Raw genomic sequence first — 71,606 nt, 5'->3', positions numbered from 1 at the left:
CTAGATGGGCCGCGCGCCTCCCCCCTCCCCTAGTCCTATTAGGACAAGGAGAGGTGGCCGGCCCCCCTCTCTCTCTTTCCCCCTCAGCGAATCCTACTCCAACTAGGATTGGGGGGAGGAATCCTACTCCCAGAGGGAGTAGGACTCCTTTCGCGCAGCCTCCTTGGCCGGCCGGCCCCCTCCCCTTGGCTCCTTTATATACGGAGGCAGGAGCACCCCTACACACACAAGTTGATCATTGAGATCGTTCCTTAGCCGTGTGCGGTGCCCCCTGCCACCATATTCCACCTCGATTATATTGTAGCAGTGCTTAGGCGAAGCCCTGCGATGATAGAACATCAAGATCGTCACCACGCCGTCGTGCTGACGGAACTCCTCCCCAATGCTTTGCTGGATCGGAGCCCGGGGATTGTCATCGAGCTGTACGTGTGCTAAGAACTCGGAGGTGCCGGAGTAACGGTGCTTGGATCGGTCGGATCGAGAAGACGTACGACTACTTCCTCTACATTGCGTCAACGTTCCACAGTCGGTCTGTGTGGGTACATAGACAACACTCTCCCCTCTTGTTGCTGTGCATCACCATGATCTTGCGTGTGCGTAGGAAATTTTTTGAAATTACTGCGTTCCCCATCAGTGGCATCCGAGCATAGGTTTTATGGTTTGATGTTATATGCACGAGTAGAACACAAGTGAGTTGTGGGCGATATAAGTCATACTGCCTACCAGCATGTCATACTTTGGTTCGGCGGTATTGTTGGACGAGATGACCCGAACCAACATTACGCGTACGCTTACGCGAGACCGGTCCCCCCGACGTGCTTTGCACATAGGTGGCTTGCGGGCGACTATCTCTCCAACTTTAGTTGAACCGAGTGTGGCTACGCCCGGTCCTTGTGAAGGTTAAAACGGAGTCTATTTGACAAACTATCGTTGTGGTTTTGATGCGTAGGTGAGATTGGTTCTTGCTTAAGCCCGTAGCAGCCACGTAAAACTTGCAACAACAAAGTAGAGGACGTCTAACTTGTTTTTGCAGGGCATGTTGTGATGTGATATGGCCAAGACATGATGCTAAATTTTATTGTATGAGATGATCATATTTTGTAACCGAGTTATCGGCAACTGGCAGGAGCCATATGGTTGTCGTTTTATTGTATGCAATGCAATCGCGATGTAATTCTTTACTTTATTACTAAGCGGTAGTGATAGTCGTAGAAGCATCAGTTTGGCGAGACAACAACGATGCTACGATGGAGATCAAGGTGTCATGCCGGTGACGATGGTGATCATGACGGTGCTTCGAAGATGGAGATCACAGGCACAAGATGATGATGGTCATATCATATCACTTATATTGATTGCATGTGATGTTTATCTTTTTATGCATCTTATCTTGCTTTGATTGACGGTAGCATTATAAGATGATCTCTCACTAAATTATCAAGAAGTGTTCTCCCTGAGTATGACCGTTGCCAAAGTTCGTCGTGCCCAGACACCACGTGATGATCGGGTGTGATAAGCTCTACATCCATCTACAACGGGTGCAAGCCAGTTTTGCACACGCAGAATAATCAGGTTAAACTTGACGAGCTTAGCATATACAGATATGGCCTCGGAACACAGAGACCGAAAGGTCGAGCGTGAATCATATAGTAGATATGATCAACATAACGATGTTCACCATTGAAAAGTACTCCATCTCACGTGATGATCGGTTATGGTTTAGTTGATTTGGATCACGTGATCACTTAGAGGATTAGAGGGATGTCTATCTAAGTGGGAGTTCTTAAGTAATTTGATTAATTGAACTTAAACTTATCATGAACTTCGTACCTGATAGTATCTTGCTTGTTTATGTTGATCGTGGATAGATGGCTCGTGCTGTTGTTCCGTTGAATTTTAATGCGTGCCTTGAGAAAGCAAAGTTGAAAGATGATGGTAGCAATTACACAGACTGGGTCCGTAACTTGAGGATTATCCTCATTGCTGCTCAGAAGAATTACGTCCTGGAAGCACCGCTGGGTGCCAGGCCTGCTGCTGGAGCAACTCCAGATGTTATGAACGTCTGGCAGAGTAAAGCTGATGACTACTCGATAGTTCAGTGTGCCATGCTTTACGGCTTAGAATCGGGACTTCAACGACGTTTTGAACGTCATGGAGCATATGAGATGTTCCGGGAGTTGAAGTTAATATTTCAAGCAAATGCCCGGATTGAGAGATATGAAGTCTCCAATAAGTTCTATAGCTGCAAGATGGAGGAGAACAGTTCTGTCAGTGAGCATATACTCAAAATGTCTGGGTATAATAATCACTTGATTCAGACGGGAGTTAATCTTCCAGATGATTGCGTCATTGACAGAATTCTCCAATCACTGCCACCAAGCTATAAGAGCTTCACGATGAACTATAATATGCAAGGGATGAACAAGACTATTCCCGAGCTCTTCGCAATGCTGAAAGTTGCGGAGGTAGAAATCAAGAAGGAGCATCAAGTGTTGATGGTTAACAAGACCACTAGTTTCAAGAAAAAGGGCAAAGGGAAGAAGAAGGGGAACTTCAAGAAGAACGGCAAGCTAGTTGCTGCTCAGGAGAAGAAACCCAAGTCTGGACCTAAGCCTGAAACTGAGTGCTTCTACTGCAAGCAGACTGGTCGCTGGAAGCGGAACTGCCCCAAGTATTTGGCGGATAAGAAGGATGGCAAGGTGAACAAAGGTATATGTGATATACATGTTATTGATGTGTACCTTACTAGAGCTCGCAGTAGCACCTGGGTATTTGATACTGGTTCTGTTGCTAATATTTGCAACTCGAAACAGGGACTACGGATTAAGCGAACACTGGCGAAGGACGAGGTGACGATGCGCGTGGGAAACGGTTCCAAAGTCGATGTGATCGCGGTCAGCATGCTACCTCTACATCTACCTTCGGGATTAATATTAGACCTAAATAATTGTTATTTGGTGCCAGCGTTGAGCATGAACATTATATCTGGATCTTGTTTGATGCGAGACGGTTATTCATTTAAATCAAAGAATAATGGTTGTTCTATTTATATGAGTAATATCTTTTATGGTCATGCACCTTTGAGGAGTGGTCTATTTTTGATGAATCTCGATAGTATTAACACACATATTCATAATGTTGAAGCCAAAAGATGCAGAGTTGATAATGACAGTGCAACTTATTTGTGGCACTGCCATTTAGGTCATATCGGTGTAAAGCGCATGAAGAAACTCCATACTGATGGACTTTTGGAACCACTTGATTATGAATCACTTGGTACTTGCGAACCGTGCCTCATGGGCAAGATGACTAAAACACCGTTCTCCAGTACTATGGAGAGAGCAACAGATTTGTTGGAAATCATACATACAGATGTATGTGGTCCGATGAATATTGAGGCTCGTGGCGGATATCGTTATTTTCTCACCTTCACAGATGACTTAAGCAGATATGGGTATATCTACTTAATGAAACATAAGTCTAAAACATTTGAAAAGTTCAAAGAATTTCAGAGTGAAGTTGAAAATCATCGTAACAAGAAAATAAAGTTTCTACGATCTGATCGTGGAGGAGAATATTTGAGTTACGAGTTTGGTGTACATTTGAAAAATTGTGGAATAGTTTCGCAACTCACGCCACCCGGAACACCATAGCACAATGGTGTTTCCGAACGTCGTAATCGTACTTTACTAAATATGGTGCGATCTATGATGTCTCTTATTGATTTACCGCTATCGTTTTGGGGTTATGCTTTAGAGACGGCCGCATTCATGTTAAATAGGGCACCATCAAAATCCGTTGAGACGACGCCTTATGAACTATGGTTTGGCAAGAAACCAAAGTTGTCGTTTCTTAAAGTTTGGGGCTGTGATGCTTATGTGAAAAAGCTTCAACCTGATAAGCTCGAACCCAAATCGGAGAAATGTGTCTTCATAGGATACCCAAAGGAGACTGTTGGGTACACCTTCTATCACAGATCCGAAGGCAAGACATTCGTTGCTAAGAATGGATCCTTTCTAGAGAAGGAGTTTCTTTCGAAAGAAGTGAGTGGGAGGAAAGTAGAACTTGATGAGGTAACTATACCTGCTCCCTTATTGGAAAGTAGTACATCACAGAAAACTGTTTTTGCGACACCTATACCAATTAGTGAGGAAGCTAATGATGATGATCATGAAACTTCAGGACAAGATACTACTGAACCTCGTAGATCAACCAGAGCGAGATCCGCACCAGAGTGGTACGGTAATCCTGTTCTGGAAATCATGCTGCTAGATCATGATGAACCTACAAACTATGAAGAAGCGATGGTGAGCCCAGATTCCGCAAAGTGGCTTGAAGCCATGAAATCTGAGATGGGATCCATGTATGAGAACAAAGTATGGACTTTGGTTGACTTGCCCGATGATCGGCAAGCAATTGAGAATAAATGGATCTTCAAGAAGAAGACTGACGCTGATGGTAATGTTACTGTCTACAAAGCTCGACTTGTCGCAAAAGGTTTTCGACAAATTCAAGGGGTTGACTACGATGAGACCTTCTCACCCGTAGCGATGCTTAAGTCTGTCCGAATCATGTTAGCAATTGCCGCATTTTATAATTATGAAATTTGGCAGATGGATGTCAAAACTGCATTCCTGAATGGATTTCTGGAAGAAGAGTTGTATATGATGCAGCCAGAAGGTTTTGTCAATCCAAAGGGAGCTAACAAAGTGTGCAAGCTCCAACGATCCATTTATGGACTGGTGCAAGCCTCTCGGAGTTGGAATAAACGCTTTGATAGTGTGATCAAAGCATTTGGTTTTATACAGACTTTCGGTGACGCCTGTAATTACAAGAAAGTGAGTGGGAGCTCTGTAGCATTTCTGATATTATATGTGGATGACATATTACTGATTGGAAATGATATAGAATTTCTGGATAGCATAAAGGGATACTTGAATAAGAGTTTTTCAATGAAAGACTTTGGTGAAGCTGCTTACATATTAGGCATAAAGATCTATAGAGATAGATCAAGACGCTTAATTGGACTTTCACAAAGCACATACCTTGACAAGATTTTGAAGAAGTTCAAAATGGATCAAGCAAAGAAAGGGTTATTGCCTGTGTTACAAGGTGTGAAGTTGAGTCAGACTCAATGCCCGACCACTGCAGAAGATAGAGAGAAAATGAAAGATGTTCCCTATGCTTCAGCCATAGGCTCTATCATGTATGCAATGCTGTGTACCAGACCTGATGTGTGCCTTGCTATAAGTTTAGCAGGGAGGTACCAAAGTAATCCAGGAGTGGATCACTGGACAGCGGTCAAGAACATCCTGAAATACCTGAAAAGGACTAAGGATATGTTTCTCGTATATGGAGGTGACAAAGAGCTCACCGTAAAAGGTTACGTTGATGCAAGCTTTGACACTGATCCGGACGATTCTAAATCGCAAACCGGATACATGTTTACATTAAACGGTGGAGCTGTCAGTTGGTGCAGTTTTAAACAAAGCGTCGTAGCGGGATCTACATGTGAAGCGGAGTATATAGTTGCTTCGGAAGCAGTGAACAAAGGAGTCTGGATGAAGGAGTTCATATCCGATCTAGGTGTCATACCTAGTGCATCGGGTCCAATGAAAATCTTTTGTGATAATACTGGTGCAATTGCCTTGGCAAAGGAATCCAGATTTCACAAGAGGACCAAGCACATCAAGAGATGCTTCAATTCCATCCGGGATCTAGTCCAGGTGGGAGACATAGAGATTTGCAAGATACATACGGATCTGAATGTTGCAGACCCGTTGACTAAGCCTCTTCCACGAGCAAAACATGATCAGCACCAAGGCTCCATGGGTGTTAGAATCATTACTGTGTAATCTAGATTATTGACTCTAGTGCAAGTGGGAGACTGAAGGAAATATGCCCTAGAGGCAATAATAAAGTTATTATTTATTTCCTTATATCATGATAAATGTTTATTATTCATGCTAGAATTGTATTAACCGGAAACATAATACATGTGTGGATACATAGACAAACTTAGTGTCACTAGTATGCCTCTACTTGACTAGCTCGTTAATCAAAGATGGTTATGTTTCCTAACCATGAACAAGGTGTTGTTATTTGATTAACGAGGTCACATCATTGGTTGAATGATCTGATTGACATGACCCATTTCATTAGCTTAGCACCCGATCGTTTAGTATGTTGCTATTGCTTTCTTCATGACTTATACATGTTCCTATGACTATGAGATTATGCAACTCCCGTTTACCGGAGGAACACTTTGTGTGCTACCAAACGTCACAATGTAACTGGGTGATTATAAAGGAGCTCTACAGGATCTCCAAAGGTAGATGTTGGGTTGGCGTATTTCGAGATTAGGATTTGTCACTCCGATTGTCGGAGTGGTATCTCTGGGCCCTCTCGGTAATGCACATCACATAAGCCTTGCAAGCATTGCAGCCAATGAGTTAGTTGCGAGATGATGTATTACGGAACGAGTAAAGAGACTTGCCGGTAACGAGATTGAACTAGGTATTGGATACCAACGATCGAATCTCGGGCAAGTAACATACAGATGACAAAGGGAAGAACGTATGTTGTTATGCGGTCTAACCGATAAAGATCTTCGTAGAATATGTAGGAGCCAATATGGGCATCCTGGTCCCGCTATTGGTTATTGACCGGAGATGTGTCTCAGTCATGTCTGCATTATTCTCGAACCGTAGGGTCCGCACGCTTAACGTTACGATGACAGTTATTATGAGTTTATGCATTTTGATGTACCGAAGTTAGTTCGGAGTCCCGGATGTGATCACGGACATGACGAGGAGTCTCAAAATGGTCGAGACATAAAGATTGATATATTGGAAGCCTATGTTTGGATATCGGAAGTGTTCCGGGTGAAATCGGTATTTTCCCGGAGTACCGGGAGGTTACCGGAACCCCCCCAGGAGCTGTATGGGCCTTAATGGGCTTTAATGGAAAGGAGAAGGGGCAGCCCTAGATGGGCCGCGCGCCTCCCCCCTCCCCTAGTCCTATTAGGACAAGGAGAGGTGGCCGGCCCCCCTCTCTCTCTTTCCCCCTCAGCGAATCCTACTCCAACTAGGATTGGGGGGAGGAATCCTACTCCCAGAGGGAGTAGGACTCCTTTGGCGCGCCCTCCTTGGCCGGCCGGCCCCCTCCCCTTGGCTCCTTTATATACGGAGGCAGGGGCACCCCTACACACACAAGTTGATCATTGAGATCGTTCCTTAGCCGTGTGCGGTGCCCCCTGCCACCATATTCCACCTCGATTATATTGTAGCGGTGCTTAGGCGAAGCCCTGCGACGGTAGAACATCAAGATCGTCACCACGCCGTCGTGCTGACGGAACTCCTCCCCGACGCTTTGCTGGATCGGAGCCCGGGGATCGTCATCGAGTTGTACGTGTGCTAAGAACTCGGAGGTGCCGGAGTAACGGTGCTTGGATCGGTTGGATCGAGAAGATGTACGACTACTTCCTCTATGTTGCGTCAACGCTTCCGCAGTCGGTCTGCGTGGGTACGTAGACAACACTCTCCCCTCTTGTTGCTGTGCATCACCATGATCTTGCATGTACGTAGGAAATTTTTTGAAATTACTGCGTTCCCCATCAACAGCAGTAGTAGCAAGGAAAGGCTATGCATCAGAATAGGATTAATGAAAAGCAGTAACATGGTACACTACTCTAATGCAAGCAGTAGAGAGAAGAATAGGCGATATCTGGTGATCAAGGGGGGGTTGCCTGGTTGCTCTGGCAAGTAGGGGTCATCAACAACGTAGTCGACCGGGGCACCAGCAGCGGCCTCAGTCTCGTAGTCTACCGGAGAGAAGAGGGGGAATAAACAATGAATACAATGCAAACAGATGCATATCGATGCATGACATGACAAGTGATGGTGCCAGGTGTGCCCTAACGCAGTAAGAGGTGATACCGGCGAAGGGGGAAACATCCGGGAAAGTATCCCCGGTGTTTCGCATTTTTTGACAGATGGACCGGAGGGGGAAAGTTGTGTGTTCGCTATGCTAGGGATGTGTGGCGGACGAACAGGTTGCATATTCAAATTCGTATCGTCGTTCTGAGCAACTTTCATGTACAAAGTTTTTCCATCCGAGCTACGGTTTATTTTATATTAATTTAAAAAGATTTTAAATCATTTGAGGATTTATTTAATTATTTTAAATCAACATTATCCAGAATAGTGTTTGCTGACGTCAGCAATCAACGGGGTGTTGACTTAGTCAAACTAACGTGTGGGTCCCACATGTCATACTCTGTTAACTAATTAACCAAAATAATTAGTTCTAAATAATAGATTAGTTAGGTTAATTAATTAATTAGGCTAATCTAATCAGGATTAATTAAGTTAATTAATTTAATTATTATTTATTTATTTTTTTATAACTTTTTTTATCAAAAACGTTCTGGGCAGGGGCCCACTTGTCATTGGCCCTAGGGGCCTTGGCGGGTTTGGTCGCTAGTGGGCGTGGGCGCCAACTCGCCCGACAGGGCGCTGCGGCCAGCGGTGAAGGGGGCCGGCGTGAGGTCCGGCGTCGGCGACCGTGGCCGGAGCGAGGCGGCGCGGCGAGGCCAGCTGGAGCGAAGGGACGCGGGCCGCGCGGGCGCAGGAGGGCTGCGGGCGGTGCGGTGGCGCGGAGCAGGAGTGAGCTATGATGGTGACGACAGCGCGCAGCACGGCAGAGCAGCAGAGCGGCAGCGGAGGCGGGGAGCGAGGCGAGGGGCAGTGGGGAGCGGTGCGGCTGCCGGAGAAGGAGCGGAGGGCGTCGGGGTCGAAGTGGGACGGCAGGGCCGCTGGCCACGGCGAGCTAGGCAGGGGGCGGGGCGAAGGACGCGGGGCCTCCGAGCGGCGCCGCGGCGCAGTGGCCGGAGCCGAGCGGCGGCGGCACAGCCCGCGGGCAGGGCGGTGCGGAGCTAGGCGAGCGCGGGCGAAGGCGGCTGCGAGCGTGCAGGCCAGCGAGGCCGCAGCAGCGGGCGGAGCACAGCCGCGGACACGGTGACCGCGGGCGCGAGCAGGGCAAGTGCGCGGTGAGCAGGGGGGGCGAAGGGAGGCGGGGCCTCACCGCGGGGCGTAGGGCACGGGGCAGTGGTGCTCGAGGTGGAGGACGGGGACGACGCACGCAGGGGAGGCAGTCCGGCGGGGAAGGCTCGGTGAGGTCCTCGGGCGGCGGTGACGGCGCAAGGCGACGAGGCGAAGGGTTCGACGTCGAGAGGGGTTTCGTTGCCCCGATCAAGATCTGGATCGGGAAGGGGGAAACATGGGGAGCGAGAGGGGGGAAGTGGTGCGGTTAGGTTAGGGTTTCTGGGTCCAGGGGGATAAGGAGAGGAGTGAGGGTGGGCTACTTGGGCCGGCCTGGTGGTTAGCTGGGCTGGTTGGCCTAGTGGGGGGTCTTGTTGTTTTACTTTTCTTTTGTTTTATTTTCACTTTTTCTTTTTATTTATTTTCTTTTTTGTTTTATTTCACTTTAAAATATTTAGGCATTTTCTAAAAAAATGTTTTCTCCACAATAATTACCAGTGCAATATTTGGCACCGACCGAACATCTTTGTTTCAATGTTTGAAAACTTTGGTGGTTTGCCATATTTTGAATTTGATTTTTGAACCGGTTTTGAACTAACGAAAGATTAGCAACAGTAAGGAAGGTGACGTGGCATCATTAGCAGAGTTTCACTGTAGCTTAATCATCTGGGTCGTACAAAGGGAAAACCAACGCATGCTTAAGAGGTAGCATTTATTCAAATGCATCAACAAATTCGGCATCGACCAACTCATAAGCAACTGAAGGAAAATATGATTGAGCATCAGTGGGCGGTGAAAGGGGACAACAATGTTGGAATGTAATTTTTGAACTTTTTTTAAATTTAAACTAGTGCTCCATACGACTATTTGAATATATGTACCCTTTTCATGCGGTTATTTGATCGTGTGGACTTGAAAACAAATGAGAAAGGTCGGATGTATGCGGCTACGGTTAGGTGGCGTCCTCCCGCATTTGTGCCCATGGACTGATCCCCTTGTCTGCGAACGAATGCGGGAGGAAATTTACGGGTTATCGTTGAAGATGTCCTTACCGTTCAAAGAGTCACCTCACAACCATAAAAAAGAAACAGGGGTTATCTCTCCCCACGAAACTCTCAGTTCTCTCTTATGTTCTTTTTCATCAATTAACGAGTGATCTCAACACGCAACTGGCCATAGATGTGCTTTATCTTACCCAGCTATCTGTCCATTTTCGAGATTAACTCGTCTGATTTGGTTTGCAAGTCCACCCCAACATGTAAGTAGGAGATTGTTTTTTTGTTATCTCATTTACAACTCTCCGTCGACATACAACTGGGGTCATCATCTTTTGTCCCAATTACAAATCCACCGTCGATACTAACTGGAACTATCAGTTGTAAGTTCACCATCGTCTCGCAACTGAGATACAACCTTTCTTCCTAGTTGCATGTTCATCTCGACTCGCAATTAGGGTCCGACTTTTTTTCAAAAAATACAAGTGCACCTTGACTAACAACTGGGCATCATCCTTTTTTGTCCTAGTTTCAAGTCCACCTTTGACTCGAGACTCACACCCAACATTTTTTTCCCACTTGCAAATCCACCCTCAACTCGCAACTGGGGTCCGGCATTTTTCCCAGTTATAGTCCCACCCTCGACTCGTAACTGGGCCCCGACATTATTTCCTAGTTGCAAGTCCAGCCTCAACTCGCAACTAGGGCCCAACCCTTTTTGTCCCAGTTGCAAGCCACCCTCGACTCACAACTGGGACCCGAAATTGTTTTCCTAGTTGCAAGTCCAGCCTCGACTGGTAACTGAAGCGTGATCTTTTCATGTCCCAGTGGCAAGTCCACCCTCCACTCACAACCGAGGCCCAATATTTTTTTTCGAGTGGCAAGTCTATCCTCGACTCGCAACTAGGGTCCGACCATTTTTTGTCCCTGCTGCAATTCCACTCTCGACTCAAAACTGGGGCCTGATCATTTTTTTCCCATTTGCAAGTCCACCCTCGACTTGCAACTGGGGCCCAACATTTTTTTGTCACAGTTGCAAGTCCACTCTTGACTCACAACTAGAACCCGGCCATTTTTTGTCTTAGTTGCAAGTCCATCCTCGACTCACAACAGGGGTCCAACCTTTTTGGTCCGAGTTGCAAGTCCACCCTCCACTTGCAACTAGAGCCTGAGGTTTTTTAGTACCTGTTGCAAGTCCACCCTCGACTCGCAACTGGGGCCCAAGTTTTTTTGTCCTAGTTGCAAGTCCACCCTCAACTCACAATTGGGGTGTGACCTTTTCTGGTACCAGTTGCATGTTCACCCTTGACTCTCATCTGGGGTCCAACCTTTTTTTGTCCCGGTTACAAGTCCAAACCCGACTCTCAACTGGGGCCCGGCCTTTTTTAATCTCAAATGTGAGTCCACCCTCGACTCGCAACTGGGGTCCGACCTTTTTTGTCTCAGTTGCAAGTCCATTCTCAACAGGGAACAAACCGCAGATGAGTCGGTCCAAGTTGCTAGGATACGCTTTTTTGTTCTTTTTTTCTTCATATTTTTCCTGTTTTTTCTTTTACCATTTTTTCTTTACTCGTTTTCCTTGCCTTTTTTTTTCTTTTTTTTCAAAAGCCGGTCTCTTTTTTTCATTTTTCCTTATTCTTTTTCGTAAATTCACAAGTTTTAGAAAATGTTTCAAAATTCATAAATTTGCTTCATTTAAAAAATCATCTTTATGAAAAAAAATGTTTCATGTTTTTTCGGTACAAGTTCAAATTGTTTGAAACAATGTTCACATTTCCAAAAATTGTTTGCAAATTTTAAAAAATGTTCAACTTGTGAAAAAGTGTACGCATTTTTTAAAAATTGTTCACGTTTCAGAAAATGATTGAAAGTTTGTAAAAATCTTATTATTTTCAAAAAAAACATAATTTAAAAAGGTTGTTCTCATTTTTGCAAAAATATGTCTTGTTTTCAAAATTTGTTCTTCTAAATTAAAAATCATAATTTCAAGAAATGTTCGAAAAAATTCTAAATTGTTCGATCTGCCATTGAATATATCCACCGTCGTGCCACGCTTGCTAATGGGCCAGCCCAGTCGGGGGCTCCCCGTGCGGCGCGTGACAGTTAGATGCAACGCCCAGGAGTCGCACAACCAAACAAAAAAATCGAGACAAGCAAATAGGCCCAAGACAAACAAAAGAGAAACAAACAAAAAGGGGCCACAACAGTGCCGACGTCATACGATAGATGTAAGGTATTATCTCACGTCTAGATGAGATATAGTTAGACCCTTTTCTTATCCAGGCACCGCTCAGGGCATCTCCAACGCCATCCATTCAAACAAACACACCACCCATCCAAACGAACACACCACCCAAAACACACTGTTCTCTGAAACTGAAGAAGATGAGAGTGTTGTTTCAGACGAAGCCAGATCAACAGCACATGCCTTCCTCTCTTCCCCTCTCGAATCCCTCCTCTCTCTGTACTTGTTCCTGTGAAAGGTGAGAATTGTTCCCCGTGGTGTAGAGAGTTGTTCCTGGAACTTGTGAGAGATGTCCCGCTTGATCTGTAACTACCGGGATCATGATAGAAAGTACACACAAACCTTATGTAGCATAGCTTCATAATTTTATAGTATAGTTCAAGAAGCTAGACCAAACTCATCATTATTTATATGCCGATTACCAGTGAACAACCTTGCTGCTACCCATTTGTTCATTAGAGTGGTTCGCACATCATGCACTTGCACCCGACGGCATCACACTTGCCTTGCTTGGGTACCCTCATAAGGTTGAAGCATGCCATATCACAAGTGTCGTTGTCACATGGCTTTGGTAATGGGATAAGGGTTGACCCACACCTGTACTTACCGCTGCCGTCCATTGACGACTCGGTTACCACACCTGCAAAATCTCCATGAAGAAAAGGGATGGTCACAACATGGCCATTATTTGTTGGTTGAGATTGTGAAGAGATCGTATTACAAGAAAAAATGAGTACCTGACGCCACCGTGAGCAAAGGCGACGGCCAGGATCAACACCTGGGTGGTCCTCATGTTGACTAGTTTCTGCGTTGAAGGAAAGACTTGCTGATGGTTGTGTGATATGTGAGTTCTGAAGGAGAACAAACAAAATGGGCAAGGCTTTTTATAGCTGATTCGTTGAATTAAAGAACAAGATTTGGTGAGTCTTATGAAATTAATAGACGATAAGTGAATTAATATATCTGTATTCTATTTATTTGATTTGGTGAGATGTATTAAATTATATTCATTAACTGCATATATATATATATATATATATATATATATATATATATTCGATTAAAGTACAAGATTTGGTGAATCTTATGAAATAATATTATATTATATATTCAGTTAATGACTATTCATTTGACACATCTCAACAAATCAAATAAATATAATGCGTATGCGTGTGCGTGGGCACGTGCGTGCGTGTGTGTGCCTGTGAATGGCAAAAGCAATATCACGATTTAAGATACTTCCTCCGTCACAGTTTAGAAGGCACAGTTAAATTTGCGTGCATTTCCACAATAGACAAGGTTTAGGGCGCATTGCATTTATGTCTAGTAGCTAATTAGTACTCCTATATACTATTTCTATATATGCATGCATAGTGTGAATGCTATTTTCTAACTCATCTCACAACCAATAGATAACCACCTAGATCCCAGAGAATTTCCAAGCGTGCCTTCTAAACCGTGACGGAGGGAGTAGAGTGATTATAAAGAGTGATAACAATATGAGAGCTCAACTTAGAGAGTGATAACAACATGAGAGCTCAACTATCTGGTCGTTGCGCATTATTAATTAATTAAACCTATTAAGAGGCGCTAGAATGGTGGCCAACCAGCTACGCCATGTGGCACATGCTAGTTGGGCACTGTGAGAAAGTTTCTTTTAGAGTTTTTTAAAATGCTAGGGAGACTCTTTTCGAGAAAAGTTTTTCTAGGTTTTTTTCTTTTACGATGGTTGTGATGTCCACGTGATGCGAGAATATTTGTGTAATGAAACCCATTACGAGGAGTTAGAATGGTGGCCAACCAGCTACGCCATGTGGCACATGCTGGTTGGTCACGGTGAGAAAGTTTTTTTAGAGTTTTTTTAAATGGTAGGGAAACTTTTTTTCAAGAAAAGTTTTTCTAGGTTTTTCCTTTTTCCTTTTAAGATGGCTGTGATGTTCAGGTGACACGAGAAATTTTTTGACATGATGATGAGGTGCACATAGCTTCCTTTAAGCGGTCCGCAATGGCAGGCCCCAACCACTAGTTTTAATCAAAGTGGCACTTTTTCGATAGGGAGCCATAGATTCAGACTGATTAGGTTTCCAACTCAAAAACTGAAAAATAAAACGGCAAAAGGGCCACACTCTTGTAAGGCCACGAACCGCATTTTAGCAGACCATTCACGTGCATGTCATCGCAGGCCCGCACCTTCGTCCCGGCCCCGGACCGTGTTCGAGCCCGGCGAGGCAAGCGCGCACATGTGGGGTTCTTTTTCTCTCTTCATACCCATCACTTAATGGAGTTGGGAGACTTGCCGCTGATCTTTGGGTCACGGGTGCCAATACACCGAATTGAAGAAGAAAATACAAAATTCAAAAAGAGTCGAAATTTCCTGAAACTTTTTGGAATCAAACATGATCAAGTGTTACACTCATGTGAAAAGTTTCGAGAATGAATGGCTGTCATGATATTCTGGGCGGAAAAAAATCAACACTATATAAAAATTACTATTCACACTTTTTGTACTCGCAATTTTGTTTTCTTGGCCATGGAGTCGGTCAAAGGCTCAAAGCTATTACTTCACAAAACTTTTCACACTGAGTGTAATACCTGATCATGTTTGATTCCAAAAGGCTTCAGGAATTTTTGACTCTTTTTGAATTTTCTAAATTATTATTTTCAATTCAGGTCCATTGGGATCCAAGGCCCACTAGGTACTTCAGCGGGGAGACTCCACTATATAAGTTGGTCTCACACGACCTCCACTTGCGGCGTGGGATTAAAGATTGCAGCTCCACTCTTGCATTTATTCATTGGCCTTTGAGATTTATTAGGATTTAGCTATTGGGCCAAGCCCAAATATTCTAACATAATATGCCCGAAGAAATACACATAAACATTATGTAGCAATAGCTTCATAATTTTAGATCATTCAAGAAGCTAGATCAAATCCATCATTCTTCATAATATGTCGATTATTAGTGAACAACCATGCTGCTATACCATTTTCGATTTGCTCGCATCATTCCATTGAACATGTCATCCTACCTTAGCTAGTTTCCACCCACTTGTCATTATAGTGGAGAGGTGTCTTCGCATATCATGCACTTACATTGGAAATCAGTACACTTTCCTTGTTTGGGCAGCTTTATAAGGTTGAAGCATGCCAGTTCGCAAGTGAAGTTGTCACATGGCTGTGGTGATGGTATACTGGTTGCCGCACACCTCAAGATTTTAACGCTATCATCCATTGACGCCTCTGTTACCACATCTGCAAAATCTCCATGAAGAAAAGGATGGTCACAACATGGCCATTATTTGTTGGATGAAACTGTGCAGAAATGTATTACAAGAACAAATGAGTACCTGATGCTAGCATGAGTAAGGCGAGGGCCAGAAACAACACATGTGTAGTCCTCATCTTAACTAGTTGCAGTGTTTAAGGAGAGAGTTGTCGATTGTTGTGTGATTTGTGAGTTCTGGAGGAGAACAAACGAAATGGGCAAGGCTTTTTATAGCTGATTCACCACATTAAAGTACAAGATTTGGTGAATCTAATGAAATGAATAGCCAATAAGTGAATTAACATATTTATATATTATGTTTATTTGATTTGATGATATGTATATGTACTCCCTCCGTTCGTTTTTATAAGGCGTTTCAGACAGCTGGGTTTGAACTGTTTAGTACACTGTCTGAATTTGCTAAAACGTCTTATATAAGTGAACAGAGGGAGTATTAAATTAGTATTCATTAACCGAATACATATACAGTAAAAGTACAAGATTTGGCGAATCTTATCAAATTATATTATATATTCAGCTAATGACTATTAATTTGATACATCTCACCAAATCAAATACTAATGTATGTGTGTGTGTTGCGCGCGCGTGTTCTAACCAAGTTTTGAACATACACCTACATTCGGAGCACATTATCATTCTTTCCTCACGGAGAACGCACGTACATTTGGACAAGCTTGGTTCTGGATATCACCTACTCCCTCCGTTCCAAAATAGATGACCCAACTTTGTACTAACTTTGTACTAAAGTTAGTACAAAGTTGAGTCATCTATTTTGGAATGGAGGGAGTACAAGATAACTATTAGTTCTATGCTATCAGTACAGACAGTGCATACTACCACAACGCTTAATCAATACGCACCTTGTCCTCTGGAAGAAAGAACCAACGACATGTAAAGTAGTGGCACTGGTCGGTACCCTCAAAGAACTCAGTTATTCGGCCAATGTAATCAGCCTCATTTTCCCCAGCTTGTGAATGGCAAAAGAAAACAACGATTTAAGATACAGTGATTATAAAGAGTGATAGCAATATAAGAGCTCAACTATCTGATCGTTACGCATTTTAATCAAAGTGGAACTTTTTGGATAAAGAGCCATAGATTCATATAAGTTTGCAGTGGAGAATAGGGTGTAAACAAGTACTAACTTTGCAAGTTAGGTCCAGGTTAAGCAACATTTAGAGCATCCATCATACAATCGAAAAATCATAATGCCAGAAATGAATAGAGCCTTTGTAAGAAAATCCAAATGTTCTAAACTACCCCGCTTCAAATCCTATCGGGAGCATCTTTATGCATGTGTCAAGCCATCTGTATACAGATGTAAACAGTAGCTATTCTATGCAAGCGGAGCAATTACTACTCCCTCTGTAAAGAAATATAAGAGGATTTAGATCACTACTTTAGTTATCTAAATACTCTTATATTTCTTTACGGAGGGAGTATTATTTTACAAAAACAAGGGTTTCCCCCGTGCTACAATGAACGAACGAAGCAACAGAATACAAGTACATGAGTTTCACGGAGGAAAGCAGACTTCCTCGGTGTATTTGAAGTTCAGGGAGAACACACTAAGGCCAACTCCACCGCGCGACCCCAAACGGACGTCCGGTTTGGCCGGATTTTGTCCCTTTGGGGCGCCGATGGGTTCGCCCATGTCCGCGTTTGTCCGATGGGTCGTGGGTGCGCCCAACGCGCGGCCGCACCCCAAAACCTGTCCGGGGTGGACGTGAATAAAAAAAATTTAAAAACTTAAATGAAATGACTAAAAAAGTAAATAAACGCAGTTAAAAAAACATAAAACATATATGTAGGGGTTACGGCCACAAAACGGCCCAGTTTATCAGTCCACTTAAACGGCCCAGTTCATAATTAACATAAAACCAAAAAAAACGCCTCCCGCGCGCTCCTGCCGCGCCCGTCGATGCCGTGGCCGTCGCCGTCTTCACTGGCCGCCGGTGTCGACGTATTCCGGCGGCGTCCACAGGTGGGCCGGCGGTCCGTGGTGCACGGGGGCGGCGGGCTGCAAGGTGGCCAGTGGTGCCTGCACCACTTCCTCCCGAGGCGAGGCCTCCCGCTCCGGCGACCGCGGCGGCGTGGGGCACCAGTTCACGGCCCCCAGGGCGGTCGCCATCTGCTCAGCGGAGCACGACCAGCTCCACCCCTGGCCCACCAAGTCAGGGTGGAACGCGGCCACCGGCGGCTCCTCCACCACCTCCTCCTGAGGCGCCATCTCCAGCTCGGGGATGGCGACGTCGCCGGCCGCGGAGAGGGCCATCGTCGCCTCGAGGTCCGCCCATTGGCGCTCGTCGTGCGTGTGCATGGAGTCCTCCAGCACACGCGCCATGAGCCGGGCCTCCTCCTCCGCCGTCATGCGAGGAGGTGGGGGTGGCGATGGAGATGGCGACGGCGACGGCGTGGGCGTCAGGCCGCGGACCCACGTACGCCCATGTGCCTAGGGAGCCGCTCGGGGCTCACGTGGCCGCCGCGGCCCCGTCGACATGCCGGCGAAGAACGACGCCCGCCGCACGTCGTGCTCATCGCGGAGCCACGTGTCCCACAATGTCGAGTTGGGGGCGTACCTCTCGTCGTAGTAGAGGTCGTCCGGGAGGAGGCGGCGGCGGCGCTCGATCTCCTGGCAGCGCGCACGGCCGCTCTGCGGGACGGGCGAGATCGGCACGCGGTCGGCCGACAGGTGCCAGTTATTGGGGAGGTGGACGTCGCTCCAGGGCAGCGGCGTCCTCGTCTCCCAATAACGGCGGTAGACGGCCGCCTCGATGTAGTGCCGGTCGCGCTCACCGGCGGCCGTGGGCGCGATGGAGAAGGCGGGCGGCCGCCTCGATGTAGTGCCGGTCGCGCTCACCGGCGGCCGTGGGCGCGATGGAGAAGGCGGGCGGCGCGGGGACCCGACGTGGTGGCGATGGCGACGCGGGCTCCTCTTTCTTCACCGAGCCGCGGCGGCGTCCCGACGAGGAACCAGCCTCGCGGTCGTGCTTGCCTTTGCGGCCGTAGTTCCAGAGGCCCATGGCTGCGGGTGGCTGGCCGGCGAGTTCTTGGCTAGGGTTTGGGTTCGGCGCTGTCGGGTTTCGAGGAGGCCGCGGGGTGGCGTGGGGCAGTGTGGACGACGACCCATCCACGCTTCCCACTTAAAGAAGGACGGCGACCGTTCAACGTGCGGATGACAGGTGGGGCCGCCTGCTCGTGCGCATTGATGTGGGCGGGTGGGAGGTAGGTGGCCGCCTGCCACGCGGCCCCGGCGCAGACGAGGCGTGCGTCCGTTTGGTGTCCGTCGCGACCCAAACCCGGCGCAAGTTTGCGCTCGAAATGGGTCGGCCCGGACACAAAAAGGACAAGATGGGTCCGGGCCGTCGCGCGCTGGGCCGCCTCCTTTGTCCATTTTACCCCAAACGGACGGGGCCGGACAGGATAGGGTCGCGCGGTGGAGTTGGCCTAAGCTAGTGAGCAAGCACTTTTAACAGGCTTACAACCAGTCATGGCATAGATAGCCTGCAGATACACTTATTTTGCAATCAGAAAATGCAGGGAGTTTTTCTGGTAGAAGAAAGCCAGGGAACAGGAGATGCAGAGTAGATCTGTTACCATGACATAGTCGTCGTCGCCCAGCGTGTAGACTACGTCGTCAACCTTGGCAGAGCGGTATTGGCACCGCGCCATGACGTCGTCCTCCTCATCTGGCCTGTGCAACAACGTACACGGTTCAACACAAGACCACCCACCGAAGGGAAAAGCCGGAGACCAGATCCAGGACAGACACCGGCGTACATACCTCTTTGCGGGGCCTTGCTGGTAGCGTTGTGGCCACTTGGTGCGTGCCTCATCGGCGTTGAAGGGCTCCCCGAGGAAATCGGGCTCCTTGTCGCCCCCAGACGCGTTCCTGGCTTTCTTGGGCGGCTGCACCACGCGCCTCCTTGGCCGCCGCGTGCTCCGTTCACTCTTGCTGCTCCCCTGAGGACTAGGTGATATCCAACCCCAGCACCAGCTCCTCCTCGTCTTGCTCCTTTGCTGCATTAGGTGTCCGATGAACAAGTGGCTAGCTCGAGGAGGTTAATAATGGGTTAGGCAGACATGGCACAATTGCTGCATAAGGTGTCAGATGGCCAGTCAATACTAGGATTCTGATTTCTTCTTCATATTCCTCCATTTGACTCTCAGATCACTCGGGAGGCGTGCCTTGTGAAACACATTCCTACCATATTCTAATATCTGAATCCATGGAATCAGCTCATCGTCCTTTGGGGTGAATTTTAACATTGCATCCTGAGCCAGAATAGCCAATGAATTGATGTTAGTATGCTAGCAAGGACACGAGTACATACACATTGGTAACAAGGAAAGTTCAGTCGTGCAAGATTTCAGCATAAGTAATGAAATTTAACAGCCTGGGGTGGGTATGCGTACCCTCAAAGTTTGCTCTTCTTCTTCTGTCCAACAGAGCTTTGAGCGCCTTCCAGCTGGTGCAACAGGATTACAGCTGCAAAGACAGATATGGCTCAGTTTTTGGAATTACAAAAACGGACGCTATTAAATTGTACACTTCAAAATACAGAAAATTTCACAATAACTGGAAAGCATCCGAATAGCACTCCGTGCTAAGAAACATTAGTACTCTAAATGAAATATAGGGAAAAATAGCAAAATATACATTTCCACTACCATTCTATGTGTACAGATTATGTTAATGCAGGCATTCTCTCACAGACGAGAGTAATGCCCAGTTGTGCTTGTGCAAAACTGCTTTAAAATAATAACGTGCCTTAATATATGCCAGCATTCAGTACCATATTCAGTTAACTACAGTCTTCACTTCACTATCCCGTATGTAACTTCATTCTGACCATGAGTTCTCAAAAGCTCTTGAATTTGAAATTAACCATGAATACAGAGGCAACTTACCTTGTATCAATATCATGACATAGAGTTGCCACTTCCTCTAGAGATACAACATTTGATCATCATGAAGCTAATTAGCACCATACTATCTATGGTGTTGAACTAAGAACTTCGAATAATAGAAAGTGCTTTTGCAAGAGCACTGGGACTCAGTAGGTTTGATCTCATAAACATCCACCCTACAACTCTTTTATCACAAGTCCAAAAAGATGTTCAATGTCACTTAATTCTAGGTTAATCAGTCTCAAAGACATTTTTAATTAAACCAAAGAATAGAATCAGGAAAAGAAGTGTTTATAAAGCACCGTCCTAACACTTACTAACGCTTGGGTGGTGCATACTTCCGTTTTCTTGATGGTGAAGGCATGTGCTGATCCTGGCATCCCAATGCCTTTTTAGAATTTTTTGATACTACAGTCTCCTTTTCTTGAAATTTTGCTTTGTGGTGTCTCATGTTTCGCCAAGGGGGTGACGACTGCTTGCCAGAATCATTTGAAGACGTAGCTTCTATTTCATCGGAACTTTCACACTCATGAGAAGTTGTAAGACTGACATGTTTATCAGCCTCAACATTCTGACTGACAACAGGACTACATCTGTTCTGAGATGAATGTTGCGGTTCACAAAATGAATTGCCGTTACCATCTTCATGGGCTTCTGCATTTTCCACAGACTGCTCATGCTCTGTAACATGAACTTGTTTTCTTTTATTTTGGAGTACAGAATCTTTATTTGGTGCAATATTAGAATTCAGACCAAAAGATGCCTTTTCAGTGACTACCTCCTCACAACAAGCATCACTTGTCGCATTTGTCTTCTGCTTCTTCCTCTGCTGACCAGGTTCTAAATCCTTATGAGAAAGGTTATATGCATTAGACTTATTGTTACCTTGCCTTTTGGAAGTATTACACCCATTCAACTGATCCTCCTCAGGACATGCATCACTTGTATCATTTGTTTTCTGCTTCTTCCTCTGCTCACCAGGTTCTTCATCCTTATGAGAAAGGTTGTCAGCTTCAGACTGATGGTTACCTTGCCTTTCGGATGTATTACACCCATTCAACTGATCCTCAGGACACGCAACACTAGTATCATTTGTTCTCTGCTTATTCCTCTGCAGACTAGGTTCTTCATCCATATGAGAAAGATTATCCGCTTCAGATTGATGGTTACCTTGCCTTTTGGATGTATTACACTCATTCAAGTGATCCTTGCTGTTGGTAGCTATTTGTTGTTTTCCAGTAGATTGTTCATCTAGCTTTGGGAATTGCTTTGTGCCAAGGAAAGCAGATAGGTTCTTCCTAGCTTCGAAATATGCTTTTTTAGCCTTTTGATATGCTTCGGTAGCTTTAGTATAGAAGCATACAGGGCAATGAAACTGGCCAGAAGCATCAAAAGTCACTGGTGAACCAAAACAGCCATCATGGGCGGCTAATGAGCAGCTGCTACATTTCAGCAACTGTCCATCTTTACCACATTTTATGCACAAATCTTGCTCCGTAAGGCCCTTGATGGAACCATTGGCATCTTTATCCTGACTAGAGGACGGCACATTGCAGCAAGGAGAATCTAGAGCAGTCTGCCTACCACCGGATGTATTATTTTCCAAGATGTTGACATCATCAAGTAGTGCTGGATTAGCTTTGTCAGCACAACTGACCTCGAGATGAGCCTTAACGCCATTCTTCTCAAATATTTTAGAATGCCCTGTAGCATTCTCTTGTTGAAGGTTGGTTTCAGATTTATCTCCTTGAACAGCCCTGTTGCAGCTTACAGAAGGTACAACACCAGCAGTTTGCAGATTCAGTTCATTATGACCAGGACCCTTTTCCACTAGCTGAATCCTGGCACTACCCTCATCCAGAACTTGAACTGCTGTCTCGCCACTGTCATGTTGCAGTGAATTCCTTTGGGTTTTTCTGCCATGTAATTCTGTCATCACGCCTGTAACATCTGCAGCAACAAACTCAGGCAAGTGATTTGTTTCAAATGTATTTGTCCATAAAGCATTAGTTCTGTCAGAATCTGGAGCCACCATAGCCTGCATGGTCAATCCTTCATGACTGAGATTCTTTGATAAATGAATGTTGGTGTCATCACCATGTGGTCTCTCTCCATCATTATCGTGGCATGGATTTCTGTACTTGTCTCCACAGGATTCTTGCTGAAGAATGGTAGTAGGACTCTTTTCTTGGGACATGGTAGTCTCCACCGCATCCTGCTTTGACATAAGTTCAGTATTACTTCGGAGCAAAGCAGCACTGCAGCTAGCTGAAGCAGGCTCAGTTGTAATGGACATTTTTCTACTATCTTTACTTGGACTCATTTGTGCGGACCTGACACTGACACCAATGGTATCTTCTTGAGGGCGATCGTAACACCTATTGTACAGCCTAGATGGTTCATGCAAATCTGGAGTTCGCTCCATAGGATCCTTCTGTCGCTGAAAATCAGAACTATCTGTATGGCACCCATGCCTCTCTGTGTTTACATGATCAGGGCTGATGCTGCAGAACGACTGGTCATTGCCATTGTTCTTGCCACCCTGCTGCACTGGGGACGGTGGGACCATAGATGCGAAATCTGGGATCACTTCTCTAAGCTGAACATAAAACGAGAAGCTTAATCATACGTGAATCAAGTCCTTTTTTTCGGTTTTGAGAATAACTGTTTTCACATACCAACTCAAAAGAAGTTTCTGGTAAAGCCGGTGTTTTGGTACATATAAACTTTTGGATATCCTTGATAAAAGGCAGAACCATATCTTTCTCCAGGCTTCCTGAACTACCAACCTGCACATGTTACATTCATGTAAAGCAAAACCTCAAAAAGATCAACATCTAGGCACTAACTAAACTGCAGCATGTATTAGCTTCCACAAATTAAAGACACCAAAACATATGATGATTATTTTGCAAAATATAGGAGAGCTTAGTCGCACAAAAAAAAAGTGTAGCCATTAGAACACATGCCTAATTATCTGATGCAAATATCTAACATGGCATCTGCCGCATCCCTGCTCCTTACACAAATTGAAGAATTTATTAATCTGTAAAGTGATGCTGTTTTGACCTTTGGGGACATCATAAATGTATAACTAGCTAGAACACCATTGGCACTTGGCAGGACTTGAGACATAATTGCTAGGGATATATCAGTTGCTGTACAGCGAAGCCTGTCATCTCCAACTTTTAACTGAAGGGCTACACTTCGGCCATCGGGAGAATCAAGTCAGAATGAGAGTATGATTTGCAAGAAGCAATCAAGATTATGATTTCTGGTCGAGTTTGCATCATGATCTGGGAAAAATTTAATTCAACTCGCAACATCACTGAGCAGTAAATGCAGCGACGGTATGTTGCATCTTGAATTGTCCACCTTTCATTTTCTGCTTACAGAGAAATGACTGCATGTATCACAGACACATGATCCGAAAGTGTACTATTCTTATCAAATCGTGTGAACAAGGTAATCCTTCAAATTTAATTCACCATATTATAGTCCTTCAACCTCCCACGACAAAACTCCAATTGTTCTTCCATATTACAGGGGTACATCTAATCAACACCAGGAAATACAAATCCAATATGTATAGCAAAATGCAAGTTGTACAAACTTCCCTGGTTTTATTATCTTTCAACTCACTGTGATAAACGATAATGTGTGGCTGCAATCAGATACTCTATCCAAATGCCATGAGCCTGTGATATGCTATAATTTCAACCTGGATGAAACTTCAAATGCTCCAGTACACAGATATTACTTCAATGTCACCAGGTAAATCAGAAATTCTGAACAACCAGAATGAGTGCACGTGGTAACAGAAGCACGGCATACCTGTCCGAGTAGCTCCAGCAGCAACTCCTCGCAGGAGCGGGCGGCATCAACCCTAAGCATCGTCCTGCCCCCCACCCACGCCGCCGCCGCCGCCGCAGCCGGGGCCTCGCCCTGGGCGGCGACGGAGACGACCTCCTGCAGGCATCGGAGCGCGAGCCTCTCCCGCGTTGCCTCCGGCGCGCCCGCGAGCGGCTCCGGCGAGGCGCCCACCAGCGCTGCGGAGCACCGATAACCAACCCTAGGTGAGATGACCGGAAGCGTCGGGTCGAGGCGAACGGGGCACGCGAGGGATCCTCTTACGGTATGGTGTTACCTTGGACGAGGGAGAAGTCGAGGGCCTCGTCGCCGGCGAGGGCGTCGACGACCCAGTGCCAGTGGGCGGCGAGCCGGCGAGCGGAGGAGGACGCCATTGAGAGACCCGGAGGAGTTTGAGGGGCAAAACTGCAAAAATGCTCCGCTTTTTGCCTAGGAGTACTCCGTAGATCAGATAGAAGCACCTGGCCGCGGCATGGAGATTTCAGATTTCTATGTGTGTGGTTTTTTTGCCAGTTTTACTCGTTTTTTCCTTCCTAAATTACCGCATACGTGATGCCTTTGTGTATCTTCATTTTAAAGCAAAAATTTGGCGACTCGGGGTTAGAATTCTAGATTGAAATGGTTGATTCGCCCGAGAAGACGACCCCTAGGATTATGGTTGTACCTCCATTGTCCTGCAGGGGTTCAATTGTGATATGCGAGGGATATATGTGTTCTAGCAAGAAGAAAACCTAAAAGATGGCGTGGCGCTCCCACCCTCCCCCTTCCCCTTCCTCGGGCGACGAGAGCGAAACTTCGATAAATCCCCAATTTACTCGCCCGCCGCACCTACCTCGCATCGATTCGAGCTCTCCCCACCCCCAGCTTCCACCTACCAACTCTCATGGCAGGGGCGCGCCGTCGCGGGATGCGGATCCGGCGGCTTATGCCGTCGTCTCGGGTGGCGGAGCCACGGGCGCTCCCTATTCCAGGGACGGCGCTCCTCCCCGAGATCGATCCCAACTCACCGGAGGCTCAACGGGAGATGCGACGGGTGGTGCGGGAGCGGTTCCCCAACCGAGAGGCGTGGGGGGACATCCACCTCGACATCCTTCGCCGTGCGAACTTCGCCGAGCGCGCGCGCTTCATCGGCGACGACGGCTGCATGGATGTGGAGCTCCTCTTCTGGGCGATTCAGGAAGCCGAGTCGCCGGATCCTGCGCAGGCGGCGAGGTGGGCGTTCTTCAAGACGGCGAATCCCTCTCGTCTCAACATCAGGCTGCCATCGGTGGAGGGGATTGCCCGCATTCCGCCGGAGTTCCTCCCCCCGGGGGTGGAGCTGCCCCGCCGTCGTCAGTAATGGATCACGCGCCCCGCCTGTCCCATCACCGCGCCATCGCCCCCCCTCCTTGGCCTGGTGAGAACGGTATGCATAATTTCCGCCTCCCCCATACATTTCGTCCACGAATTTTGGCTCTGCGTTTGCGGAGATCCCAACTTATGAGACCGACGGGGTGCTTTCCGTCTCAATTAGTTGAATCAAATGTGGGTGGGACTCTCCCTACCTTGTATGATAAACAAATTGATGCTGATGCTGCCATTTCTATGGCTTCTGGACTTGCGATTAACTCAAAACTAGGTGAGATTATGGGTAAATCAGATGCGACGATTGCTTCTATCAATGATGTTGCCGTTTCTAAGGTCAGTAAATCTATGAACAATTTGAATTTAGGCGATAGCCTACTCCATGGCACGGGGGGATTCTGCAAAAAGTCATCCTCTGTACCTACTTTGACTGCGACAGGCCCCAGTTTCAGAATTCGTGAGCTAGGGAGGAAAACGTATTCTCAGGGGGCGCGTTCGCGTGAGCAGGGTGACCTAGAAACTATAGAAGAGCATTTTGGCCAGCTTTGGGTCATTCCGTCCCCTCCCCGCCGCCGCCTACCTTCTCCACAAAATTCTGCTCGTGTCCATACCTCCTCTTCTGGGTTCACTTGCTGGATCCGGAAGGATTTGATTTCCAACCTCTCATTCACGGCTGCTGACTGTCATCCGGCACCGCGTCGATCCTTTAATCCAATTCCAAGAACTATCAAGGTGTCGAGGGAGGGTTTGGGCCCCGGATCTCTTTCGTTTGCGACTGCTGTGAAGCAAGGGAGTGTGATGGCTGACCGGCGGGGGACTGGTACGGGATCTGGGGTAGGTGGCCCCTCGAAGACTGCTAACCAAAGAGCCAACCCACAAGGAGGGAGGAGGCAGCCATCTGCCACCACCTCGAAAGATCTGGTGCCAGCAGCTAAACCCACCAGATCCACGGCCTCTACAGCCGCTTCATCCCAGGTGCAGTCCTCTCAATCGATTGAGGTAGAGATGGAACAAGTTTTAGATCCTAGGTACAAAGATATGATCTGCTTCAACTGCGGTGGTCCAGGGCATTATGTTGGGAATTGTATTAAGCCAAAATTATGCTTCATATGTCAGCAAAATCACAATGTGAACAATTGTGTTGCCTGGACTAAGGTACAACCAACAGCTGCCTTTTTTGGTAGTGGAGCAAGTGGTCTTGGTTTTTACCATGTGGATGTCCCTGTTGCTAATGAATCCAATTGGTTGAATTTTCAAAATTGTGATGTGGTCAATATTCTCACAGGTGATGTGGATAAGGAGTTGCTGTTAAATCTTTTGACTGCTACCTTTTGCAAAACCAGACAGTGGCCTTGGCAGATCAGGGGTCTGTCCAGTAAGACATTTCTGGTGAGATTCCCACCATGGAAGAAAGTGGAGGATCTCATTGAGTTGCCTGGATTTTCCTTGCCTCAAGATGTTTCTGTCACACTTACTGAGTGGAAAGGGGCTTGTGACCCGTTTGGAGAACTTATTGAGGCTTGGGTTTTGATTGAGGGAATCCCACCCAAATGGTGTACCTGGAAGGTTTTCGCCCAGATTGCTTCCCTGTTTGGGGTTCTGATTGATGTAGACTGGAATGGGATTTTTAGGACTTTTTTTGAGAATGTAAGGATCAAAATTGCTTGCAGAGACCCCACAAAAATTCCTTTTGAAAGGCTCATTGAAATGAAGAAGAAGAAGTTATTTTTGCTGGGTTTTACTGTGGATGGCTTTGAACAAGTGGGTGGGGTTGATTCTGTTATTGATATTGAGGATGATGAGGAGTTTGAAGGAGATGGTACTGCTGAGAGACAGGAGGATGAGGGTGGAGATGGTCATAAGGATGGTCTGGAGGACTTACATGACAGTGAGGAGGCAATTGATGAGTTAGATAAGGCTAATGTCACTAGTTTGGGGAAGAGTACACAGAAAAAGGTGCAAGCTGGTATGTTCTGCTCTGATTTTGATCATGAAACCTTTATCCTGGAGTGTGTTAACACTGGCAAAAAAACACCTAGTAACTGATAAGAGAACTGACCTTGAGGATTTCTGTCCTCCTGTCCTGATGGATTCCACTCCATCTAAGTCAGTGGTGAAGTTTGTTGAGGGAAACACTAGCTCTAGGAGGAAGCTTGAGAACATGGAATATTGTGAGAGTATCCTTAAATCTGTTGACTTTTGTGAGTTTGAGGAAGAGGACCCCAACAATGATGACCTTGAAACTCTTCCTGCTGAAGCTATACAGGCTATTCAGACCACTTCTCTAAAAAGATCTCTGATGGAATCTCTTGACCAAGCTCATATCTCTTTAGAGGCTGGGAAATCCAAGTGGGGGCCTGTGTTGGTTCAGAAGCTTAATACTAGAGGGCATGGCAATTTAAACATCATGGAGAAGGCTGCTGCTTATAAGATGAAGTAGAACCTGGAAATTCCAAAAAACTTTAAAGGTAAATCATTCACTAACACTGGTCATGACATCCTGCTTGATCATATGAATAAAATTGACATTTGCATTGGGGGGATGATGTTAATAGACTTGAAACCATTGGCATTTTGGTTGATGGGGAGAAGGAGAGGTGTTTGGCTTTTGCCAATAATAACCCTGAAATTGTGCTGCCAGATAACTTAGAACTAAACCATGATGAATTGGTTGGGACACCTTTGGATGTTCACCCTCTCAAGCCAGTTGGCACTGCTGATGCTTTGAGGAGAACCCCAAATGTCCTAACCAAAGCTAGGCCTTGTGGCTTGTCTCATCCTTTTAAAGTTGCTTAGATATGATAGGTCTCATTTGGAATATTAGAGGGCTTGGTAAACCTGGTAAAGTTCAGTGCCTGTGTGACACCATTGCTAGAGCTAACCCTGATTTTATTGGATTCCAAGAAACTAAGAAAGAGGTTATTTCTGAGGGTTTCCTCAAGGCTATAGACAGAAGTGGTAACTTTGATTGGCATTATTTACCTGCTGTTAATACTGCTGGGGGGATCCTTTTGGGTCTTAGGAAAAGCTTGTTTGATACTGTTGGTTTTATTAACCATGAATTTTCAGTTACTGCCACAGTTAAAAATAAGGAAGATGGTTTCCTATGGCACCTTGTTATTGTTTATGGTTCTGCTTACCCAAAATTCAAGGTAGATTTTGTGGCTGAATTGCATAGTATTCTTGAGTCTGCCTCATATCCTATTTTGATATGTGGGGACTTCAACTTAGTTAGGAATGTGAGTGAGAAGAGTAGTGGGATTGTTAACCATCATACCACTTTTATGTTCAATTATTGGGTTAACAGATGGGGGCTGCTAGAGATTTCTATCTCCAACAGGGGTTTCACTTGGTCCAATAATAAGGATGACCCTGTTTTTGCTGTGCTAGATAGGGTGTTTACTTCTGTGGATTGGGATGCTCATTTTCCTTTGTCTTCACTAACTGCTCTCCCTAGAGTGGGGAGTGATCACACCCCTTTGGTGTTAGATACTGGGGGGCGTCGATCGTCTAGCCCTAAAATGTTCAGGTTTGAGAAGTGGTGGCTTTCTCAACCTGGTTTTGATCAATTGGTTCGTGAAACCTGGTCTTCTGTTTCATCATCCACTTCTTCGGTGGATAATTGGCTATCTAAAACTAGACTCCTTCGTAAAAAAACAAAAGGGTGGGCTATTAATATTGAGGCTGCGATGAAAAAAAAAGAAGAAATCTCTCCTTATGGAGTTTGACCTGCTAGATGTTTTATCTGAATCCCAACAATTGTCTTCTGCTGACCATGATAGAATGAAAGCTATGAAAAAAGAATTGGAGGATATCTGGAAAAAAGAGGAGACTGCCTTCTGGCAGAAGTCTAGGGATAGGAAAATTCTTGAAGGGGACCGCAATAATGCTTATTTCCAAGCATTAGCTAACCACAGACATAGAAAGAATCATTTATCTGAGTTGATGGGTCCTTCTGGACCTGTGACATCCACTACTGATATGCTGGAAGTAGCTACTAATTTCTATAAAACCCTGTTTGCTTATGAACCTAAACCTGACCTACATTTAGGGAATGGTTTTTGGTCTGAAACAAAAATGATTAGTGAGGAAATGCAGAGAGACCTGGAGAGATCCTTTTCTGAGGATGAGATCAAAGAAGCAATTATGAGTTCATATGCTAGTGGGGCCCCTGGCCCTGATGGTTTGTCATTCCTCTTTTACCAGAACTTCTGGGATCTCATTAAGAATGACTTTATGTGGATGGTTAGGGATTTTGAGAATGGGGTACTAGATATCTATAAACTGAATTATGCTATCATTACCCTCATTCCTAAGGTGCCCTTAGCTAGAGAGATGAAGAATTTCAGACCTATTAGTCTTAGCAACTGTGCTGTTAAAATCTTTTCCAAAGCTATGAATACTAGGGCTTCCCCTATCTGTGATAAACTCATTTCTCATAACCAAACTGCCTTTATTAAAGGGAGATTTATATTGGAAAGTGTTGTTATGGCCCATGAAGTGATTCATGAGGTTCATAGGTCTAACACTAGTGGGCTGATTCTTAAACTGGATTATGAGAAAGCTTATGATAGGGTCAGCTGGGAATTCCTGGAGGAAATGCTTCTTTCTAGAGGCTTTGGGACTAAATGGGTTAGTTGGGTGCTTAACACCTTGAAACATGGTACATTTCAGGTTAGAATCAATGACACAAATGGGCCACACTTTGTTGGGGGTAAAGGGTTGAAACAAGGGGACCCCCATTCCCCCCTTCTTTTCAACCTGGTGGCTGATGTTTTTTCCAAAATGCTGGTTAAAGCTGTTAATAATGGCTTGATTGGTGGGCTTCTTGTTAGGGAACGTAGTAATTTCAAAAAAAAATCCTACGCACACGCAAGATCATGGTAATGCATAGCAATGAGAGGGGAGAGTGTGATCTACGTACCCTTGTAGACCGACAGCGGAAGCATTAGCACAACACGGTTGATGTAGTCGTACGTCTTCACGGCCCGACCGATCAAGCACCGAAACTACGACACCTCCGAGTTTTAGCACACGTTCAGCTCGATGACGATCCCCGGACTCCGATCCAGCAAAGTGTCAGGGAAGAGTTCCGTCGGCACGACGGCGTGGTGACGATCTTGATGTACTACCGTCGCAGGGCTTCGCCTAAGCACCGCTACAATATTATCGAGGATTATGATGGAAGGGGGCACCGCACACGGCTAAGAATATGATCACGTGGATCAACTTGTGTCTATGGGGTGCCCCCTGCCTCTGTATATAAAGGATCAAGGGGGGGTGCGGCCGGCCAGGAGGAGGGCGCGCCAGGAGGAGTCCTACTCCCACCGGGAGTAGGATTCCCCCCTCTTTCCTAGTTGGAATAGGATTCGTGAAGTGGGAAAGAGGAGAGAGAGAAGGAAGGGGGGGGGCGCCGCCCCCCTCTCCTTGTCCTATTCGGACTAGGGGGGAGGGGCGCGCAGCCCAGCCCTGGCCACCTCTCCTCTCTTCCACTAAGGCCCACTAAGGCCCATATACCTCCCGGGGGGTTCCGGTAACCTCCCGGTACTCCGGTAAAATCCCGATTTCACCCAGAACACTTTCGATATCCAAATATAGGCTTCCAATATATCAATCTTTACGTATCGACCATTTCCAGACTCCTCGTCATGTCCTTGATCACATCCGGGACTCCGAACAAACTTCGGTACATAAAAATGCATAAACTCATAATATAATTGTCATCAAAACCTTAAGCGTGCGGACCCTACGGGTTCGAGAACAATGTAGACATGACCGAGACACGTCTCCGGTCAATAACCAATAGCGGAACCTGGATGCTCATATTGGCTCCCATATATTCTACGAAGATCTTTATCGGTCAGACCGCATAACAACATGTGTTGTTCCCTTTGTCATCGGTATGTTACTTGCCCGAGATTCGATCGTCGGTATCTCAATACCTAGTTCAATCTCGTTACCGGCAAGTCTCTTTACTCGTTTCGTAATACATCATCTTGCAACTAACTCATTAGTTGTAATGCTTGCAAGGCTTATGTGATGTGCATTACCGAGAGGGCCCAGAGATACCTCTCCGACATTCGGAGTGACAAATCCTAATCTCGAAATACGCCAACCCAACATGTACCTTTGGAGACACCTGTAGAGCACCTTTATAATCACCCATTTACGTTGTGACGTTTGGTAGCACACAAAGTGTTCCTCCGGCAAACGGGAGTTGCATAATCTCATAGTCATAGGAACATGTATAAGTCATGAAGAAAGCAATAGCAACATACTAAACGATCGGGTGCTAAGCTAATGGAATGGGTCATGTCAATCAGATCATTCACCTAATGATGTGATCCCGTTAATCAAATAACAACTCTTTGTCCATGGTTAGGAAACATAACCATCTTTGATTAACGAGCTAGTCAAGTAGAGGCATACTAGTGACACTCTGTTTGTCTATGTATTCACACATGTATTATGTTTCCGGTTAATACAATTCTAGCATGAATAATAAACATTTATCATGATATAAGGAAATAAATAATAACTTTATTATTGCCTCTAGGGCATATTTCCTTCAGTCTCCCACTTGCACTAGAGTCAATAATCTAGATTACACAGTAATGATTTTAACACCCATGGAGCCTTGGTGCTGATCATGTTTTGCTCGTGGAAGAGGCTTAGTCAACGGGTCTGCAACATTCAGATCCGTATGTATCTTGCAAATCTCTATGTCTCCCACCTGGACTAGATCCCGGATGGAATTGAAGCGTCTCTTGATGTGCTTGGTTCTCTTGTGAAATCTGGATTCCTTTGCCAAAGCAATTGCACCAGTATTGTCACAAAAGATTTTCATTGGACCCGATGCACTAGGTATGACACCTAGATCGGATATGAACTCCTTCATCCAGACTCCTTCGTTCGCTGCTTCCGAAGCAGCTATGTATTCCGCTTCACATGTAGATCCCGCTACGACGCTTTGTTTAGAACTGCACCAACTGACAGCTCCACCGTTTAATGTAAACACGTATCCGATTTGCGATTTAGAATCGTTCGGATCAGTGTCAAAGCTTGCATCAACGTAACCTTTTACGGTGAGCTCTTTGTCACCTCCATATACGACAAACATATCCTTAGTCCTTTTCAGGTATTTCAGGATGTTCTTGACCGCTGTCAGTGATCCACTCCTGGATTACTTTGGTACCTCCTTGCTAAACTTATAGCAAGGCACACATCAGGTCTGGTACACAGCATTGCATACATGATAGAGCCTATGGCTGAAGCATAGGGAACATCTTTCATTCTCTCTCTATCTTCTGAAGTGGTCGGGCATTGACTCTTACTCAACTTCACACCTTGTAACACAGGCAAGAACCCTTTCTTTGCTTGATCCATTTTGAACTTCTTCAAAACTTTGTCAAGGTATGTGCTTCGTGAAAGTCCAATTAAGCGTCTTGATCTATCTCTATAGATCTTAATGCCTAATATGTAAGCAGCTTCACCGAGGTCTTTCATTGAAAAACTCTTATTCAAGTATCCCTTTATGCTACCCAGAAATTCCATATCATTTCCAATTAGTAATATGTCATCCACATATAATATCAGAAATGCTACAGAGCTCCCACTCACTTTCTTGTAAATACAGGCTTCACCGAAAGTCTGTATAAAACCAAATGCTTTGATCACACTATCAAAGCGTTGATTCCAACTCCGAGAGGCTTGCACCAGTCCATAAATGGATCGCTGGAGCTTACACACTTTTTTAGCTCCCTTTGGATCGACAAAACCTTCTGGTTGCATCATATACAACTCTTCTTCCAGAAATCCATTCAGGAATGCAGTTTTGACATCCATCTGCCAAATTTCATAATCATAAAATGCGGCAATTGCTAACATGATTTGGACAGACTTAAGCATCGCTACGGGTGAGAAGGTCTCATCGTAGTCAATCCCTTGAACTTGCCGAAAACCTTTTGCGACAAGTCGAGCTTTGTAGACAGTAATATTACCGTCAGCGTCAGTCTTCTTCTTGAAGATCCATTTATTCTCAATTGCTTGTCGATCATTGGGCAAGTCAACCAAAGTCCATACTTTGTTCTCATACATGGATCCCATCTCAGATTTCATGGCTTCAAGCCATTTTGCGGAATCTGGGCTCACCATCGCTTCTTCATAGTTCGTAGGTTCATCATGATCTAGTAGCATGACTTTCAGAACAGGATTACCGTACCACTCTGGCGCGGATCTCACTTTGGTTGATCTACGAGGTTCAGTAGTATCTTGTTCTGAAGTTTCATGATCATCATCATTAGCTTCCTCACTAACTGGTGTAGGTGTCACAGAAACAGGTTTCTGTGATGTACTACTTTCCAATAAGGGAGTAGGTACAGTTACCTCGTCAAGTTCTACTTTCCTCCCACTCACTTCTTTCGAGAGAAACTCCTTCTCCAGAAAGTTTCCGAATTTAGCAACAAAAGTCTTGCCTTCGGATCTGTGATAGAAGGTGTATCCAATAGTTTCCTTTGGATATCCTATGAAGACACATTTCTCCGATTTTGGTTCGAGCTTATCAGGTTGAAGCTTTTTCACATAAGCATCGCAGCCCCAAACTTTCAGAAACGACAACTTTGGTTTCTTGCCAAACCACAGTTCATAAGGCGTCGTCTCAACGGATTTTGATGGTGCCCTATTTAACGTGAATGCGGCCGTCTCTAGAGCGTATCCCCAAAACGATAGCGGTAAATCAGTAAGAGGCATCATAGATTGCACCATATCTAGTAAAGTACGATTACGACGTTCAGACACACCATTACGCTGTGGTGTTCCGGGTGGCGTGAGTTGCGAAACTATTCCGCATTGTTTCAAATGTACACCAAACTCGTAACTCAAATATTCTCCTCCACGGTCAGATCGTAGGAATTTTATTTTCTTATTACGATGATTTTCAACTTCACTCTGAAATTCTTTAAACTTTTGAAATGTTTCAGACTTATGTTTCATTAAGTAGATATATCCATATCTGCTTAAGTCATCTGTGAAGGTGAGAAAATAACGATATCCGCCACGAGCCTCAACATTCATCGGACCACATATATCTGTATGTATGATTTCCAATAAATCTGTTGCTCTCTCCATAGTACCGGAGAACGGTGTTTTTGTCATCTTACCCATAAGGCACGGTTCGCAAGTACCAAGTGATTCATAATCAAGTGGTTCCAAAAGCCCATCAGTATGGAGTTTCTTCATGCGCTTTATACCGATATGACCTAAACGGCAGTGCCACAAATAAGTTGCACTATCATTATCAACTCTGCATCTTTTGGCTTCAACACTATGAATATGTGTGTCGCTACTATCGAGATTTAATAAGAATAGACCACTTTTTAAGGGTGCATGACCATAAAAGATATTACTCATGTAAATAGAACAACCATTATTCTCTGATTTAAATGAATAACCGTCTCGCATCAAACAAGATCCAGATATAATGTTCATGCTTAACGCTGGCACCAAATAACAATTATTTAGGTCTAATATTAATCCCGAAGGTAGATGTAGAGGTAGCGTGCCGACTGCGATCACATCGACTTTGGAACCATTTCCCACGCGCATCGTCACCTCGTCCTTAGCCAATCTTCGCTTAATCCGTAGTCCCTGTTTCAAGTTGCAAATATTAGCAACAGAACCAGTATCAAATACCCAGGTGCTACTGCGAGCATTAGTAAGGTACACATCAATAACATGTATATCACATATACCTTTGTTCACCTTGCCATCCTTCTTATCCGCCAAATACTTGGGGCAGTTCCGCTTCCAGTGACCAGTCTGCTTGCAGTAGAAGCACTCAGTTTCAGGCTTAGGTCCAAGTTTGGGTTTCTTCTCCTGAGTAGCAACTTGCTTGCTGTTCTTTTTGAAGTTCCCCTTCTTCTTCCCTTTGCCCTTTTTCTTGAAACTAGTGGTCTTGTTGACCATCAACACTTGATGCTCCTTCTTGATTTCTACCTCCGCAGCTTTCAGCATTGCGAAGAGCTCGGGAATAGTCTTATTCATCCCTTGCATATTATAGTTCATCACGAAGCTCTTGTAGCTTGGTGGCAGTGATTGGAGAATTCTGTTAATGACGTAATCATCTGGAAGATTAACTCCCAATTGAATCAAGTGATTATTATACCCAGACATTTTGAGTATATGCTCACTGACAGAACTGTTCTCCTCCATCTTGCAGCTATAGAACTTATTGGAGACTTCATATCTCTCAATCCGGGCATTTGCTTGAAATATTAACTTCAACTCCTGGAACATCTCATATGCTCCATGACGTTCAAAACATCGTTGAAGTCCCGATTCTAAGCCGTAAAGCATGGCACACTAAACTATCGAGTAATCATCAGCTTTGCTCTGCCAGACGTTCATAACATCTGGTGTTGCTCCAGCAGCAGGCCTGGCACCCAGCGGTGCTTCCAGGATGTAATTCTTCTGTGCAGCAATGAGGATAATCCTCAAGTTACGGACCCAGTCCGTGTAATTGCTACCATCATCTTTCAACTTTGCTTTCTCAAGGAACGCATTAAAATTCAACGGAACAACAGCATGAGCCATCTATCTACAATCAAGCATAAACAAGCAAGATACTATCAGGTACTAAGTTTCATGATAAATTTAGGTTCAATTAATTTACTTAAAGAACTCCCACTTAGATAGACATCCCTCTAATCCTCTAAGTGATTACGAGATCCAAATCAACTAAACCATGTCCGATCATCACGTGAGATGGAATAGTTTCATTGGTGAACATCACTATGTTGATCATATCTACTATATGATTCACACTCGACCTTTGGTCTCCGTGTTCCGAGGTCATATCTGTATATGCTTGGCTCGTCAAGTATAACCTGAGTATTTCGTGTGTGCAACTGTTTTGCACCCGTTGTATTTGAACATAGAGCCTACCACACCCGATCATCATGTGGTGTCTCAGCACGAAGAACTTTCGCAACGGTGCATACTCAGGGAGAACACTTCTTGATAATTAGTGAGAGATCATCTTATAATGCTATCGTCAATCAAAGCAAGATAAGATGCATAAAAGATAAACATCACATGCAATCAATATAAGTGATATGATATGGCCATCATCATCTTGTGCTTGTGATCTCCATCTTCGAAGCACCGTCGTGATCACCATCGTCACCGGCGCGACACCTTGATCTCCATCATAGCATCGTTGTCGTCTCGCCAATCTTATGCTTCCACGACTATCGCTACCGCTTAGTGATAAAGTAAAGCATTACAGCGCGATTGCATTGCATACAATAAAGCGACAACCATATGGCTCCTGCCAGTTGCCGATAACTTGGTTACAAAACATGATCATCTCATACAATAAAATTTAGCATCATGTCTTGACCATATCACATCACAACATGGCCTGCAAAAACAAGTTAGACGTCCTCTACTTTGTTGTTGCAAGTTTACGTGGCTGCTACAGGCTTAAGCAAGAACCAATCTTACCTACGCATCAAAACCACAACGATAGTTTGTCAAGTTGGTGCTGTTTTAACCTTCGCAAGGACCGGGCATAGCCACACTCGGTTCAACTAAAGTTGGAGAAACTGTCACCCGCTAGCCACCTCTGTGCAAAGCACGTCGGGAGAACCGGTCTCGCGTAAGCGTACGCGTAATGTCGGTCCGGGCCGCTTCGTCCAACAATACTGCCGAACCAAAGTATGACATGCTGGTAAGCAGTATGACTTATATCGCCCACCACTCACTTGTGTTCTACTCGTGCATATAACATCAACATATAAAACCTAGGCTCGGATGCCACTGTTGGGGAACGTAGTAATTTCAAAAAAATTCCTACGCACACGCAAGATCATGGTGATGCATAGCAACGAGAGGGGAGAGTGTGATCTACGTACCCTTGTAAACCGACAGCGGAAGCGTTAGCACAACGCGGTTGATGTAGTCGTACGTCTTCATGGCCCGACCGATCAAGCACCGAAACTACGGCACCTCCGAGTTTTAGCACACGTTAAGCTCGATGACGATCCCCGGACTCCGATCCAGCAAAGTGTCGGGGAAGAGTTCCGTCAGCACGACGGCGTGGTGACGATCTTGATGTACTACCGTCGTAGGGCTTAGCCTAAGCACCGCTACAATATTATCGAGGATTATGGTGGAAGGGGGAACCACACACGGCTAAGAATATGATCACGTGGATCAACTTGTGTCTATGGGGTGCCCCCTGCCTCCATATATAAAGGATCAAGGGGGGTGCGGCCGTCCAGGAGGAGGGCGCGCCAGGAGGAGTCCTACTCCCACCGGGAGTAGGATTCCCCCCTCTTTCCTAGTTGGAATAGGATTCGTGAAGTGGGAAAGAGGAGAGAGAGAAGGAAGGGGGGCGCCGCCCCCCTCTCCTTGTCCTATTCGGACTAGGGGGGAGGGGCGCGCGGCCTAGCCCTGGCCACCTCTCCTCTCTTCCACTAAGGCCCACTAAGGCCCATATACCTCCCGGGGGGTTCCGGTAACCTCCCGGTACTCCGGTAAAATCCCGATTTCACCCGGAACACTTTCGATATCCAAATATAGGCTTCCAATATATCAATCTTTATGTCTCGACCATTTCGAGACTCCTCGTCATGTCCTTGATCACATCCGGGACTCCGAACAAACTTCGGTACATCAAAATGCATAAACTCATAATATAACTGTCATCAAAACCTTAAGCGTGCGGACCCTACGGGTTCGAGAACAATGTAGACATGACCGAGACACGTCTCCGGTCAATAACCAATAGCGGAACCTGGATGCTCATATTGGCTCCCACATATTCTACGAAGATCTTTATCGGTCAGACCGCATAACAACATACGTTGTTCCCTTTGTCATCGGTATGTTACTTGCCCGAGATTCGATCGTCGGTATCTCAATACCTAGTTCAATCTCGTTACCGGCAAGTCTCTTTACTCGTTTCGTAATACATCATCTTGCAACTAACTCATTAGTTGTAATGCTTGCAAGGCTTATGTGATGTGCATTACCGGGAGGGCCCAGAGATACCTCTCCGACATTCGGAGTGACAAATCCTAATCTCGAAATACGCCAACCCAACATGTACCTTTGGAGACACCTGTAGAGCACCTTTATAATCACCCATTTACGTTGTGACGTTTGGTAGCACACAAAGTGTTCCTCCGGCAAACGGGAGTTGCATAATCTCATAGTCATAGGAACATGTATAAGTCATGAAGAAAGTAATAGCAACATACTAAACGATCGGGTGCTAAGCTAATGGAATGGGTCATGTCAATCAGATCATTCACCTAATGATGTCATCCCGTTAATCAAATAATAACTCTTTGTCCATGGTTAGGAAACATAACCATCTTTGATTAACGAGCTAGTCAAGTAGAGGCATACTAGTGACACTCTGTTTGTCTATGTATTCACACATGTATTATGTTTCCGGTTAATACAATTCTAGCATGAATAATAAACATTTATCATGATATAAGGAAATAAATAATAACTTTATTATTGCCTCTAGGGCATATTTCCTTCACTTCTCCCACATGCCATCCCTGGTGGTGTAGTTAGTTTACAGTATGCTGATGATACCATTCTGTTCATTCAAGAATCTGTGGAATATACAAAAAACTTGAAGTGGATCCTGACCTGTTTTGAGAAGCTGTCTAGCTTAAAAATCAATTTTCATAAAAGTGATTTGCATACCATTCATGTTTCTGAGCAAATGTCTAGAGAATTTGCCCAAATCTTTTGTTGTCAGTTTGGTGACTTTCCTTTCAAATATCTTGGGGTGCCACTTCATTATAAAAAACTGAGGAGGGAAGACTTGCAACCTATCATTGATAGGATTATAAAAAATATTGCTGGTTGGTTAGGCAAACTCTTATCCTACAGAGGGAAGCTGATTCTTTTAACTACTTGCATTGCCAGCATTCCATCATATCTTATGGCCATGATTAAATTCCCAAAGTGGGCTATTGATATGATCACTTCCCAAATGTCTCATTTCTTTTGGGGCAATGTGGGTGAGGTTCACAAATATCACTTAGCTAACTGGGGCCTTGTGGCCAGAAGGAAGGAATTTGGTGGCCTGGGTGTCCCTAATCTCAGGGAGTTTAACATGGCTCTCCTGGCTTCTTGGGGGAAAAGGTTCTATGATGGGAGGGAGGGGGATTGGAAAAAACTTCTTTGTTTCAAATATGCTACTGATAAACCTAATATTTTCCATGCTAAGCCTGCCTCTGGGTCTCCCTTCTGGAAAAGCATTTTTTGGGCTTTTGCTGTTGCAAATTTTTTTTGGAAATGGAATCCTGGGAATGGGGATAACATTGCCTTCTGGCATGATAACGGGATTGGGGGGTGCTCCCTAAAAGCTGCCTTTTGGGAATTATATGATATTTGTCATCAACAGGATGCCATGTTGTCCCAGGTTTGGGATGGTGTGAACCTATGTCTCACCTTTAGGCGTTGTGTGGATGAGGCCATGATGCAGAGATGGGGTTATTTGGTTAGCCTGGTTTCACAAACTACCCTTTCAGATCGGCCAGATAACCCTGTCTGGGCCCTGGAATCAAATGGTCAATACTCTGTTAAATCATTCTATAAACTAATCAACTTTGGGGAGGGGGGGGGGGTCTTCTGAGATTAAAGATTCCATTTGGAAAATCAAAGTCCCTCCAAATATCCATGTCTTTTTATGGCTGATGTATAATAATAAAAGCCTTACTAGAGACAATTTGGCCAAAAGAAGGCATGTTGATGATAAAACTTGTGTTTTCTGTGCTGAGTTGGAATCTACCCAACATCTTCTATTTGACTGCATTGTTGCGTCTAATGTCTGGTTTGTGGTTGCCGAAGCACTTGGCATTCCCCCTCCTGTCTCATTTTCATCCTTGACTTCTTTTTGGAAGAGAAAAAAACAATGTGAAGCTGTGAATATGGTTACCGCTGCTACCTTGTGGTGCTTATGGCAGTTACGCAATGACTTTGTCTTTCAGGGGGGAAGATGGCGAGATATACGTTGTGTGCTGGGACAGGTGGCGGCAACAATCAGGCAATGGAAAATCCTATCTTCAGAGGCCCAGGGTGCTCTACTTCTCCCGTGCTTAAGACTTTTGGAGCGTCGAAGAGGGGAACTGCTTAGAATTGCTTGGGTTTAGTGTTTGGTAGTGAGTGAGTTATCATCTGGTGTGTGGTCTGTTGAGTCTAACTCTCTTATGGGATGTAATAGGGGTAGTAGAAGCCCTGATGTATGTTTGATCTGTGGCAGCTACTTTTGGTTGTCGCCGAGAGCTGTTTAACAGTCTGGTCTCTGCCGTTGCCTTGGCTTAATAAAAGTTGGGGCGGGGGGCGACCCCTCACTTTTCAAAAAAAAATATGTGTTCTAGCTTCCATGATGTGTTTTCCCATCTTTTAGATAAAGCCTAATGTTGTTTCCAATAGAAAATTCACTAAATGTTCTATCTGATGTATAATAATTACAGGTTCAAGCCTCCCTATGATGTTTTCTCTAATTTTTTACCCATATTTTAAAAAGCAGAAGACTTTTTTTGCACTTTTCCTCCTTTTTCAATTCTTTCTTTTCATACAGTTATGCTGGATATGATTTGACAAAGTGCAGCTTCAAACGATTATAACACACACATCAACATGTGTGAATCCCCCACATTAACTTTGAACTGATCAACTATTATTCCATGCCTACATCTACAATTTGAGCTTTTGCATAACTTGACTGCCAGCAAATAGAACAAATCCAACATACACCAGACCAATTCCAGTGATGAAACAACAGACAATAATAATTGTCAATGGGTAGCAACAATGGAACAACATACTACCAGTTTCTTCATCTACGACTAAGGATCTCAATGATCACAAGTTCAACCAGCGAAGTACAGTAACAACTCGAGCAATCCTTACATGCTGCAGCATTTTAGTTCCTGCGACAAATGGACTAGACTCGAACCCCACACCCCACATAACACAACAGATAGGCTCTGTTCTACTGCTCAACAACCTCGCCTGCAGGGGTCCCAACGGAGGAGGCCCTTGCCCTCGCACCGGTCTGTCCGATGTTGGTGAAGCTGTCAGGAAGAACAAACAGCGCATCATACCCCGCGTCCACCTCGCCCTGGTATGCTCGGCCCAAGGAGTAGCCCAGAGCCCGTGCAACCGGGACAGCCACCGCATTACCGACTTGGATGTACCTGCAATCATCATCAAGATGTTTCAGTTTCTGTCTCCAGTTTTTCAGAACAGTTTCAGTTTTTAATTTTCAACAGCATAGAGGAACTTACTTCTCCTTCATGGGACCATACATCCGGTAGTAGTCAGGGAAACCCTGCAGCCTTGCGTTCTCACGGACAGTCAAAACACGTCCCTGATTCGGGTGCAGTATGATCTGCAGGCAGCACAAACAAACAAACAAACTCAGCAACAAGGACAAGACTGATTGCAGACAACATTAGAAGCTGTGCCAAAACTGACCTGGTTATGGGGCTCTGCTCTGGTCACCACCGTGGGAACTGTCTCATCCCACCACAACCGACCAAACGGCCTGCAAAAACATCATAGCACGTCATGTGTGAGAAACAGAAGATGTAGTAACACAGTACAGGTGGAGAAATGAAAGCAGAGATTCAGTGGCACTTACTTTGGTGATCTGCCCTTGATGAAGGACATTGCATAGTCAGGGACCTGTGCACATAAACAAGCTAGCATTTCAGCAATTGTACATTGCGCCCGTTTATAAAGAGTGAAGGCAAATATGCAGCATTTTCCTTTCACTTTCATTACTAGCATTAGTTGTCATATGTTCACGTCATGTAACATCCTAGGTCATGTAACAGAAACTTTGCACCAGCATACAAACATTCAAAAAGGAATTAGGCAGTAGAATCTGTACCAAAGGCTTGCCGGACTTGAGGTAGACACGCTCAACATCTGGATCCCACTCCACAATGTTATTCGCTCCGACCTTGACGCCTGGCAAGTCACGGAAGTTTGCCCCCTGAAAGACAGGTCAATCATGGTCACACAGAAGGAAAAAGGAGAGAACAAGCGCTGAAACTGTCCAGTCACCTACCTTCTTTATCGGAATCTGCTGGACGCGGTCATAATCATCTTGGTTTAGCCTCAAAGGCTGGTGGTCCAAGAGCTTTCCTTCTTCAGGACAAGTGGCATCACCAAAGGAATAGTCCAACATATCTGGAAATTTGAAGCAGCAAGAACAAAATTCACTATACATATACAGGCATAAGACAGGAACTAGTTTCTTAATGCAAAAGGAAAGGCCCTTCACAACGTAAAGAAGATGAAATTCATATTATTGGTAGAGCTATTTGTATTACCTTTACGACTAAGTCGAATGTAGCGCTGGAAGTCAGTCTTGGGTTGACCACCATATTCAATTACCTCATGAGGCTGACAGTTGTCTACCTGCATAATAATGGATGTAAGAACAAATGTAGAAGAGGAAGAAATGAAACAAGGGAAGAAAGCACTTGCCTTGGGCAAATCTGAAATGGCATCACCAAGAAGGAGAGCTTTCTTCAAAGTCGGTCTTTGCGTCTCATCATATGCAACAATGCTTTGCTGCAAATGAAACAAGCTAGTCAGCAGATTTACATTTCTCCCAATTCATTTCATTAAATTTGTGATCAGACTTACCGAGAAAGCATTTGGAGCACCACCACGTACAACTACATCATGAGTAGGGAGAGGATACTTTGGGAGGACCTGGCAGGCAAAATACGTCAGATCACTCCATGAGGCAACATATTTGTTGCAGAAATTGATAGTGACAAAGAAACAGAACAAACCATGGTAGGGAGAGCTCCCCAAAGGAACACCCGCATTCTGAACTGAGGAAGCCCGTAGCAACCAGCTACCATCATTCCAAGGCGGGCTTGGTAGTTCAGGGATACAAGACGGCTCAATGCATATCTTCCAAGATAGCCATCGGCAAATTTCAGAATGTCCACCACATTCTCCATCAAGACAAACTTTGGTTGCAGATAAGAAACAATGTCCATATAGGTAACCATTTGTTGATTTTTCTCATCTTCTAAAGGGTTATCACGGTTTCTAAATCGGTTGAACCCACTTATCCCTTGGCAGGGCGGGCCACCACAAATAACATCAACCTGACCCTATGGATTTTGACAGCACAAGTAAATGGAATCAGACAATCTGGAGTGGAACTAAAAAACTGAGAGAAGAAAAGTTACTCACAGGCTGGGGTAGAATGTTTCGCCTGTACCCTTCTTGCACAAACTCTTTAATTTTCAATGGGCAGTCACTAGGTACAAAACAAAAGTCAGTGCACTGCAAACTAAAATTAAAATGCTGTGAGCATACAGCAAATGAGGTACCTACCTCAGGTTTTCTATGGGCTCCCAGGTATCCTCTTCTGGGCCATATCCTTTCCATTGAACCTGTAACAGATTATATTAGATAAATTGATCTATGCATAAAAACCACAAGTATTAACACTCCCACACAGGGAAGGCCAAAGAGAATGGCATTAGAACCTTAAAATGGATTCCATTTTTCCTCCCAGTGCCACCATAGCAGATCTCAAGTAGCTTTTCCACCACAAACTCATCCTTTCCAAGAGGCTCATCATCTTCCTCTTCCTCAACAGGATCTGCTGCATCAGAATCATTGCTATGGACATATTTGTCACATAGAATCGCCCATTCCTTAAGAAGTGCAAGAAAATCCTCGGCTTTTTCATTTCGAACCTACAATCAGAGATGAAGATCTTTTATACCAGGTCTAAAGAACAAATACTAGAATCTAAGAATGAAATTTAGAAGCCACACCTCTGTTTTGGGATGGTTATATTTAAGGCTCTTGCATGCAAAGTTGTTCAGGTCAACAGCCCATTTCTATAAAGAAGAAATAGAACAGTTAGTGCTGAGAAATGTCAAAAAAAGTCTTAAACAAAATGTTTGGCGGGCTTATTACTGTTTCAAGTTTCAGGCCAGCAAGTGCTGAACCCAAGCACAGCCCTGTTGACATCCCACCACAACCAGAATACAGGTCAAGGAGGGATGCCGTTTTTACTGGGGTCCCATTCTCTGAATCAGCATCAGTAGAAATACCAGAATTCTCTGTGGTGTCTACAGAAAATGCAAATTGCAAAGTGAATATTGATCATAAGATGGAAGAATACAGGGGCAAATCAATTGTTTAAATTCTGGGGGTAAATAATCTGCCAACCAGTTTATCTGTCACTAATAAACCATCTAGTCATAAAGTAATCATTTTTTTAGATCACAAGTTAACAACTTGGATTAGATTTAACATTGGAGGATCGTAGAAATTTTAGCTCAGCAACTTATGTTGGAAGTTGTATTACAAGTTCAAGTGACAAAACTCAGAACCAGACATGATTATGATCACCAAGGAATGGTGAAAGAATATCTTTTTATTAATTTTCTCAAGGCTTATGAGTTAACCGAAAAACAAAGCACCCCTTGCAATGAACTGTGGAGGAGCTAAAATAAATAAACCATAGTGTGCGAAACATGCAGCAGCAGCAGCACACAATGCACAGATCAATAGCTAGTTTGTGTAAGAGCAATGCCATGTGCAAATAATGTAAGCAAGGAACTGCAATTACCTGATGGGATGTTAGCAAATGTAGAATAAGCAACTGTATATGACATGTCATAGTATAAGTCAGTGCGAGCCACCAGTTTGGCCTTGGCTGCTGGGTCCATCTGAAATCAAGGAGAACATTGGTGAGAAACAATATATAAGTGGCGCTTTGACAATTGACAAAGTTTTGAACAGTGGCACCTACATTGGGATCAACATGGATTATCTTGACCTTTGATATGATGCAATCAAGCAGATTATCATTCTTTTCCTCGGAGAGAAAGACACGCTTTGGGTCATGTGTGTGATCATTGACAAATTTGGCTCTAGATATAACCTGCAAGATGACAGTTAGTTACAAGCTATCCAGGCATTAGTACAGACAGTGCATACTGCAACAATGCTCAATCAATACGCACCGTGTCCTCTGGACGGAAGTACCAACGACAGGTAAAGTAGCTGGTCTTGTCAACACCCTCAAAAAACTCAGTTATTCTGCCAATGTAATCAGCCTCATTTTCCCCAGCCTATAAATGGCAAAAACAAATAACAATTTAAGATAGGAAGTGATTACTGAAGCATGATGAAAATACAGGAGCTTGACTATCTGATTGTTATACATTTTCCACCGAATAATGAAGTTCACATTCAGGAATAATGTGTAAACAAGCACAAACTTTGCAAGCTAGATCCACATTAAGCAGGCATTTAGAGCATCCATTATACAATCAGAAAAAGGTAAAAATGCCAGAAATGAACAGGGCATTTTTGTAAGAAAATACAGTACAAGTATCCCAGACTACGTTCATTTAAAATCCTATTTGGAAGCATTTTTATGCAAGTGCCAAACCTTTTGTATACAGGTGTAAACAGTACCTAGAAATGGAAAGACATTTTGTAAGAAAATCGAGTATTCTAGAGTACATCCATTTCAAATCCTATCAGGGGCATTTTTATACATGTCAGGCCTTAGCAGTAACTAGTCAATGCAAGTGGAGCAATTTCTACTAGTATTATTTATATAAAAAAAACAAGGCTTTCCGTCTTGCTCCGTTGAACGAGCCAAGCATCACAACCCAAGTACAGTTTCACGGAGGAAAGCAGGCACTTTTATGGTAGGAAGGTGCAGAGTGGGTCTTTTACCATGACGTAGACGTCGTCGCCCAGCGCGTAGACCACGCCATCGACCATGGCGGAGCGGTAGTGGACGCGCGCCTTCATGTCCTCCTCATCCTCCGGCCTGCACGAGAAACAAGCAATGCTCAACAACCAACCAAAATGCAAAGCCAGGGATCAGATCCGGGGCAGACTGCGCACGCACCTCTTGGGGGAGCCGCGCTGGTAGCGCTGGGGCCACTTGGCGCGGGCCTCGTCGGCGGGGACGGGCTCGCCGAGGAACTCGGGCTCCTTGTCGCCGGCGGCGACGTTCCGGGCCTTCTTGGACGGCTGCGCCACGCGCCTCTTGGCCGCCTGCCCCTCCTCCCGCGGCTGCTGCTCGCCGGAGGCGGAGGGCTCGTCCTCCTCGCCGAGGGCCAGCTCCTCCTCGTCGGGCTCCTCCGCGCACACCTCGTCCTCGGGCCGCTCCTCCGCCGCCTTCTCCTTCTTCTCCCGCGGCGCCTTGGTGGCCTTCTGCTGCTTCTTCTTGCCCGCCGCCTTGGGCGCCGGCTTCTTCTTGCCGGAGGTGGTGCCCTTGCGGGGGCGCTTGGTGACCGTGGCCTCCTCGGGCGCGGCCTTGGCGGAGGCGGAGCGCTTGCGGGAGGAGGACCGCGCGGGCGCGGCGGCCGAGGGCGGCGAGCTGGGCGGCGCCATGGGGTCGCGCGCGGTGGCTAGGGTTCCGGGGGAGGGTCCGGATCTGGGAGGGGCTTCGGCGGCTGGGGTTTGGGGTTTGGGGATTGGGATTGGAATGGGGGTGGGAGGGGGGAGGGCTGGGGGTTTTAGAACTGGAGCGGGCGGGCGGGCGGCGATGGAAATAGCGGGCGGGAGGGGGTGCCCGGAGCCCAAAATTTTGGGGCGAGCGCGTGGGGAGGGCGGGACGGTTCGAATTTTCGGGGGGATTCGGGATTTGAATTTTACCGTCTGTGGGTGTGCGTGTCCGCGCTCTGTCTTGTCGTCCCTGGGTCGGGGTGTGTGGGGTTTCTACCCCCCGCCCCCACCAGGCACCACGGTGTGAAACTCAGAAGGGTGTGAAAGCCGTGTCAAAAAATATATGGATGTGAAAGCCTCGACAGAAGGGGGAAAAACGGAATGAGGATGTGAGAAAATGGGGAGCTCCTAATTGGCGCTTCAGGCGCCAGTTCGACCGCCGGCACCTTCGCTGCCGGCTGGGCCGGCCCCACAAGCACAAAAGCAGTCCGCCAGATCGCTCGTCTCCATTCTTTTCCTGACCATTGACTATTCTAAAATTTAAACAAATTTGAAATTTTGAAAAAGGTTCAAGAAATTTGAATATGACGCTCGTGAATTTGGGAAAAGTTCACGAAGAAAATCACAAATTTGAAAAAAGCTCATCAATTTTGGAAAAAGTTTCACCTATTATGAAACAAAGTTCATCGGATTTGAAAAAATCATCAAATTTGGAATAAGCTCACCGGATTTGAAAAAAACATCAAAATTGAAAAAAGTTCATCGGGTTTGGAAAAAAATCATTTAATTTAAAAATATCATCGAATTTCAAAAAAAAATCATCTAATTTGAAAAGGTTCATTGAATTTGAAAAAAGTTCATCGGATTTGGAAAAAAATCATCAAATTTGAAAAAAGCTCATCATATTTTAAAAAATTAATTGAATTTTAAAAACATCAAATTTGAAAAAAGTTCATCTAATTTAGAAAAAAATGAATTAAGGAAAAAAGCACACATTTAAGAAAAGAAAATAAGAAAAAGAAACAAGAAAAAAGAAAAACTGAACTAAAGAAAAATAATAAAAGGAAGAAACAACATAATTGTGCACAAGCGGGTTAGATAGCCTGGTGGTTGTTGTGCTTCCTTCGAACAGTGAGGTGTCCAGTTCGATCCCATTACGTGCCTAGTTTTTGCGGGTTAAAATCCGAAGAGGGAAACCTTAGGTTGGCTGGCCCAACTCGCAGGAGCTGTGTGCACCCGTTTGCCAAATGCACTATATCGGGGCGCCTGAAGTGTCAAATAGGATGTGCCGAAAAAAAAGTGCACAATTTCTTCGAAAGGTCTCGTGAGGAAACCCCTGGTCCAGCCGGCGTGACGAAGCTGGTCGGCCGGTGACGCCGAAGCCCCCATGCAACCGACATGTCAAAGCAGGTCGGCGTGTAAAATCGTCCACTTGAAGAAGAGGTGGCACGATAATGCCGACGCAGGTCAAAGTTTGTGACGTGGACGATGTCAGCTTGATGAAGTGGCCGCGCGGCGACTCTAGTATGCCCGCCCTGTGTAATCAGTGGGGCGACGATGTTGGTGATGACTTAGACTTCGCCATGCCGAACTCTTGGTTGGCTCGCCGGATTGATGATCCAATGAGGTTGACCTCGGCTCGACAAAGCGACGACTTGTCTAGCACAGGTCGGTAACCGTGGAGCAACATGTCCGGCTGGTCTGACATTGACGTGCCGGTGAAGATCTCCTCGGAAAAAGATCAAAAATTGTGGGCACATGTTTGTGAACAAAACACGATACTTTGGAAAAAAAATCCTTCAAAAAAGGATGTCCGATAACCCTTCATCAAAAAGATGAACTCAGGTTCGATTCTTCGCGCAAAAAACAAATCCGAAAATTGATGTACTCATTGGACGTTTCCCGGAGTTTGAACGGTCGGATCGAGTTGAAATTATGAGGGTTGTTGATATAGTAATTCCGCAGCCGTTGAACGGTTGGATTTGCTAAAGGATCTCCGAGCTGGATGTTGGACCCCTCGCCCTAAACTCATCCAGATTCCTATCCAGATTCGACAGGGCTCCAGTATATCAGAGTTTGCTAGAGACACCTCCATCGGAACGCGGCGAAATTTTCCAAGGTTGTTCTATACTCAATTCCTCACAATTCCATCAAAACAATCGTCAAAGCGACGCTCGAGGAGACAGGGACGGCGAACATGAATCCGTTGTCTAGAAAAAAACGGATGTCAATCTGCAGACGAGCCATCGATCCTCTGCGATCACACATCGGTCTCTCAATGAAAGCAGCAATGTCGGTGTCAAAACCGGCCGATCTCGGGTAGGGGCCCCTGAGCTGTGAGATCGGATCGATGGTAACAAGAGACAAAGAACACACAGTCTTTACCCATGTTCGGGCCCTCTCTATGGAGGTAAAACCCTACATCCTGCTCTTGCTTATATTATGAAAGTATCGAAGTACAGAGTTGATCTACCTCGAGATCGTAAGTTGTGGTCTAAACCCTAGGGGTACTATGATGAATGTATGAATGATCTAGAATATGAGATGTCATAATTATCTATTCACTAGCCTGGCCTCGGTTTATATTATGTGTCGGAGGCCTAGGACAATAAGAGTCCTTGTCGGTGTCAAAACCGGCGGATCTCGGGTAGGGGGTCCCGAACTGTGCGTCTAGGCGGATGGTAACAGGAGGCAGGGGACACGATGTTTTACCCAGGTTCGGGCCCTCTCGATGGAGGTAAAACCCTACGTCCTGCTTGATTAATATTGATGATATGGGTAGTACAAGAGTAGATCTACCACGAGATCAGAGAGGCTAAACCCTAGAAGCTAGCCTATGGTATGATTGTTGTTTGTCCCTACGAACTAAAACCCTCCGGTTTATATAGACACCGGAGAGGGCTAGGGTTACACAGAGTCGGTTACAATGGTAGGAGATCTACATATCCGTATCACCAAGCTTGCCTTCCACACCAAGGAAAGTCCCTTCCGGACACGGGACGAAGTCTTCAATCTTGTATCTTCATAGTCCAGGAGTCCGACCGAAGGTATAGTCCGGCTACCCAGACACCCCCTAATCCAGGACTCCCTCAGTAGCCCCTGAACCAGGCTTCAATGACGACAAGTCCGGTGCGCATATTGTCTTCGGCATTGCAAGGCGGGTTCTCCTTCAAATTCCGTGTACCTGTCGAATAATGTCTGGTTTCTTGTAAATGTAGCGCTCCTTGGCTTCTACGCCCAATAATGGCCGTCTTCCACGTGTTAAACGGATATGAAAAGTCAGGGTGTTTTCATATTTACACCCCTAGCCGTGTAAATGAGCCGCCTATTTAAGGAAACGAGGATTTAGATCCAAACCACATCTTCTCCCTTCCGTGAGTATTCATCAGAGCGTGTTCGACAGAGGTCCATTCTATCATGGCCGGCCACCGCAGCTCCTCCTGTCGCCCTTCCAGCCCTCAGCCTGGAGATTGGAAGAGATGCTCCATCCCGCACAGCGAGCTAGTGACGCTCCAGACCAAGGGATTTCTCCCTCCGGCCTATATGGTCCCGGTTCGAGCCGGACTTGCCACCTATAATGGCGGAGAGCAAGCGGAGAGCGCCCCCAATCCCTCCAAAGGAGAGCGGGTATGCCTTGTCCCTTACTTAATAAGAGGGCTCGGATTTCCGATTCATCCGTTTCTCCGGGGGCTCCTGGAGTTCTATGGCCTCCAGCTGCACAACCTCATGTTTGCCTCCATATTGCATATCGCGGGCTTCATAGCCCTTTGCGAGCTGTTTTTGGGTTGCGAGGCTCATTTCGCGCTGTGGAAAAGGCTATTCTGCCTTGTGCCCCGTTCTCAGAAGGGGTCAATATATCAAGTGGGCGGAGCCAAAGTGTGGCGCATCGCCGGGACCAGATATCTATCCGGAACCCCAAAGAAGGCGTCCGAGGACTAGCCTTCGGAATGGTTTTATATAGAGGATGTCCCGCTGCCGGATCCTGTCCGGATCGGCCTCCCTAAGTTCGACAGTGCTCCCCTGAAGAAGCGCCTAAGCTGGCGTCCACGGAGCCCTCAGAGGGAAAGCAACAAGGACGTTCTTTACCTGATGGGCTGGATAAGATTGTTAGCTCATTCCGGACTGACCATGATTGGGGTTATGGTCGAATGCATCATGCGAGGGGTGCAGCCGCTTCAGTATAGAGGCCACCCCATGTGGGACTTCAACGGGGAGGACGACGCCACCCACTACGACCGTAAGGGGCCGGATTCGGCTGCCGCTCTACTACAGATCTTGTCCACTTTGTACAAGGGAGAAGAGGAGGAATTTCTCCGCGTCAACCCACAGGGTGGATTTTCTATGTACAATCCCCCAAGCTGGGTAAGTGGTCACTGTCGGTGTCAAAACCGGCGGATCTCGGGTAGGGGGTCCCGAACTGTGCGTCTAGGCCAGATGGTAACAGGAGGCAAGGGACACGAAATTTTACCCAGGTTCGGGCCCTCTTGATGGAGGTAAAACCCTACGTCCTGCTTGATTAATATTGATGATATGGGTAGTACAAGAGTAGATCTACCACGAGATCGGAGAGGCTAAACCCTAGAAGCTAGCCTATGGTATGATTGTTGTTTGTCCCTACGGACTAAAACCCTCCGGTTTATATAGACACCGGAAAGGGTTAGGGTTACACAAAGTCGGTTACAATGGTAGGAGATCTACATATCCGTATCGCCAAGCTTGCCTTCCACGCCAAGGAAAGTCCCTTCCGGACACGGGACGAAGTCTTCAATCTTGTATCTTCATAGTCCAGGAGTCCGGCTGAAGGTATAGTCCGGCCATCCGGACACCCCCTAATCCAGGACTCCCTCAGTAGCCCCTGAACCAGGCTTCAATGACAACGAGTTCGGCGCGCAGATTGTCTTCGGCATTGCAAGGCGGGTTCCTCCTCCAAGTACTTCATAGAAGATTTTGAACACAAAGATAGTGTCCGGCTCTGCAAAATAAGTTTCCACATATTGCCATAGAGAGAATAATATTTACACAAATCTAATCTGCTGACGTATTCCGTAGTGTGACATCGCACCACGGCCAAGCCTTTATTCGAATCGTTTTATTGTCCCACCTCAGCGTGTCATGCGAGGCGGTTTCCTTGGCACGTCTTGTTAAAGCAGAGATCGTGTCCCCTTATTCCGGGATTCTCATCAATACGGGCGTGGGTAACCCAACCGCTTCTAGGACTCCTAGACTATAGGCAAGTCCAAACGGCCACGGAGAGGACGCTTGATATTCACCCTCTTTATAAAGGGACAAGGCTTTTATTTTTTCCCTCCCGTGCTCAATCGAATCCTTCCCCCACCTCAAGCTCAAACACCCAAAGTTCAGGTCAGGTGCTCCGAACCTTCAATCATGTCCGGATCTAGCCTTCAAGGCCGATGGGTGCCTTCCTCCGTCACGGAAGAAGACATCAAAAAGTTGAGGGAGGCCAGATATCTGACCGCCGAGGTTTTGCATCGGCTGCCTGCCCGAGGGCAGGCCGTCCCCTCCCCGAACCCAACGAGAACGTCGTGTTCGTCTCCCACTTCCTCCGAGGTCTAGGCCTTGCTCTGGATCCTTTCGTCAGGGGTTTGATGTTTTATTACGGGCTAGATTTCCATGATCTAGCTCCGGACTCCTTTCTTCATATCACGACATTTATTGTCGTGTGTGAGGCCTTCCTCCGGGTTACCCCTCACTTTGGCCTGTGGCTCAAGACCTTTGAAGTAAAGCCGAAGATGATCGAGGGGCAACATGCAGCGTGTGGAGGTGCCTCAATATGCAAGATGACGGGAGCTCCATGGCCCAAAGGTTCCATTCCAGAGGTGTCTGAATTGTGGCAACAGGAGTGGTTCTACATCACGGCTCCTAGAAGTGCCAAGTGGGCGGCCGCCCCTGTTTTCCGCTCGGGCCCTCCACCACAACTGATGTCATGGATCAGCAGAGGTCTGAGCTGGGGTCCAGCCAAGGACGTGCCTATACTGCAAAGCCGCATTCGAGATCTCTTCAATGGAGATTTTAGTTTGGTTGCGGTAATACAAGTTATGCTGGTTCGTCAAGTCCAGCCTTGCAAACGCCGGCCCCTTCGCTTGTGGGAGTTCAATCCCGAGGGACCGCGTGTCATTCAAAATTTCCTCGGCCTGACGCACGAGGAGATGTACAAGTCATTCTTCGGACCTCAGGTAGAGTGTCCGGAAATCACCGAGGACGTGGGCCTGAGCAGTAACCGCGCCGCCGAACAGGTAAGGAATCTTCCGGCCGAACATACTATCTCTCATTTGTTACGAAGTTATTTCTGAGAGTTCGCTTTTTGACCAGGACTGGCTAACAAAGGCGAAGTTGATTCGGTGTTCGGCCCCCCTCCCTGAGGGTTTGGACAATCCGGTATTGGAAAAGATGCTCCAGGTCGCACCTTGCCCGGAGCCCTTGAAGGAAGATACTGGGGAGGATAATACGGGCGGACGCGGGCCCCCAACGCTGCCCATTCTAACCGAGGGAGCGAGCGTCTCCATGAAGGAAGACGACCGGAGGAGGAAAAGGACTGCGCCCGGGGATTCGGAAGCCGAAGCTTCCAAACGGGAGAAGAAGTCTCCCACAGAGGGTCCTACCTTGGGGGGTGCTTTTGCCGCACAAAGTCCGCGGGGGGATCAATTCTCCAGCGAGTCGTAAGTGACCCGAAATACTTTAATAGTACAGGTATGCCATCTTTTTCTTCTGAGAAAATAACCACCGCATATATCTTTGCAGTTCGGGCCTTAGCCCCTCTCAAATGAGCTCGTCTTCGGGGGATCTTCTTCCAGAGATGATGGAGAGCGAAACGCCTCCTCCGGACTCCTCCGCTCCGGAAGCGGGCGACCCCGAAGTGTCGTCGCGGAGGGCCTCTCCGAGTCCGGTGAGGCCAGAAGATAATCCCATTGACCCCCGAAGCTCCCAGTGTCCGGCTCCCGAAGAGAGCGGACAAAAGAGTCCGGCACCGTCTGGTGTGCGATCGGATGTTCTGAGGGAGTTGGTGGGGCGAGCGGCCATCTCAGATGAACACCGTGTGCTGATGAATACGGTGATGGAGAGAATCTCGTCCGCCGAAAGCGGATTGCATGAAGCTTTTATGAGTCTACTGACAGGCTTTGAGGTACGTAAAATAATGTATGATAGTCCTGCACATGCTAGGTGTGCCCTGTGTAGATAGTAGCCCCTGAGACTCTGGTTGTCGTCGAAACGACGACGAACAGAGGATCATATTCCCAGGTAATAACCATACTGCCTCTATGTGCAGGTGATGGAAGCTCCGGTGGCTAGCCGGACTAGCGAGTTTGCCCATTTAAAACGGCAGTTGGATGCGGCAGACGCCGACATCGAGCTTGTTAACAAAAGGCTTGACGAGGCACAGGGTAAGTGTCATTATCTGGTAAACGCCACATAGTAAGAGCAGCATGATGCCAGTATCTTTAATATGTTGTGACTGCAGATGGAGCTGCCACTGTTGAAGCCTTGCGGGCAGAACTTGCCCGAGCCAAGGAACAAGCGAGGTTTGGTAATGCGGCTGCTTTGAAGGCGGCCGAAGAGTTGAAAGCCGAGAAGGCCGCGCATGGCGAGAGCCGAGATAAGATGGCCAAGATGGCCATAGAATTAAAAGCCGCCGCCGACCGTTGCCGGGTTCTTGAAAAGGAAAACCTAGCGAAGGCATCGGACCTTGAGAAGGCTGCTGCGACGAGAAAAGACATCCGCTCTGCTATGAGGGCGAAGAAGGAGGAGCTGCGGGAAGCCGGGGATATTGTAGCTGGGAAATCCTTTATGTTGCGGAGGAAGTTCGGAGATCCACGGTATGCCTCTCTGGATCGGCTGTGGAGTTCGGAGGATGTGTATATGGATTTGGCGGCGAGCGCTGCCGATGCGGCCAAGTACTTCCAGGGTCAGACGGACCGTGAAGTGGACCAGCTGTTTTGGACACAATTCCATTCTCCCGAGCGTCCGCTTTCATTGACTGACCAATTAGCCGAATGGGCCGAACTGAATAGGTTGTCCGGACTCGCCATGAGGTCTGTTGTGGATCAGCTATGGCCGGAAAGGCCAAAACCGAACAGCTATTTCAGCTTGGTGCAGCAGTTCCTTGACGTGGTGCCGCGCATTAATGCGATGAAGAGGTCGGCGTGCATAGAGGGCTCACGGATGGCCTTTGCCCGTGTTAAAGCATACTGGGCGGAGATGGATGCTACCACTGTTGCAGCGCGGGATTCGGCCATAGGTCGAATGGCTGCTGAGCACTACTTTGAAGAAGTTCTTGAGGGTGCTCGTTTGATAGAGACCCAGTGCTCAAAAAATATTATGTTTGAGTGATATGTAATCTCATTGTAAGCGAAATGCTTTTATAAATTTTTATAAGGCTATTTTTATACTTTTGCCTGAAAGTAATATGATGCCTCCTGGGCGGCCGTTTATGTATACATGTGTATAACCTGAAAGATTGCAGCCGTCGGCTTCAACCCCCACGCATATAATGCGGAGGTGCTCGCAAAAAACACGCGTTCACACTTAACCCAACGTCTTGGTCCTATTAAGGAGGTGATAGCGGAGCGAGCGAGGCAACCGGACTATAATGCTTTAGCACTTTCACTTAGCCATAGGAGTTTGACAGTGGGGCTACTAGATAGCCCCTGGTGGCTCCGCACTCTCCCGATCCCGGGGTGCGTACATGCCTGGCCGGAAAACGGCCCTTCGTTAAGGCGGAGGAATTCTAACATTCCAACAGGTCATCGAGTGGTTGACCAGTCTCACGCTATATCATGACAGTCAGTTTTCGGCTTTCTCTACTGAGGTGCTCGTCCGGATGAACCAGGGCACAATCGCAGTAGTTCTCCTGGTGCTACCTTAGCCGGTAAAGCGGAACGTAAGGCACCAAAACACAGGAGCCGGGCAAACCCAACATTTGACCAAAGACAATGATTCGGAGCTGATGCATATAGGGCCAAACTCGCGACGCCGAACACTCCCTAAGGTATTCGGTCTTTGTGGTATAAACCGGGCCTAAATAATGGCCTTTGTAAGAAGCCCCTTGTGTCCAGGTACGTGCATTGTTCTGGCGTGGCCACATGCCAAGACGTCAGCATCCTTCTCAACGGTGGATATGTATCAACAAGAGACAGTAAAAAAGGTTTACGCAGGGTCTTAATCTAAAAAGAATCCTTGGAGCGGGTCCCTGCTGCACGTCTGCGCCTGTGTCTCCATTGTGCCGTATCCTGGACGGGTGTAGCACGATGATCGTCTGTAAAAGAGAGGAATTTAGGTGAAAAAGTTGTCGTGCAAAAAGATAGTTTTTAAAGAAACCATGTATAATTCAAGATGAGAAGAAATTGCCACTTGTCTGCGCGCGTTGAGCCCCTTGTATTGACAAATAGGGGTGTGACCATTTATTCGGTATAAATAGCGGCGCCGGACTTGATTAGTTGTGTCTGAGGTCTTGACGACCTATTGGATGCTTTCACCGGTCCGGGCGCCTTTAGTGTGCGGCTGCCAAGGCAGCCGCACTCTCTTCGGCGCGCAGAGATCGCTTGATATTTCCGTTCACTGAAATGATGCCACGTGGACCGGGCATCTTGAGTGTGAGGGAGGCGTAGTGTGGTATTGCATTAAAGCGAGCGAAAGCTTCGCGTCCGAGCAGTGCTTGATAGCCACTTTGGAACGAAGCGATGTGGAAGGTTAAATGCTCGCGACGGAAGTTATCGGGGGAGCCGAATATAACTTGTAGTAGGAGGGAGCCCGTACAACGAGCCCCTGGGCCTGGCGTTACTCCTTTAAAGGTAGTATTGCTATGGCGAAATTTTGTTGGGTCTAACCCCATCCCGCGGATTGTATCCTGATATATTAGGTTTAGATTGCTGCCACCGTCCATCAAGACTCGTGTGAAGTGATATCCGCCAATTACTGGGTCTAATACCAGGGCAGCCCATCCTGCGCGTCGGATACTTGCTGAGTAATCGCGATGGTCGAAAGTGATCGGTTGAGACGACCAGTGGCAGGACTTCGCGGTGACAGGCACTTGGGTATATTTTCCTGGGAGTGCCGCGTTGTTTTTTCCCTTGATCACGTGTAACACGTTTACTGTTTTGACTTCTGGTGGAAATTTCTTTTGTTCCCCAGTGTCTTGCTTGGGAGGCTCGTCCTCGTCTTCACTTGGTGTATCCTCCCCCTTGTGTACGACGTTGATCTTGCCGGACTGCTTGAAGACCCAACATTCTCTAATGGTATGATTAGCAGGTTTACCAGGGGTACTATGGATCTAACATACTTGGTCCAGAATTTTGTTGAGGCTGGACAGTTCATCCCTGGTGCCTTTAGAGGGCGGCTTTTGACCTGGCCGAGAGCTTTTGAATCCGGCGTTTACTGCCGTGCCCTTCGTGCTGTCTTCTTTATTCCGGCGTTTGTTATTGCTGTTGCACCGTGATTTCCCGTTTCCATCTCTAACTTCAGATGTACTGGGGTCGCTGGTGCTGCATCTGGCTAGCCAGCTGTCCTCACCCGCGCAAAAGCGGGTCATGAGGCTTGTTAATGCGGCCATCGTTCTCGGCTTATTTTGGCCGAGGTGTCTGGCGAGCCATTCGTCACGGGCGCTATGCTTAAAAGCTGCCAAGGCTTCGGCGTCCGGACAGTCGACAATCTGGTTCTTTTTAGTAAGAAACCTGTTCCAAAGCTTTCGGGCTGACTCTCCGGGCTGTTGAGTTATATGACTCAAATCGTCCGCATCCGGAGGTCGGACATAAGTCCCTTGAAAATTTGCCCGAAAGGCGTCTTCGAGCTCTTCCCAACTTCCAATGGAGCTTTCGGGGAGGCCTTTAAGCCAGTGACGAGCTGGCCCTTTGAGCTTGAGGGGTAAGTACTTGATGGCGTGGAGATCATCTCCTCGAGCCATATGGATATGAAGGATGTAGTCCTCAATCCAGACCCCAGGGTCTGTTGTTCCGTCGTATGTCTCTATGTTTACGGGTTTGAATCCCTCTGGAAATTCATGGTCCAGCACCTCATCGGTGAAACATAGGGGGTATGCGGCACCCCTGTAGCTGGGTGTACCGCGTTGTTCGGATGTTTGTTGTGTTGCATTGTATGCTGGGGCGTGCTTGCGTGGTCCATAGATGGATCTTGTTGCGCCGTCCTTTGGGTGCGAGCCCTCGCATGGGTCGCGTGTTGTATTGTGAGTGGCGTTGTATGCCGCTCTGTGTTGGTAGAGGGGTCGTCTATCCGGCCAAGTGGCTGCTTTGATATTTGGTTGTGGGGGGTCTAAGGCCTCCTCATCAAATTCAGGTAGCAACTTCCGCTTTGGGTAGCTCTTGGAGGGGCGATTGTCGCCGTACCTTGCTGTTGTGTTGAGTATTTTACTCCATCTGATTTGGAGTGTGTCTTGCGCAGCCTTGAGCCTTTGCTTCTGCTTTTTAAGACTCCTCGCGGTGGCAACAAGCCTTTTACGGGCATTCTGCTGCTCCGGGTGCCTGTCCGGCGTTATGTCGTCCAGACCATTATCCTTGATAGAATTTGTTTGTTCGGTTTGATTATCCGGATTGCCGTTGTCCGGCAGCGGTTCGCCCTGCTCCAGCGCTGGGTCTGTGTGATCGTTATTTCTGTCGAGGCGGGATTTGGGGCAGCGCTTGTGTCGCTGCTTTGACTACTTCTCGAGGGAACAAGCCTTCGGTGCGTCCTTTCGCTCCTCGTCGTCATCTTTTGGTGCGTCCACCATGTATACGTCATATGACAATGTGGCTTTCCAGGGCCCAATAGGCGCTGGTTCTTCATCGTCTCCTTCATCCGCGTCCATACCGTCGATGTCTTCGGAGTCGAAGTCGAGCATGTCGGTTAAATCATCGATAGTGGCTACAAAGTGGGTGGTGGGTGGGCTTTGAATTTCTTCATCGTCCGTATCCAACCTTGCCGACCGTAGTCCGGCCAGGGCTCTCCTGATAAAGAGAGAGACTTTAGTGTCTTCAGAATATCGCCGAAAGGCGAGTGCTGAAAGATGTCCGCGGCAGTAAACTCCATGATCGGCGCCCAATCGGATTCGATCGACAGGGGCGCGGAAGGTTCGTAGTCCGGAGAGGAGTCCGGCTCCTTGGAGTCACGAGTCTCGTGGAGTGCCATGCTGGCGTTCGGCTCGATCGCCATTGGGATCGCAGCCCCCGAGGCGGCGTCCAACCACCCATCCTCGATCGGCGCAGTTGGCTCCGAATTAAGGGTCGAAGCCGATGCGGGTGCGGCCTCTAGGGCACTGTTCGGCGGCAGAGCTAGATCATGCTCGTCGTGACAGTGCGGCGTGCTCGGCAGTGGCTCGAATCCGTCGAAAATCAAGTCCCCGCGGATGTCAGCCGTGTAGTTTAAACTTCCAAATCTGACCTGACGGCCAGGGGCATAGCTTTCGATTTGCTCCAGATGGCCAAGTGAATTGGCCCGCAGTGCGAAGCCGCCGAAGACGAAGATCTGTCAGGGGAGGAAGGTCTCACCCTGGACTGCATCGCTATTGATGATCGTAGGAGCCATCAAGCCTAACGGCGATGACACAGAGGAACTCTCAATGAAAGCACCAATGTCGGTGTCAAAACCGGCGGATCTCGGGTAGGGGGTCCCGAACTGTGCGTCTAGGCCGGATGGTAACAGGAGGCAAGGGACACGAAATTTTACCCAGGTTTGGGCCCTCTTGATGGAGGTAAAACCCTACGTCTACTTGATTAATATTGATGATATGGGTAGTACAAGAGTAGATCTACCACGAGATCGGAGAGGCTAAACCCTAGAAGCTAGCCTATGGTATGATTGTTGTCCTGTATGTTGTCCTACGGACTAAAACCCTCCAGTTTATATAGACACCGGAGAGGGTTAGGGTTACACAAAGTCGGTTACAATGGTAGGAGATCTACATATCCGTATCGCCAAGCTTGCCTTCCACGCCAAGGGAAGTCTCTTCCAGACACGGGACGAAGTCTTCAATCTTGTATCTTCATAGTCCAGGAGTCCGGCTGAAGGTATAGTCCAGCCATACGGACACCGCCTAATCCAGGACTCCCTTAGTCACTTTTACTTGCCCATCCATTTCATATTCCCATCGTTAAATATTCAGTCTAATGACTTCAACGCAGGAACTGCGCCAGGCTATTAAAGAAATAAACAGCCCTCCTCCGCAACCCAAGGACCCAGGATGGTCCCTCGACCCGTCCTCTCAAGAGGATCCGGTCTTATCTGTGGAGCTGATTGATGGGGTATTTCATCAATTGAGCAAGGACAACGCCTTGGTGGCCATTACGGCCGATTACCCAGGGCTACTCCCAGCCCCACAGGTAACTGAGACCAAGGTTGTCAGAATCGCGATTTTGAATCGGATCGGAGCTCCGGTGGTAGGATCGCAAATCGTAGGATCTTCACTATCAGGATTGTAGAAACGTAGATTCTATGAACTAAAGTCGTAGAATCAGAGGGGTTAGTTTGGATCGTAAAGTCGTAGAATCATATAACAGAATCACGATTCTGACAACCCTGACTGAGACCGAAGTCGCAGCACTTTGAAAAGGGATCTGTCCTCGCGTGTTTTTGACTGCCGTATGACAACCATGTTTTATAGGGGAGGTCCTTGAGACGAGAGGCCGAGCCTGCGGCGACTAGCCAACGAGGGGCGGCGAGGCCCCGCGGGCTGAAAAGAAGTGCGGTCCGGACGGAGACGCCGGCGCAAAGGTATAGCACGCCATCTTATTCCCAGGTGTTATTCCTTTAAGGCATATTAATGCACGTGCTTTCTTCAGGATGAAGAGACCTCGCCGGACTATATCCGGAGAGGTTGCCAATCGCGCCTCCACCAGCCAGGCTCCAAAGCCTGGTCCGGAAGCGGAGGCGAACACAAGGCGCGCACCGGACGCTCCTCCGACAGAGGATGCAGACAGGCTGTCTGCCACCAATTTCGAGGTGGAGAGTGCCATGAACCACAGGCGTCGCCAGACTGTTCTTCGCGACGCTTGTTTCTCCCATGAGGCATTGGATGCCTTCAATTCGGGAGATGCGTACCTCCGTGCCGCTCAAAATGGTCTAGCCAGAGCCACGGAGCAATATGTAAAAGACATACGGGTAAGAAAAATTTGGTAATTATATATATACCAGTAGCCCCCGAGACTTGAAACAGTTAGAATAACTGATTTAAGGATCATTTGTTATGCAGGTTCTTACAGAAAAGAATACCCTACTGTCCCAGGAGCTGGAAGAGTGCAAAGCCCAACTTGAGGCCGCATTAGCCGCAGCAGGGGAGCCTAAGGAGACCCCCTCTGGTAATATACGCTTCGAAAGATAAGTATTTTGCGAAGTGTGGCATGGGTGCAAATCTGACAAATGGAATTGCAGATGGCGTCGAATTTAATCCGGACAAGCAACATCTCCTACGCCAGCTGAAGGCTGGTGAGAATGTGCTGACAAAGGTGAGGCGGGAGAAGAACGATCTCCAAGATGCCAACACCAAGCTGGGCGTTGAACTGAAGGATGTTCGTGCCCAGCTGTTGGACTCCGTTAAGGAGAATCAACGGCTTCGACGCGGCATATTTAGTAAGTGCTTAAACGAACTTTGAAAAAAGAGTTCGGCGAGGAAGTCGACTAACAGAGTAATATCTGTAGGTATGCTGATAGGTCATCCTGCAGAGGAAATGCCCGGTTCTACGGGTGACCTTCTTCCCGAGCTCTCACAACTGCACGAGCGAATTCGACAGGTGATGCAAGGCGTCGCCCAGGCCTTGTGGCCATCCGTCTCCATGCCCGAAGGCCTTGGAGAGCTCGTAGAGAAGCTGAAGGGAGTGCGGCGGTGCTTCCGATTGTGGAAGATGTCGACCTGCCGTCAAGGCGCCAGGGAGGCCTGGGCCATGGTGAAGACGCGGTACACGAAGGCTGACCCCAACCACATGGCCGAGGTCGGACCCATGGGGCCCGATGGGAAGGAGATACCTGTGAGCTTAGTATACGGCCAAGTAGAACTGGCCGCAAAGTATTCCCAACAGGACTGTAAGCTAGACAGCCTGTTAGATGGTATTGAAGAAGAATACAATCAGTCAGATTGACTATGTAATTTTAATTGACATGTGTAATGCCTTCTAGCCGGATTGTAGATCGTTTGTCATGGCCGACCTTTTCGCTTCAACCTCGGGACCTGACGGTCCGGAGTGTGTCCGAATATCCTCACGGTTATAAAAGAACCGGGGTATGCATGGAGACCAGGCGCAGGGGTCATTAGTGCTTGAATAGACAAGTGCCCAACTAGTTATGTTATATTACATGGTTAGTAAGAAACATCTTCCAGGGAGAATAGTTCCGTTAGGGGTTCCTTTCCCTGGGAGGCATGCCCTAAAGTGCATGTCCATTCTGCGAAAAGAGACGCGGGGAAAACATCTGGGGGCGTGTAGATAAAATAAAAAAGGATCATCTTTAGTTCACCGACCGAATATTCCCTTAAGAACGCTAGCTTTTGGCTTCACCCAGTCTGAGGTACACATCCGGCTGACCCGGCAGTAACAATCGCAGAGGTGCTCCCTTTACCACCTAGCCAAACAATCGGGAACGTAGGGGTAAGCACAGGAGCCAGGCAACCCAGCTTGGCCAAAACTTAAGTCATATCGATGAATATAATGGTGAATAAAAAGTACATGCGGAAGTGTGACACATGTGTTGGGCATGAAGCCCGTATAAATAAGCTTCTGTTTTAAAGAAGCCCCCAGGTTTAATGAGCATGGATAGCGCGTCACTTTATGAGCCTTTAAAGGCTATAAGAGAGATAGAGGAGAAGGAGAGAAATGTAAGACAGAAAGTATATAAAAAATGGACAGAGGAAGGAGACGAACACAGAGTCCGGTGCTAGGCATAGAATCTTCGGAGACGGGCTGCATTCCATGGGTTCGGTTCGAGTCGGTTATCAGATGCATCTCGCAGGCGGTACGCTCCACCAGTCAGGACTTGGTCAATTATGAAGGGACCTTCCCACTTGGGCTTGAGTTTGTCCTTTTTCTTGTCCGACAGGCGTAGAACTAATTCGCCAATGTTGTAATTTTTGGCCCGTACTTCTCTGCTTTGGTATCTTCGAGCCTGCTGTTGATAGAATGTGGAACGAGCTTTTGCCACGTCACGCTCTTCCTCCAAGGCGTCCAGACTGTCCTGCTGATCGAGCTCGGCTTCTGTTTCTTCGTACATGCGCACTCGAGGTGAGTCATGAATTATGTCGCAGGGCAAAACTGCCTCTGCGCTGTACACCATGAAGAATGGTGTGTATCCGGTGGTGCGATTCGGCGTGGTCCGCAGCCCCCAGAGTACGAGTCGAGCTCCTCTACCCAGTGCATATTAGATTCCTGAAGGGACCGCACTAGTCTGGGTTTGATGCCGCTCATGATAAGACCATTTTCACGTTCTACCTGGCCGTTAATTTGTGGGTGATAGAGGGAAGCATAATCGAGCTTGATGCCCATGTTTTTGCACCAGAGTTTTACCTCGTCGGCCGTAAAGTTCGTGCCGTTATCAGTGATGATGTTGTGGGGGACGCCGTAATGGTGTACAACCCCGGATATAAAGTCTATCACCGGTCCGGATTCGGCCGTTTTAACAGGCTTGGCTTCTATCCATTTGGTGAACTTATCCACCATGACCAGTAAGTATTTTTTCTTGTCGGTACCGCCTTTGTCAGGACCCCGATCCTAAGGCACACCGATCTAGCATGTAACACTTCATATCACTTTGCGGCCTCACGCACGGTATTCCCACGGGTGCCACCTTACCTGGCCCGGGACCGTTTGCGCCTCTTGGCTCACGTATATGATAATGTCGCTAGCATCCGTATGATAGAGAACCCGGGCCGACATGGCTAGTAATGAACCCAAAACGGCACCAACCAATGGGGACAGGCATACATGAATCACATCGAGCATGTCGGTCAGCAGCGTGTGAATCCGGGCTGTAGCACTCGGCTAACAGGACTCCGGGAACCCAGGCTGTAGCAGGCTAGGCAGGACTCCGGATGTCACCACGTGACATTCCCCCGAAGGGACAGACACAGGAACGAAGTGAAACACATGCCAACCAGTCAAGTGTCCTGAGCAGTAGTGCTGGGCTAGCAGGACTCCAGTGAACCGGGCTGTAGCGGACTACTATGGCTCATGGAAGCACTAGACTACATTTCCCCATAAGAGAGGCTGCCAAGGATAAACAACTAGATTGTCGGATCCCACACATACCAAGCATTTCAATCATACATACAATATGCTCGATATGTGTAAATACAACATGGCATCACAACATAACTCTACGACTCAAGTATTTATTAAGCTCCGAGGAGCGAGAAATTACAAACATGGGTCTCATGACCAACAATCGTAGCATACAAATCAAAGCACATGCGGAAGCTTAACATGTCTGAGTACATACATCTATAAATGGAAAAGGCTAAGAAGCCTGACTATCTACCAGATCCTGCCGAGGGCACAAGTTCGTAGCTGAGGTATCAAGCTAAACGTCGGAGTCCACGTGGAACTACTAGCAAGACTGAAGTCTCTCTGCAAAACATAAATTAAGCAAGCGTGAGTACAAATGTACCCAGCAAGACTTACATCAGAACTATCTACATATGCATCGGTATCATTAAAGGGGTGGTGGAGTTTAACTGCAGTAAGCCAGCTTTGACTCAGTGGCTATCCTGAACTACGACTGCAAGCAACTCTTTTGAGGTGGCGCACACGAGTCCACATATTCACCATTCAATACACCACTAAGGATCCGCTTCCGTCTCCCTAGAGAAGGCGATCCATAGCACTCACACTTATCTTGCGAGTTTTAGAGTATCCACTTTCACTTGTCTATGAACTGTTATATGCAACCCAGAAGTCCTTTACCGCGGACACAACTATTCGAATAGATCATTTATAACCCTGCAGGGGTGTACTTAGTCACACATGTTTCCACCACTTAGCGTCTGCACACGACATGTGCACAGCAGACTTCAAGCGAATGCCGACGTGGGTGTAGACAATGACCTGACTAACCACACAAGTCTCTAGTCCAGGTTTATCGCCTATTCGGGTTCCATCCGCAAGGAAATCCGGCCGGGGTGTCCTCAACGGCCCCAAACGATGTGTACAGGTTCCCGAGACGCCAAACGGGCGCCCGGCATACCCGACCACGGTGTATCTACCGCATCATAGCCCACCCCTAGGGTCAGCGCTACGCACGGCCGCCAACACATAACCTACAAACACCAGAAACTAGTTGCAACTCCTGGACAGAGGACGAGAGGGGTCAATAAGTCGAGCGGGGTCATATTTCAGGGCCCAATGTGTGGTAGTAGCTGTTTCATGGATCACAAACACAGAACTCAGTTCCTGAGGACGGTTTCAGTCAAACAACCCACCATGTACTCCTACATGGCCTCTCACCACTACCTTTACCAAATCGTGTTCACACACTTAGCTCACACACCGTAGGACATGTTTACACACCTCCGATTCATCCCCGATGAACCAGACCTAACACGACTCTATGCAATAGCAGGCATGACAAACAAGCATGAATGAGTAGGCACATCAGGGCTCAAACAACTCCTACTCATGCTAGTGGGTTTCATCTATTTACTGTGGAAATGACAGGTCATGCACAGGATAAGGGGTTTGTTGGAAATATGCCCTAGAGGCAATAATAAAAGCATTATTATTATATTTCCTTGTTCATGATAATTGTCTTTATTCATGCTATAATTGTATTATCCGGAAATCGTAATACATGTGTGAATAATAGACACCAACATGTCCCTAGTAAGCCTCTAGTTGACTAGCTCGTTGATCAACAGATAGTCATGGTTTCCTGACTATGGACATTGGATGTCATTGATAACGAGATCACATCATTAGGAGAATGATGTGATGGACAAGACCCAATCCTAAACATAGCACAAGATCGTATAGTTCGTTTGCTAGAGTTTTTCCAATGTCAAGTATCCTTTCCTTAGACCATGAAATCGTGTAACTCCCGGATACCGTAGGAGTGCTTTGGGTATACCAAACGTCACAACATAACTGGTGTTGACACACGAACACGTCACATGTACCCTCGACGCCGGGGGTGATGCACCGCAGCTCACGTCGAAGGAGACCCGACCGACAGCGCGATGCGCAAGACAGTCGACGGGCGCTTTTGCAGACCCGAAAACCCCACACCCCCGGGAGGGACCCCGTCAGGGAGTGCGGCGGCTATGGGCTGCCCTAGGTCAATTCGCTCGCCCCTAGAGCCTCGGGATTCGCAGCTCTCAAACACGAAGAACAGCGAAGAACGAGATAGAAAAACGGTGAAGAGATAAAACGTAGATGAAAAAGTAGTATATTGATTTTTTCGATTGTGTGTTGTTCAATCGGCCGTCACCCCCAACATATATAAGAGGCGGCTGGGCTTCCGTACAAGCAAAGGATTTATCTAGGCTTTCCTTACAAGAAAATTACATCAATTCACGTCCTAGAATCCTAGTTCTGGTCCCACTCGGATTCAGCCCGAATCTGGTCCAATCTTCTGTCTTGCTCCTTGCGTGGGCTGTGGAATCTGCATATGACTTCCGATGGAGACGGTTCAAATATCAATTATGTGTGCTTCGACGAGGCCAACAACTTTTCCAAATAAGGTCATCTTGAATACTCCACGGGGTCATCTCTAATTTCGAGTGGGACTCGTTCATGTAGTTGACTGGACCGTCTGACTCTTGCAGCGTCTCTGCAGGTTGTATACTACGTCGGATGATGATGACTCCAAAAGCAAAGTTGACCATTTCGACGTTACGAACAACTCCCGTGTTGAACACTTCTTCATCCGAAGCCATCTAGATAAGTATTTGAGCCCATCTTCAGCATCTGGTCGGATTGGCCTCGACAGTTTCTACTGTTCACGGCAACAAGCTTTCCCGGCAAGGTTACTGTTCACGGCGGCAAGCTTTCCCCGGCAGGTTACTGTTCAGGGCGGCAAGCTCTCCCCCGGCAAGGTTACTGTTCACAGCGGCAAGCTTTCCCCGGCAAGGTTACTGTTCATGGCGGCAAGCTTTCCCGGCAAGGTTACTGCTCACGGCGGCAAGCTTTCCCCGACAAGGTTTTTGAGGCAGCAAACGACATCGGATGAAAATGTGTCCAAAAGCAAAGTTGACCGTTTTGACGAGACGAAAAACTTTTGTGTTGAACGTTTTCCGACTCGAGGCCTGGGCCAAAACACTCACGCATTACATCAGACACTTGCCAAGACATGTCTGGTCTTCCGCGTCATATTTCGCATTAGATCATTCCTTCATCCGAGATTGTCTTGGAGGCGTACTTGACCAAGCACTCAGAACACCTAAACATGACAATCTGAGTGTAGTTTTGGTCTTTGATATGATGCCGAATGATTATGGTCCAAACATCAAAGTTGTTCCACTCGGCAATGTGAAATTTCTCATTTAGAATATTTTGTCATTTGAGGCCATCTCCATTGCATTCTGCATTGTGCCAAAATCAGGTGTCAATAACTGGGTGACTATAAAGGTATACTACGGGTATCTCCGAAAGTGTCTGTTGGGTTGACACGGATCAAGACTGGGATTTGTCACTCCGTATGACGGAGAGGTATCACTGGGCCCACTCGGTAATGCATCATCATAATGAGCTCAAAGTGACCAAGTGTTTGGTCATGGGATCATGCATTATGGTACGAGTAAAGTGACTTGCCGGTAACGAGATTGAACAAGGTACTGGGATACCAACGATCAGATCTCGGGCAAGTAACATACCGATTGACAAAGGGAATTGTATACGGGGTTGCTTGAATCCTCGACATCGTGGTTCATCTAATGAGATCATCAAGGAGCATGTGGGAGCCAACATGGGTATCCAGATCCTGCTGTTGGTTATTGACCGGAGAGCGATCTCGGTCATGTCCACATGTCTCCCGAACCCGTAGGGTCTACACACTTAAGGTTCGGTGACGCTAGGGCTGTAGGGATATGTATATGCAGTAACCCGAATGTTGTTCGGATTCCCGGATGAGATCCCGGACGTCACGAGGAGTTCCGGAATGGTCCGGTGGTAAAGAATTATATATATAGGAAGTGCTATTTCGGGCATCGGGACAAGTTTCGGGGTCACCGGTATTGTACCGGGACCACCGGAAGGGTCCCGGGGGTCCACCGGGTGGGGCCACCTGCCCCGGGGGGCCACATGGGCTGTAGGGGGTGCGCCTTGGCCTATATGGGCCAAGGGCACCAGCCCCAAGAGGCCCATGCGCCAAGAGATAAGGAAGGGAAGAGTCCCAAAGGGGGAAGGCACCTCCGAGGTGCCTTGGGGAGGAGGGATTCCTCCCTTGGCCGCCGCCCCCCCTAGGAGATTGGATCTCCTAGGGCCGGCGCCCCCCCTAGGCCCCCCTATATATAGTGGGGAGATGGAGGACTTCTGATCCCACGCCTTTGGTGCCTCCCTCTCCCTCTCCAACACATCCTCCTCCTCCATAGTGCTTGGCGAAGCCCTGCTGGAGAACTGCAGCTCCACCACCACGCCGTTGTGCTGCTGTTGGAGCCATCTTCCTCAACCTCTCCTTCCCCCTTGCTAGATCAAGAAGAAGGAGACGTTACGCTGACTGTACGTGTCTTGAACGCGGAGGTGCCGTCCGTTCGGCGCTAGGATCTCCGGTGATTTGGATCACGTCGAGTACGCCTTCCTCATCCCCGTTCTTTGAACGCTTCCGCTCGCGATCTACAAGGTACGTAGATGCATCTAATAACTCGTTGCTAGATGAACTCCTAGATGGATCTTGGTGAAACCGTAGGAAATTTTTTGTTTTCTGCAACGTTCCCCAACAGTGGCATCAGAGCTAGGTCTATGCGTAGTTCTCTTGCACGAGTAGAACACAATTTGTTGTGGGCGTTGATGTTGTCAACTTTCTTGCCGCTACTAGTCTTATCTTGCTTCAACGGTATTGTGGGATGAAGCGGCCCGGACCAACCTTACACGTACGCTTACGTGAGACCGGTTCCACCGACTAACATGCACAAGTTGCATAAGGTGGCTGGCGGGTGTCTGTCTCTCCTACTTTAGTTGGAGCGGATTCGATGAAAAGGGTCCTTATGAAGGGTAAATAGAAGTTGACAAATCACGTTGTGGCTTTCACGTAGGTAAGAAAACGTTCTTGCTAGAACCCTACTTTAGCCACGTAAAACTTGCAACAACAATTAGAGGACGTCTAACTTGTTTTTGCAGCAAGTGCTTTGTGATATGATATGGCCAAAGTTGTGATGAATGATGAATGATCTATATGTGATGTATGAGATGTTCATGCTATTGTAATAGGAATCACGACTTGCATGTCGATGAGTATGACAACCGGCAGGAGCCATAGGAGTTGTCTTTATTTTTTGAATGACCTGCGTGTCATTGAGAAACGCCATGTAAATTACTTTACTTTATTGCTAAATGCGTTAGCCATAGTAGTAGAAGTAATAGTTGGCGAGCAACTTCATGGAGACACGATGATGGAGATCATGGTGTCATGCCGGTGACAAGATGATCATGGAGCCCCAAGATGGAGATCAAAGGAGCTATGTGATATTGGCCATATCATGTCACTATTATTATTTGATTGCATGTGATGTTTATCATGTTTTTCATCTTGTTTGCTTAGAACGACGGTAGTAAATAAGATGATCCCTCATAATAATTTCAAGAAAGTGTTCCCCCTAACTGTGCACCGTTGCGACAGTTCGTTGTTTCGAAGCACCACGTGATGATCGGGTGTGATAGATTCTAACGTTCACATACAACGGGTGTAAGATAGATTTTCACATGCAAAACACTTAGGTTGACTTGACGAGCCTAGCATGTGTACAGACATGGCCTCGGAACACAGAAGACCGAAAGGTCGAGCATGAGTCGTATAGAAGATACGATCAACATGAAGATGTTCACCGACGTTGACTAGTCCGTCTCACGTGATGATCGGACACGGCCTAGTTAACTCGGATCATGTTATACTTAGATTACAGGAGGGATGTTTATCTAAGTGGGAGTTCATTGAATAATTTGATTAGATGAACTTAATTATCATGAACTTAGTCTAAAATATTTACAATATGTCTTGTAGATCAAATGGCCAACGTAGTCCTCAACTTCAACACGTTCCTAGAGAAAACCAAGCTGAAAGACGATGGCAGCAACTACACGGAGTGGGTCTGGAACCTGAGGATAATCCTCATAGCTGCCAAGAAAGATTATGTCCTACAAGCACCGCTGGGTGACGCACATGTTCTCCCTGCAGAACAAGACGTTATGAACGCTTGGCAGGCACGTACCGATGACTACTCCCTCGTTCAGTGCGGCATGCTTTACAGCTTAGAGCCGGGGCTCCAAAAGCGTTTTGAGAGACACGGAGCATATGATATGTTCGAAGAGCTGAAAATGGTTTTTCAAGCTCATGCCCGGGTCGAGAGATATCAAGTCTCCGACAAGTTCTTCAGCTGTAAGATGGAGGAAAACAGTTCTGTCAGTGAGCACATACTCACTATGTCTAGGTTACATAACCGCTTGACTCAGCTGGGAGTTAGTCTCCCGGATGACGCGGTCATTGACAGAATCCTTCAGTCGCTTCCACCGAGCTACAAGAGCTTTGTGATGAACTTCAATATGCAGGGGATGGAAAAGACCATTCCTGAAGTATTTGCAATGCTGAAATCAGCAGAGGTAGAAGTCAGAAAGGAACATCAAGTGTTGATGGTGAATAAAACCACTAAGTTCAAGAAAGGCAAGGGTAAGAAAACCTTCAAGAAAGACGGCAAGGGAGTTGCCGCGCCCGACAAGCAAGCTGCCGGGAATAAGCCAAAGAATGGACCCAAGCCCGAGACTGAGTGCTTTTATTGCAAGGAAAGTGGTCACTAGAAGCGGAACTGCCCCAAATACTTAGCGGACAAGAAGGCCGGCAAAACGAAAGGTATATGTGATATACATGTAATTGATGTGTACCTTACCAGTACTCGTAGTAGCTCCTGGGTATTTGATACCGGTGCAGTTGCTCACATTTGTAACTCAAAGCAGGAGCTACGGAATAAGCGGAGACTGGCGAAGGACGAGGTGACGATGCGCATCGGGAATGGTTCCAAGGTCGATGTGATCGCCGTCGGCACGCTACCTCTACATTTACCTACGAGATTAGTTTTGAACCTTAATAATTGTTATTTAGTGCCAAGTTTGAGCATGAACATTGTATCAGGATCTCGTTTAATACGAGATGGCTACTCATTTAAATCCGAGAATAATGGTTGTTCTATTTATATGAGAGATATGTTTTATGGTCATGCTCCGATGGTGAATGGTTTATTCTTAATGAATCTCGAGCGTAATGCTACACATGTTCATAGTGTGAGTACCGAAAGATGTAA

At 46.8% G+C, this 71,606-nt stretch overlaps 2 protein-coding genes across 8 annotated transcripts; both read right to left on the bottom strand.

The window, feature by feature from the left end:
• Window positions 1-15,162: 15,162 nt before the first annotated feature.
• On the bottom strand, window positions 15,163-24,887 carry LOC123128921 (uncharacterized). Of its 6 annotated transcripts, none has more exons than XR_006463500.1 (10): window positions 24,627-24,887; window positions 24,314-24,528; window positions 23,158-23,268; window positions 20,797-23,078; window positions 19,985-20,057; window positions 19,353-19,843; window positions 19,166-19,262; window positions 16,429-16,535; window positions 15,630-15,781; window positions 15,163-15,534 (listed from the first exon to the last, which is right to left on the bottom strand). XR_006463500.1 is itself a non-coding variant. In XM_044549036.1 (10 exons), the coding sequence occupies exons 1-10, from the start codon at window positions 24,721-24,723 to the stop codon at window positions 16,414-16,416; spliced, it is 3,354 nt and encodes a 1,117-aa protein (XP_044404971.1). In that variant the 5' UTR covers window positions 24,724-24,887; the 3' UTR covers window positions 15,163-16,413. The 6 variants fall into 6 exon arrangements, 1 of the variants encoding a protein (XP_044404971.1); XR_006463498.1 differs by having other exon boundaries at window positions 15,630-15,742; XR_006463502.1 differs by having other exon boundaries at window positions 15,630-15,742; window positions 20,818-23,078.
• Window positions 24,888-41,493: 16,606 nt separating this feature from the next.
• Window positions 41,494-47,234, bottom strand: LOC123128920 (DNA (cytosine-5)-methyltransferase 1). 2 transcript variants are annotated; one of them, XM_044549035.1, is made up of 20 exons: window positions 46,644-47,234; window positions 46,466-46,562; window positions 45,742-45,849; window positions 45,528-45,659; window positions 45,345-45,444; window positions 44,687-44,841; window positions 44,542-44,607; window positions 44,248-44,460; window positions 44,093-44,151; window positions 43,949-44,015; window positions 43,537-43,866; window positions 43,385-43,453; window positions 43,223-43,309; window positions 43,066-43,153; window positions 42,801-42,922; window positions 42,621-42,725; window positions 42,369-42,412; window positions 42,203-42,272; window positions 42,013-42,116; window positions 41,494-41,922 (listed from the first exon to the last, which is right to left on the bottom strand). In XM_044549035.1, the coding sequence occupies exons 1-20, from the start codon at window positions 47,129-47,131 to the stop codon at window positions 41,718-41,720; spliced, it is 2,709 nt and encodes a 902-aa protein (XP_044404970.1). In that variant the 5' UTR covers window positions 47,132-47,234; the 3' UTR covers window positions 41,494-41,717. The 2 variants fall into 2 exon arrangements, with proteins under 2 accessions (XP_044404970.1, XP_044404969.1); XM_044549034.1 differs by having other exon boundaries at window positions 43,066-43,309.
• Window positions 47,235-71,606: the final 24,372 nt, after the last annotated feature.

Source organism: Triticum aestivum, chromosome 6A (genome assembly GCF_018294505.1).
Source record: "Triticum aestivum cultivar Chinese Spring chromosome 6A, IWGSC CS RefSeq v2.1, whole genome shotgun sequence".
Lineage (NCBI taxonomy): Eukaryota > Viridiplantae > Streptophyta > Magnoliopsida > Poales > Poaceae > Triticum > Triticum aestivum.
Note: the sequence above shows the minus strand (reverse complement) of the source record. Positions and strands in the feature narration are given on the sequence as shown.

Bases quoted from the DNA above. Each gene is read 5' to 3' on its own strand.
- LOC123128921 (XM_044549036.1), bottom strand. From the start codon at position 24,723: ATGGCGTCCTCCTCCGCTCGCCGGCTCGCCGCCCACTGGCACTGGGTC. The intron at 23,269-24,313 runs GTATGCCGTGCT...TAACATGTGCAG, and splicing joins TGCTGGAGCTACTCGGACAG to GTTGGTAGTTCAGGAAGCCT. The intron at 19,263-19,352 runs GTATGTACGCCG...GTTGTTGCACAG, and splicing joins CAGCAAGGCCCCGCAAAGAG to GCCAGATGAGGAGGACGACG.
- LOC123128920 (XM_044549034.1), bottom strand. From the start codon at position 47,131: ATGGCGCCGCCCAGCTCGCCGCCCTCGGCCGCCGCGCCCGCGCGGTCC. The intron at 45,660-45,741 runs GTGCGTATTGAT...GTCATCTTGCAG, and splicing joins ACTTCCGTCCAGAGGACACG to GTTATATCTAGAGCCAAATT. The intron at 42,726-42,800 runs GTAGGTGACTGG...CCTGTCTTTCAG, and splicing joins AGCAGATTCCGATAAAGAAG to GGGGCAAACTTCCGTGACTT.